Below are 72,089 nucleotides of genomic sequence, written 5' to 3'. Positions count from 1 at the left end.
GTGTCACTTCGCATACCAGAACGCCGGTTACTGATTCTACGTAATAAACCTACAGCTCGTGTCCCTTTCGTTGCAATATTTTCTATGTGAGAACGCCACTTAAGTTTTTCATCATATGTGATACCCAGGTACTTAAGCGACTGTACCTGTGTGATGGTTCTCAGATCATATACTAATGACAAATGTATCGGCCCGGAAAGCGGTAAGACAAGGACTGCACTTTTGTACACGTTTAGTGCCAGGTGAAGGGTGTGAAGCCACTTCTCTAGAATACATAGGTACGTTTTCAAGTACATGTAAAGGGAATTGATGTCTCTTGCTGTCGCGAAAAATGTGATGTCGTCAGCATAGACATAGAGATGAACTTCCCGGCGTAGGGGAATTGAACTCAACAGGTTAAATAGTACAGGAGACAGAACAGAACCCTGGGACAACCCTCTTGTCTGATCGAACTTTGCTGAAGAAAAGACGTTTTGAAAACAATACAATTTTCTGTTTGTTAGAAATGCAAAAATCCGATGTCGGTATATATTTCGAAAAATTGTAGGACTGTAATCTGTCCAGTAGTAGTGGGTACTCGACACTGTCATAAGCTTTCGCCACATCAAGAGTCACTAAAGCACTCAATTCTTTTCTATTCCGAGCAAGTTGGATACGGCTTTCCAAGTCTACACGCGCACACCAAATGGTGAGACCAGGTCGGAAACTATTAGACTTGGGCTCAGTAACGAATATTTAGATATATGATCCATCATGCGATCATATAAAACTTTTTCGATGTGTTTTACTATATTTGACGTAAGAGAAATAAGCCGAATATTGTCAAGATTGTAGCAAGCTCCTTGTTTTTTAAGTAGCAGAATTATTTTGGCTGTCCTCCATTCTTGAGGAATCCAAGCATTTTTTAGAGAATAATTCACTGTGTTCTCCTCCACGTGCTCGGCTTACTTCGTCCTCTTCATCATCACTGGAGCCATAGGAGCCACCTACAGGGGGGAGGGCTCCGGATCGGCGATCGGCGGCGTTTCGGGGTTGACAACTGCGCGGGCTCGTTAGAACGCCTTCTGAGGTTTGCCGCCACCATGGTAGATTCCTTCGGGGTAGAGCTATAGTGCATCGATGTTGAGGGATCCGGCCTGACCAAAGACGTGGTCGTGATGATCTAAGATGGCGATCGTCCAGTCAGGCATCGGGCACGTTCTCCACCGCGATTATGATGATGATGATGTCCTCAGCACATGGCTCGTACCCACTTCGGGGGATTGGCCAAGAATTGAGCACGTGAACTTTTAGATGTGCATTCTGAAACTACAGTTAATGTGCAATTTAGTAATCAGAACAACAGACAGATTAATTTTCCTGAACTGCATAATTTATAATAACAATGCCATGAATTAAAACTGAAATATCTCTCAGAGAATTGTAAAAGTGGGGATTTAAAATTTTTTTCGTTTTGTTGGTTGAATTAAACCACTAACGGCATCAAATACGTCCCTGTGGCTAAACCCCAATACCGAGGCACCGAAAGTGAGTACTGTTTCTGATGTTAAATTTACCCCTAATTTAGCAAGCGATATTTCAAGAAGTCTTTTTCTTTGTAATTTATACCCACGACATATTAAAAAATAATGTTCTACGGTTTCTATTTCTAGGCAGAATTGGCACAGCGGCGATATCGCCCGACCAGCCCTGTGTAAATACAGATTTAATGGTGGGACACGGCAACATAATTTTGTAAGGATTACTTCGGATTGTATTGATGGACACCAATGAATTTTCCACGGAAATTTTAGGTTCTGAAATTCAGTCCATGATGTTATTGTTTCCATGATATCTCTACGAATTGTACATTTCCGATATCTGATTGCTGTTATTTGTGCCACCTCTGGAAGGACCGATAGTATCGGTCCATTCAGGTATGCTCTCGCTAATGAATCGGCCATTTCATTTAAATGTAATCCGCAGTGTCCTGGTACCCATAATAATTTGATAAAGATTCAGCTGGGGCGGAACTAATGTTAGAAACGTCTTTAGAGCCGGTGAATTTGTTAAGGCTGTAAGCGCAGTACAGACAGAAAGGGAATCTGATATAATTAACGCGCTGGATTCATTTAAAGGGAGTTTTCGCAAAGCTAGAATCCTTGCTAAGAGCTCAGCTTCAAATACGGGAGTAAAATCTGGTAGTCTGAAGGAGAATGACCAGCCAAGCGAAAGCGAGAAAATGCCTACGCCCGCCTTTTCGTCATTCACGGAAGCGTCATGTGGCTATTATGTTAATTGTGTGTACGTGTGCAACATATCTTGCAACATATTAATTATTAACCGGACTGAATGAAACTTAGGGTTCTGTGGGAAAATTTCATCTAATTCATTCTTTAAATTGTGATTTGAATCATATGATGGAATAACGTCTCGAATTTTTACATTCAAACTGTCTAATTGCTTTTGTACAAAAACAGTCTGTGGGGTGTGAAAACGTGGCCAATGAGCAAGAAAGAAGGAGTTTGAATCGTTTATAAATACATTTTCAGATCGTCTAATTGGAGAACTGTAAAATTTGAGAAATGTTTGTATCGTTAAGATGCGGAATCTGCAGGGCTATGTTGGTAGGCGCGCTTCCTGATAAAGAACATTGTTTGCTACAAACCTAGGGAGTCCCAGGCACAGGCGCAGGGCTTCACGCTCCAATCGAACCAGAGGCTTAGTTTTATAAGCAGGGCTTCCCGAGAACAATACACAGCCGAATTCCAATATTGGACGCATGTACATTTTGTATATCATTAAGAGGGCTTGCCTACGTAGCCCATATTTTCGGTTGCTCAGTCTGCGTAGTAAACCTAAAGCACGCTCCACCACGTGCTCGGCTTACTTCGTCCTCGTCATCACCGCTGGAGCCATATGAGCCGCCTACGATAGGTATGCTCCGGAGCCCCCTCCAAAGCCATCCGCTCCCGCCCTCACCCCTAAAGTGTAATTTGCAGAATTCTGTTACCGACATCATTTGATGTTTCTTCTCCACTGCCTCTACCTTTTCAGTTCAAATTTTATTGCTGCTAAAATTTGATTGCATCATTATAAATGCGGACGTGCTCGGCTTTTAATTAATACTTTCGCTTTATTTCTACAAAGCCTGACACTAGGAGGACAAAAAGATTACAAGCACCAGCGGCGGCCACCTCAGCCGTATTTTTTCACTTGAACTTTTTTTATTTGCACTGGGAACACCATGCACATACAACATATTTAAACAAATACACAGTACAAAGTTAATTACATTTTTAAAGACAAAGAGGTAGACAACTAACAGTCATTTGTGATGGTATGTATAGCTTATTTATAGAGCATGAATATGTTGCTGTATGTTCACCTCGATTCAAATTGCGTTGCGTGCTTTTGCTTACCCTGAAAAAAACATGACACTTCAATGACCCCTTCGGCAGAGTCATTTATGAACGGCTTGTGAAATGCACGACATGTGTCTCAGTATTGCTTTTCTTTCCAGTAGGCAATGCTAACGACTTACGGAAAAATATTACTCGCCATCACAGCCCTGCGAATATGGATGTCAAGCGAAGCTGTTCAAAACCAACCACTACAACTGCTGAGTGGTGTATGCTATGCTTTATGGCTTTAGAGTAATGGCAGTAATGCTATTTTAGAATAATGGTAGCAATGGAAGAACAGTTTTGACATGACGCCACCACGCATAGCGGTGCTGGAACAACATTGAGATGAGTTGATAGGCTGGTTATCTATGGCTATGGCTATGGACGCCACTTCTCACGTCGCACGCTGCCGTCAACGCGAGACCTTCCGCAGCAGAAATATTTACCGGGAAACGTATGCGGGGAGAGCTACGTGCTTCTCATTGCATGTATAGGTGCAGAAACGTCTTATCAATTATGTTGTTTGGAGACTTGTTTTGAGATTGTTCTTTATTGAAATGTATGCTGTTCTGTATGTTGCATGCGTCATTCGAAAGAATGCATGCATTGTTCGCTTGACGTTACTGAGTGCTTGTAGCCTCTACATTATGGACATATGAGCCATTGCATTTGGGGGTATGAGCCATAGATGATGAAAGTTTTCTCTCGATTTTACGCCACCAAGAAATTCCGGGATCCTTGCCATAAACAGTTTCGCTGTAATATATTTTCCTACAAATTTGTTGGAAGTTAGAGGATTGCGTGTCTGCTCTCGCTTGTATTGTGTTCCCAAGCTGTCGCCTAACCGATTCTCAAGTCCCGCCTCCGCGAGCCCCTCCCGGTTCCTTTTTTTCCTCCTCTCCATCAGGTCGAATGGGCGGCGTGGGGGAGAGATTAATTACTGAGTTTGATAACTAAGTAAATCACTCATTGGCGATTTCGCACAACTTCCGATTGCCCACGGCCAAGAATGCTATGTTGACGAAAAAAAGAAAAGAAAACAAAGGATATCTTCTCAATCTCGAGGAGGTGATATGCCAAATTAGGCAGGCAGACTTCCCTATTGATCTCGTTTCACCTAAAAAAGATGACAGACGTGGCCCTACAAGTGGAAATAAAAAGACGCAGTTTCGCCCGAATGGCGAAGCATCAATCAGTACCGAGCTATACGGAGTAAGGATAGTAGTTTTATCGGCTGTATAAAGTTGGACACATTCGCTTACTAACTGAATTAATGAGCATGGTATCAGTGCGCACAAGCAAACATGAATAGATCACGCTCAATCCACACACAATCGCTGTCAAAACGCTGGCGTGGGCAAGCGCGCAAGCAGCAGCGAGCGAAGGGTCGTGCGGTCCGTCGCTTCAACGGAAACTGAGCGGCGAAAGCACAGCGCATACAAAGGTAGTAGCCGTGTTGCAGATCGCTTCGAAGGTAAGGTGCGCGCGACCGCCCGGCGCCGCGCAAAGTACAAGTACGCAGTTGCTCGCTGAGCAGGAGCCGCAACCCCTCCCTCCCGCACGGCCTTCCAGCTTTCCTCCTTTCGCGTGGTTGATTGAGCCGCCAGTTCCCCTTGCGCCCGGTCGCAAGCTAAGGATTTGGTGCCGCAGCTTAACGTCGCCTCCCCTCCCTCCCACCCGTCCCCCACAGCCTATCGCGCGACGGAAGAAGTCGCGTTTGCTTTCCGCCGTGCGTTCGCTCTCCATGAAATCACGCGTCCCTAACGCGCTTTCACACGCACATACAGCATACGGCGCGCGGCGACGATTTTATCGCCGTTGGACTTTATACGGAACCTCACGGCGACGGCGACGGCAGAAATCCGCTTGGAGTGTCCATATAATTCCTATCGCAATAAAAAACAGGACCGCACGACCTACTACCGCTATGCTTGCCACCATTTCGTTCCGACTAAACCCGCGCTGTTTGCACGCCTACCTTCGGCTGAATGGCCGCGTTCAAGAGATTTTTTAAGCGTGCCCAGATACAGGAGACTTAGAAAACGTAAAAATAGGACAGTGGTACATGTCACCTCAGCGGGCCCGGAGGATGGTCATTTTGTGATATAAAGCAATCGAATTATGCGAAAGTATGAAAGAAAAAAATTGCGAAAAAAGGGCGGGTGGAAGTATTGTTCGCCACAAGGCTTCCCTCGAGAAGTATTGTTGCTCTTTACCCCTCGAACTTTAACGTTGTACTTAAAATACACAGTTGATTTGAGCGTGAGTTGCTAAAATGATAGACAGGCGCGAAGACGGGTGATTCGAGTTTTCTTCACATTATTTATTTTTATATACATATTTTACGATTCAATGAAACCACGAAATAGTTATAAAAAGATCTATCAAGAGCCGCACTGAGTCTCTCCGACTAAGTCCCGAGCGGCTCAAAAATATGCTGTTTTCCACGCATGTTGTTCAGCACAGCTCACAATGCGACACAACACGATATTGGCTCGACTGCTCGAGATTACTAGGCTGGGCCCATATCCGCACTCGGCGACAAGACGGCAGTTGTGGACAGGACGTCCTTAGACGTCGCTGGACCACTGCCGCCCCCGCTGGTCGACTAAGCTTGCAGCAGGGCTTCTTGGCTACAAGACCATCTCTGAGCCCTCGCACCTCATCCTGAACTATGCTGTTCCACATTTCCATCTTCTCTACCTTACGCTGAAGGCCTTCCACCTTGTGAGTGTACTTCTCATTGTGCGTGCTTTATATGCGTGGACATGCGCACGTTCACATTGAGCACCTTCCTTTTGGTCTGCAGCTCGATCTTCATGGCCCGCTCAGCGCATATACTCCTGGGTGTTGCACGTTTCCGCGTAATTGAGCTTCACCGCCGTCGCTGTCCCAATCATGAGAGTGCTGACCGAGCCACCCAGCGAGTGCTTGAGGATGTGGGTCAGCTTGGAGTCCTGGTATCGCACTTGCTGCGTCCCGTTCTTCGAGCGGGCGTCGATGCAGTTGCCGAGGGCCAGGAGCGACAGATTGAGCTTGGTACCCCCGCGCATCTGATCCTTTCTGTCCCTACTGGTCGCAGCTGCGTGCTCCGAGCCGGCAAGGTCAACAGAGCACATCCAGAGGCGAATTTCCTTGTTCGTGCTTGTCGCATTCTCCGTCACAGTGGTGTAGCTCTGGAAGATGGCGTGCGACCACGAAGACTCAGCATTAGCGTCGGTGGCATGCTGTGTCGGCTTCTTTCCTTTCAAGAGCGGCTCGAGGAGTGTGCCGGCCTCCTTCACCTTGTGTATGGCGAGGTACAATATGGCAATGCCCTTGGCCGGGTCGAGGCACAGCAGGTCTCTAATAACCTTGTTGCAGACTTCTAGACAGGTGACTGCTACGTCGCATGTCTGGCCGTCCGACCGCTGCTTGTCCACGCGCTGGTACAACTTGCTGGGCATGAGGGAGACCACTCCGGGGCATTCCTCGGAGTCCAGCCTTGAAAAAGTTGGCACCATTGTAGATTGCTTCGTTGTAGGTTTCCTCGACGTTGCGGTAGTCGGCCTTACCACGGGCGGGGGCGTGGTGACCACGAGGACGACGCTGGTGGTCACGGAGTCACGATCGCTCAGTAGGCGCACGCATACTGCCATGGTCAGGCGTACCCCGGGCGAAAGCGGGTCCTTGTTAGATCGGCGGCGTTCCGGGGCTGACGTCTGCACGGTCTCGTTTGAACGCCTCCTGAGCTTTGCCGGCACCACCGTAGATTATTTCGTGGTACAGCTACTGCATAGGTGTTGAGGGATCCGGCCTGACCAAAGACGCGGGCGTGATGATTTTCTAAAATGGCGATCGTCCAGTCGGGCACCGGGCGCGTTCGATGTGATGATGATAATGATGCCTCAACCAATGGCACAACCCACTGTGGGGGATAGGCCACGAATTCGGTGGTATTATGATCGAAATTTAAAATGAATTAGTTTAGAAATAAATAAGAAATAAAAATTTAACAAAATAAATGATTATTTGAAGATGGGAAACGAACCGATGATAAAAGAGTTAAGTAGTCTATACTACGTTAGTCAGCCTTGCCTAGATAGGAATAGTAATATGAATTTATTATTAAATTAAATACAGTAAAGGATAGACATAAATTTTGAATAATATGATTAATACTAATATAATTGTGATTTTGTAACACTACTTTTTGAATTTGCTAAATCTATAATTTATTGAAGGATAAATAAATGAATCATGGAAAAATTTGAAAAATATTAATAAGGCAGTCTGTGTCACAAAGAAAATTACAAATGGCTCGGCAAACATTCCCGTGGCTATACCCTTACACCGTGGCTCCAAGTGAGAGTATAACTGATCTGCTTAAAGGCAGTCCTAGATAGCGAAGTGGGATTTCCAAAATCGTTGTCGATGATTAGAAAACCACCGACACGATAATAAAAAGTGATCGATGGATACTGGTTCATTGCAGAGGTAGCATAATAGGGATGCCGCCAGACCACATCTGTGCAAGTATAATTTTTGTTGGTGGATACGGCAACGCAGCCTTGTAAATGTTACTTCGAATTGCCGGTTAGGACACCATTTTCGGTTCCAAGAATAATTTAGATGTATAAAATCTGTACATTTTGCTAATGCGACGCTTTTCTTGTCTTCGGTCAAAGAAAACTGCCTATATCTGTCTGCAATGATATTCGCAGTTGCCGGCAGCACTGATATCGCCGGACCTTTTAAAGAAGCTCGTGCTAAAGAATCAGCTATTTCATTAAGTTGGATGCCTCGGTGGCCTGGTACCCATACTAAATGAACTAACCTTAAGTGGCGTGGAACTGATGTATAAAACGTGTTCAAAGCTGTCGAATTTGTAGACGCGTTAAGCGCGCTGCATACAGAAAGGGAATCTGTGACGTGAACAACTTTTGTGACATTTAGCGGTAACTTTCGCAATGCAAGAACTATTTCCAAAAGTTCGGCCTGAAAAACTGATGTGTAAACTGGCAGGCGAAGTGAAAAAGACCAATCGAGGGATCGTGAGTAAATTCCCACGCCTGCCTTCTCTTCACACGAGGAAGCATCAGTCGCTATTACATATATTGGGAAATGGGCAAATAGTCTTGCAAAAGGGCATTCAAATATGTTGTTGCAGCAGTTTTGCGTTATTGGGAAAAATGTCTGCAAATTCTATTTTAAGGGATAATGTGGACCTATCAAACGGAATGATTTCCCTAATGCGAACATTTAAATGTGCTAATTGTGCCTGCACAAATGCTACCTGTGGGGTATGTAACCATGGCCACGTGTTCTCAAAAATGAATTTGGTTCACTAATAAATATATATTCTGTACGTCTAAGAGGAGATTGATAAGTCCTTAAGTATAGGATTGAACCGTAAGCATGCGGAATCTCGTGTGAAGAGAAGGTAATCGCGCTTCCTGGTTTAACACGTTATTAGCAACGAATTTAGGCAGACCTAAACCTAATCGAAGAGCTTCTCTTTCTAAAAGAACAAGTGGTCTTATTTTACACTTTGCACTTCCGGAAAAGAAAACGCAGCCAAATTCTAGAATCGGTCGTACATACATACGGTAGATAATAATTAATGTGTCACTTCGCATACCAGAACGCCGGTTACTGATTCTACGTAATAAACCTACAGCTCGTGTCCCTTTCGTTGCAATATTTTCTATGTGAGAACGCCACTTAAGTTTTTCATCATATGTGATACCCAGGTACTTAAGCGACTGTACCTGTGTGATGGTTCTCAGATCATATACTAATGACAAATGTATCGGCCCGGAAAGCGGTAAGACAAGGACTGCACTTTTGTTCACGTTTAGTGCCAGGTGAAGGGTGTGAAGCCACTTCTCTAGAATACATAGGTACGTTTGCAAGGACATGTAAAGGGAATTGATGTCTCTTGCTGTCGCGAAAAATGTGATGTCGTCAGCATAGACATAGAGATGAACTTCCCGGCGTAGTGGAATTGAACTCAACAGGTTAAATAGTACAGGAGACAGAACAGCCCCCTGCAGCACCCCTCTTGTCTGATCGAACTTTGTTGAAGAAAAGCCGTTTTGAAAACAATAAATTTTTTGTTTGTTAGAAGTGCACAAATCCATGTCGGTATATATTTTGGAAAATTGTAGGACTGTAATCTGTCCAGTAGTAGTGGGTACTCGACATTATCATAAACTTTTGACACGTCAAGAGTCACTAAAGCACTCAATTCTTTTCTCTTCCGAGCAAGTTGGATACGGCTTTCCAAGTCTACATGTGCACATCAAAGGGAGAAACCAGGTCGGAAACCTATTTGACTTGGGCTCAGTAACGAATCTTTAGATATATGATCCAGTCTCCGAATAACAGAAGTGATTATAAGTGTCCAGCTGCCAGGAAGCGTCTTACCAAGGCGGGAGTCATGCATCTTCTTCGTCCTGTTTTGTTTGTATTTACATGTGTTCTCATAAGATTGGTCATTATAATAGAGAGAGAAGATTAGAGTTTTGTTGGGAATGACAGTGAAATACAACGTGAGTGAGTTGATTTTATGGCCTTTTTTGTGGACCACTAGTTTGTGATGTAGTCATTTTAGTATTCCAACGCCGACAAACCTTTAAAGGTGCACTGCGCCGGCGACGCTATGGCCGCTTATGTTTGTAAATTGCAGTGGGAAGACAAAATGCACGTTAATTCACCATCAATGTGTGTCGGCATTGTCTGATGAAATGAATGACATACCGTCTTAGAAATTCTCACTTGAATGGTTTTAGTTTTTCAACGCAGAAATGAACCAATTGAAATGTAGCAGCTGCAGTAAAGCTAAGAATGTGGATTTGGTATCATGTTGGTTGTTGGAGAACTATCTGCTAAATATAATTTTATATTCCAAAGCCACTGCCTTACTGGGGATTCCCAAATATCTGAGTCTGTCTTAGAAATTCCTAAGTATCAGTGAATGAAGTCGATGTAGCAATGTGACCTCACTCATGTTAGCATGTATGTGGCTTAGTTAACTTTAACACTAAGTTATTAAGAAGATAGTTATTGCATATTGTTTGCATTGCCAACCATTGCCAATCTTTCCTCGTGAACACATGCAATATCTAAAAGGCATAGTTCCTCCTCACCGATGAAGACGAGGACAAATCACGGAAGATGTGACTCCACTTCATTCCTGCGGCTCAAAGTCCAACTCCGATTTTGGCTATATGATGTCGGCAGATAGAGTATAGAGTAATTCTTAAATGAATGTCACCTTCTGACAACTCTGAACGGATGCCAAACGAGCTGAAAAGGATCATGGCAATTTACATGAAAGAGCGGCTGCAAGCGCTACCCATATAGATAAACAGACAAGGGGAGAATCACCCCTTAACAGGAAAAACGTCTTCGTGGCTTGCGTGGGACAATCAGAAATGTAGGATGACAATCGTTTTCCTCCAAAGGTACAGTTATAAATCACAATACAAGTGTTCCTGCAACTGGAGGCCCAACAAGAACGACGTAATGCTGGAATGACCGGCGAACCTTACGGAAACACAAGCTAGAGAAACTGGAGTTCTTAAAACATGGTGTGTGTGTTTGTGCATGTTGTCAATTGACGGGAGAATGGAAATTGATGCTTTATAGACTCAGGTCTATAGAGAAATGGCACGGGAGGCGCACAGCAAAACCAGACATGATTGAATTAAAATCTAACAGCGGAACATACTGGTAGAATTTTGTGTCCAAAACATCACCTTTGCCTTGAGGTGTTGCAGTGGTCATTGAGCAAGAACCACGTATTCTAGCGATAGGCGCATTTATAACCCACAATCTAGACTGCATTCATCTGAGTTACCTCGGGAAAGAATTTAGAAGACTTTTCGTTTGTAACTACTCCGTGCCATTGGCCAGCCGCCTTCACTAAGATGGCCACCATGAGGATTGGCATGCATTATTATGGCCAGGTATGTAATAAAGATCGCACCATGTATATTTTTTGCAAGTGATCAATACTCGCCTCTTCATAGGGCAAAATGAATGTGGCAGAAATAATTTGTCTGTACAACTAGCGATTACTCGATAAAATAAAAATTAAATAATTTTAGCAATAAAAATTGGACTTTGAGAATCCACAGGCATAATATTTATTCTTGTTGCCATCAATACCTACGTTGCCACCTAAACGAAAGCGTTACAATGACTAACATCATAATGTTTTACGTAATTCATTTATTCTTCTGAAAAAGCTATTTCACCTAATTAGGACGTTTGTTTTTCTGCAGTAAAAAGTCAATCGTTAGACGCGAGCTGCACGTTCTTGGCCTCGTCCATCTTTACACGCTGAATCCACCACTGTCTTTGGACCACGGAGTAAGATAAACAAGAGTGCCGACTCCGCCGCCGCGCAACGCCTTCGCTCGGGACAAACCGTGTAACGCTAAATTATACATCGCGTAGCGCCATCTGTCGAGGCGCGTGGAAAACACTCAACAGCTTGCTTCCATGTGCGCATGCGCTGCGGAGACCGGCGGCGACGGCGGCGCAGAACCGGCAGCGCGGCACCCGTAGAGCGTGTCGTCTGCTACAAACGTGGACCCTCTCAATTTGACAGCAATCAAACACAAAAAACTATATGCGCACAAATAATAAAAGCGCAAATAAACACGCGGTAGCGCTTTTATGCATGCATACGAAACATTTTTAGATGTCTTTAGAGGAAACAGGCGATAAATGTTGCTGTACAAAAAGACACAACAGAAGTACTTGTTTTTCACTCCTCCACGTCTGCGCGGAAGCGATGGTGCGAAATTTTCGTCTTCCTTGCTTTGTTTACCATGTCTGCAGTATGTTTATTCATGCCTGACGGAACAAGATATCTTGATACTTGTGCGCAAAGAGGCTGAGCAACAGGACAGTGTTTTGTTCCCGGCTGTAAATCCGGTTATGGCAAAGGACGCGAGAAGTTTTCGCTCTTCGCTTCGCCATCTGATCTTCAACTACTGCACCAGTGGCGTCGAAAAATTCCTGAAATAAGCGAGCGCTTAAAGCAATGGACAAAATATGTGCGCGACACTTCGAGAAGCAGCTTATTTTTGATAGTTACTTCAGCAAAGACAAAGCGATGTCCTACTAGATGTAAAGAAAGTGCCTCGACTTCGAAGCGGAGCTGTTCCTTCAATTTGTTTAGGGAAACCTGGCGTAGCTCAATGATGCTGAATGCCAGGAGCAACCAGAAGACGCCAATGCGGAAGGACGGGAGGAGCTAAATTTAAATTTTTTTACCCCTACACACAGTGCAGGTGCCTTTCCTTGTCCAGAGACATGCCATAATTTAGAGAGAGAGAAAGGGAAAGAAAGACAAGGAGGTTAGCCAGGGTAAATACCGGCTGGCTACCCTGTAAATTCTCAGCCTTGCCTTCGAGATGATTTCCCCAGTTATGCAGGCACATAATCAGAGCTTCTCTTGTGAAATAATGAGCAGGAAACACTGGCAGGAATTCCCAATTATGTTTAATGAGAATGTGGCGATTCTGCTCGCAAGAGAACCGGGCGACACGAAAAGCACCGCGAGAAACAAAGAAGCAAGCGAAGCATCCTAGCACTTGATGCGTGCTCAGATAAAAAAGAGTGATAAACGTCAGCTTTTGCATAAATACTTCTTTTCGCTGTCGTCTGTCATTGCTTGAGACCACCCGAACTGCCGTTATATCGCCTTACCATTTGCTATAGTTTTATTGCGATAGCAATTATACGGACACTTCAACCGGATTTCTGCCAACGCATACGCCGCGCATACGCCGCAGCGGCGAAGGTACGTGCGGTCTATCGCTTCAACGGAAACTGAGCGGCGAATGCACGGCGCATAAAGGTCAGAGCCGTGGGGAGATAAGAGACGGTGCGGGCGACCGACGAGCGCGGTTGTTGGCAGAGTAGAAGTGCGCCCCCCCCCCCCCCCCCCGCTTCCTCCGGCGCTGGCTTCCCGCTTCCTTGCTTGCGCGTGGGAGATTGAGTGCGTTCGCTCTCCGTGATGAACGCCATTCGCGTGCTCCTAGGCAAGCTAAAAACGTCGCCAGCTCAAAGTGCACTACAGGTACTAGATGCTCTAAATCCAGTACTTGCAAGAATTGAGTAGACACCATGGATCGTCCAATACTGTCATTTCGCACTGAGGTCAGACAAGCTTCGATTTTACAGTGGAACGCCAGAGGCTTGAGGTCCCGCATCTCATCCTTCCGTCAATATATTTTCACAAATCGGATTCCCATAATTGTTATTTGTGAACCCAACGTACTTACTCCCATCAAATTGTCAGGGTACGAACCATTTTTATGGTCGACGTGCGAGGAGCGCAGCAAAATTGTCGTTTATTACCGCACAGATTTTACGTATGCCCCCCATGCAGTACAGCCACATGATGACAATCAGTATGACTGCATGCCTACGTGTAAGAAGGAAACACGTGTCAATCACACTCATTGGTGTCTACTTATCGCCGTCAGGACGATTTGAATGCGATAGACTGCGAGACATATTGTTACATACCAGTGGTCCTTGGATTATAACGGGCGATTTCAACGCACATCACTTACTCTGGGGTAGCTCGGCAATAAATTCCAGAGGAAGTAATCTGGTGTCATTTGCCAATGATCACGACCTTTGTGTGATGAATGATGGCAGTCCTACATAGCTGCGAGGCCTCAAGTACAGCAGTTGCCTGGATTTCACTTTGCTATCACGATGCTTCAGTTCGCAAGTACAGTGGTTTTCAGACACAGCAACGCATGGAAGTGACCATATTCCCACTTCCTTGAAGATCAGGGGCTAAACAATTCCTCCTCGTCGAATGCAGTATAACGTATCGATTGGACTAAATTTAAGCTACGTATGGAAAATGCATGCAGAGAAGACCTGGGCCATAGCTTAGAGGATACCATCTCAGAGGAAATGAGAGAAGCGTCATGCCTCCTAACGCTGACAGCGAACCGTTCCCAATTTGACGTAGAACTGGAGAGGCTAACGGCACTTCGACAACGAGCTGAAAGGAGGTACAGGCGCACGAAGGCAGTTTGTGACCTGAGAATGGGCCAAAGAACACAGAAGAAAATCCAGCGCCGTTTGGACAAATTGCAGGAACAACGTTGGAAGTCCTTTTGTGAATCACTGGACCCTCGTAAACCACTTTCATACATCTGGAGGACAGTTCGTGGCCTCCGCTCGTCTCCACAACAGCGACTTCCTTTCATGGCCTTAGCCCTACATCACTGCCAGACGCAACTTGAGTTGACAAATGATTTTTGTGCGCGGATCGCTGGCGTGTGTGTCACCCCCAACGCCGAAGATGTTAGTGTCGTCCCTGTGTCTCGCTTCCCAGAAATGGAACTTTCATTTACTATGGAAGAACTTGACGCATCTTTGGCTGCTTCTCGACGTTCATCTTCACCAGGGCCTGACGGCATTACCTATGCAGCTCTTGCCCATCTTGGACGAGAGGCCAGGCAAGAGCGGTTGAATTACTACAACCGCTCATGGCATGACGGAAATGTTCCTCAGCAATGGAAAATAAGTCAGCTTGTACCGCTACTAAAACCAGGAAAGTCGCCTTTAGACCTGACATCATATATCGCCCTATTGCCCTGGCAAGTTGCGTAGGAAAAGTAATGGAAAAGATTATCCTTACACGCCTAGAATGATACCTTGAACGCCACAACATATACCCTGACTCAATGACAGACTTTCGACGAGGCAAGTCTTCAATAGACAATGTTATCGACCTGACAACGTACATACAGCAACAAAAATGTCTCAAGCGCATATCAGTGGCGCTCTTTGTTGATGTGAAAGGGGCGTATGATAATGTCACACATGAAACCATCCTTGAGTCATTGGAGGCTGTTGGAATCGGTGGCCGTATGTTTCAGTGGATCAGAGACTATTTGACCAGAAGGTCAAATATTCTGTGTGCAGAGACTATTTGCAGACTGAAAATGTGCAGACTGAAAATGGCCCCTCTGCCAACTATTATACCTATGGCGGCGTCCCACAGCGCGGGGTATTGAGCCCAATTCTCTTTCACCTAGCTATGATTGGCCTTGCTGAACTATTACCCAAGACAATACACCTGTCGATATACGCCGACGATATTTGTCTTTGGTCTTCTGCGGTGACTCGTCTTCAAGTGCGCGCAAGAATTCAGTGGGCAGCCACCCTAACTTGTTCGTATCTCCGAAAACAAGGCCTTACTATGTCCGTCGAAAAATGTGCGCTCATTGCCTTTACGCGCAAACCCATGACACCGTACCCTGTTTCTCTCAATGGCCAGGCTATTACATACCAGAAGTCTCACCGCTTCTTAGGTGTGATTATTGACAGGCACCTTTCATGGAGCCCCCACTGCATCTACCTGAAGCGGAGACTAATTTCGATCATACATATAATGAAGTTCCTGTGTGGAAAAACTTGGGGAACGTCGGTACGGTCCATGCTGGAGCTGTACAGAACACTGTTTCTGGGCTTTTTACGATACAGCTTTCCGGTTTTGGCGAACACATGCAAAACAAATATCCGTACCCTCCAAAGTTTACAAGGCCAGGCTCGATCTGCGGGCATGTCTTGGACTTCCCCGAAGCGCCTCGACTCATGCAACAATCGTGATTGCTAGAGACTACTTGATTCCAACATACATCACGGTTGACAACCTCAGAGCACACATTCGACATCTGTGTCGCGTACCCAGTCATCACATTGCTGCTTTGCCGGCACAAAGACCTCAGGCCACCTTTTCGAAACTTGTTGCGACACATCGAGGCTGCCTTCCATCGGGATTTACACCAGTAGCAAGACCACTGTCACCCCCGTGGTGTCTACGGCAGCCACAAGTACACCTCCCGATTCCGGGAATTACGAAGAATCTCCGTCATTCCACGGTAGCTCTACGACAGTTGACATTGTCATTGCTGAACGATTCATATGAACTAAGAACGCAGGTTTACACCGATGGATCTGTCTCAGCCACCAGCTCCACAGGCGCTTTTATCATCCCGACCTTACAAGTCACAAGGAAGTTCAAAGTGTCCCACATAACGACTTCTACGGCAACAGAACTTGCCGCCCTACATGCTGCTGTTAATTACATCGTAGAAACACTACCTCGAAAGTGGGTCATTTTTTGCGACTCCAAGGCAGCCCTTCAGAGTCTGCAGTCAGCATTACGACGCAAGACACATGAACAACTGGTGTTTGAGACCAGAGAGGTTCTCCATCAAGCCCTCATGAACGGACGTGACATCATCTTTCAATGGCTGCCGGGGCAGTGTGGCATCGTCGGTAATGACCTTGCTGATGATGCCGCCCGGTCAGCCCATAAGGAAACCCTGACTGTTCCTATACCCTTATCAAGGACAGACGATGCGAGGGGTCTTCGTTTACTGGCTCAAACCGAGACAGAAACGTCATGGAGCAGCCCGATTTTTACGAACTGTCATCTCCACCGGCTGGATCCTACACTGAGGCTACAAATTCCATCGAACTTCCCCCGCCGTGATGCAACTTTACTTTGCCGCCTCTGGTTGGGAGTGGCTTTTACGAAAGCGTACTCATTCCTTCTGGGCATGTCCGACACACCAATCTGTGACTCGTGCAACTGTGAGGAGACAGTGGAACACGTGTTGTGTTTTTGTCATCTTTATGAGACCGAACGCGACATTCTCCGGAGTGTGTTAAACCGATTAGACAGCAGACCGTTTTCAGAGACAAAGATTCTTGGACCGTGGCCCCACGCGTCGCAGGCTTGCAAAGCGACGCGGGCATTGTTACATTTCATGAAATCTACTGGCCTCAGTGACAGATTGTGAAGTGTTGGACAACCGCACGTGTTCATACTGCGAGTACTTTCTTCCCACTCTCTCCTTTCTCTTCACCCCTTTAAACCCCTTCCACCGTGTAGGGTAACAAACCGGACGTGCTTCTGGTTAACCTCCCTGCCTTTCCTTCTTTTTCCTCCTCCTCCTCCACCGCATCTGTCAGAGCAGCAACTGAATTTCAGCATGGCCCGCGTTCCCGAAGAAGAGAGGTGGAAAATCGTACAATATTCGCTCAAGGGATATTCACAGCGCTCCATCGGTGCTCTCATGCACAGGCCGCTAAAGACCGTCCACGGGATTCAGCAAGGAAGGCCGACTCTGTGATGCCCCACACAGGCGTCGACCAAAGGCAACGACGGAGTATGAAGACGTGCTTATGGTAGCTGCTGTTGTCGAGAACCCGTTCCAGTCCGCGAGGCAAGTGAGGGAGCAGCGAGATGTGGACGCTTCCCTTGCTACGGTCCGGCGACGCCTCCGAAGTGCTGGACGGCGAAATTCTGTAGCTGCACGAAAGCCAGTCGTCACTGCTTCGAACAAGAAGTCACGTCTCTAGTTTGCCGAAGCACACGCCTCAAGGATGGCAGATGACTGGGGCCGAGTGATCTTCTCGGATGAGTCGACTTTTACAACTCGACAAGCCCAACGGATGCGAGTTTGGCGAACCAGAGGCACACGCTAAGAAACTTTTCTTAATGCACGTTTTATTTTGCGAAGGATGGTCAAAAATACGATTTCCATGCAGTTACGAGCCAGCCAATGTGCAGGGAGCCGCCGCGAGTGGGCCGAAACTGCGTGAACTTGTGGGGCGCGGTGTCAAGGCGTGGTCTCGGGCCTCTGCATCGCATAGAAGGTGCACTTAAATCGCAGCAATACTGCACAGAAATGTTGGACAATGTGTTGCTGCCCTACGCCCACAGCGTCTTTCCCGATGCCGACTTTATGTTTCAACATGACCTGGCGCCGGTTCACACAACAAAAGTTATCAAGGAACATATAGAAAATCGCAGAATCAGCATGCTTTCCTGGCCGGCCAAAGGCGCTGACATGAACATCTGCGAAAATATATGGAGGGTACATCAAGGCAGCCATGGTGCGAAAACCTGTCCGCCCGACGAATGGGGACGAGCTGTGGGTAGCCGTTCGACAAGAATGGGAGGGCCTTCGAGCGCATCATGACTTTGTGCCAGCGCTGTACGCGTCACTGCCCTCTAGGATGGCAGCCTGCTTACTAATACTACTTCTAAACGGATCAATCTTTTGTTGAACTTGCACCAAATAAAAGTTCGGATGTTTGTGTTCCCTTGCCTGTTCGTTTTACGATAAGAACACAGCAGAAGGAAAACTAAACAACATAAGAAGCACAACGTTCTGAATTAAAAGCATTAAAATCGTGGTTTCTGTCATAATTTGGTTTCTATTGAGGGGAAAAAACTGCTAGCAGATGACACACGCGCGCTACGATGACGTAATGCGCACGAAAGGAGCCTACCCTCCCCGAGCATGCGCGCAGATATTGTGGCTGCCGTCTCACGGCGCTGGTGATATAGAAAGCCATGCGCTCCCGTGTTCACCCTCAAAAAGATTGCGACTGTACAGCACTAGTCAAACCTTAACAGTTGCTTTCTTTGTGTGCGTGTTTTCGACAGTTCTGCGCTACCAATATGAATACAAGGTTTACCAGCAAAGGCCTGATATCCGTGGGCGACTGCCTCAAAATATATGCTCCAAATAGTTTAATAGCGTAAACCACCGTCGTTGTGAAAGCGTCTCGCTTCCATTTCACCAGATGCCGCCACAGTCATTAGCATAGAGATTATCGGCGCTGTATATATCGAATATAGCGTTGACCATCTTCTCGTTGTACTTCTCGCTCTGTCGGTGTGCCCGTTTGACGAAGGTGAAGCTCACGTCGTCCAGGCGGTCGCTGCCGGCGACCAGTTCGGTGAGCGACGCCGCATCAGTGGCACGCAGAGCAAAACCCTGCAAGTTCAAGCGGGCGATAACAGTGGTCACCGGCAGTGACTCGAATACGAGGCTCGCCTCGTGTCTATGCCTGCACTGGCTGCAGCATAGGCTCAGCTCCTTCAGCTCCGAAGCCTGAGCCAGCCATTGCTTGAAGCGAGGGCCATGTTCGAGTGAGACCAAACTGCAGTCTACGCTGAGACAGGCGATGGCCGCGTTGGCTTCCAGGGCTCCTAGAAGTGCTCTCCCGGTGTCCAGCCTCGACTTCCCGTAGTCCATCTACAAAAAAAATTTGGAAATAAAACTCCAACATTACGCGATTAAACACGCGCATACTTTACGCCTTGCACACAACCGGCAAATTGTGCACTGCGACAATAGTTTACTTTTCTAATTGATTTTCCTAGAATAATTACTAGCCGGAACTTTCATGCTATAGTGTGTGCGGGAACAGCAAGCATGGCGGTTCAGACAACGTGGGAACGATGGATAGCACACAGATTTGCCTGAATTTCGTCCATCTCTCTTGAAACGCCTTTTGCATATGTATTATTTAAAAAAATACACTGTTGCAACCATTAGTAAGAAGTATTCATAATCGCAGCACTATATTGCTTTCGTGCGTTTAGAAAAATATCCCTACTTGGAAATTCAGTAAGGTATAGCGTAACAACGTCCAAGTAATGTCTATAGCCACAGGCGTGAAGATTGAGCGAATCCGCATACGTTCCCACGGTAGGTGAGAAACCGCAACGCCCTCTTCCAATGTTTATAGGAAACTCGACAGGCTTTTGTTGCGGCAGAGAGAGAGAGCTTTCGAAGCCAATATATTTAATTCAGCAGAGCAAACACTGACAAGTTAGCAACACTGACAACTGCGAGAAGAAGCCACGGTTAATGTTCTACCCCGGTGAGCTTCCGGAAACACTGAAAGAAATTTACACGCGGGAAACATTTGTTGATTCACTTGCCATGCAAAAACAAAGGAATTTGGTATTTCCGATATTTAATTAACGAGTTCCTACAGCTTCATACGAAATTCGACAAGATATCCTAACTTCATAGAGTGTGGTTAGCGAAAGTGCGATATACTTTCTGAAGTGTATACTCTACACGAATACAACTCGCAAACTAATTATTATCTCGGCAAAAATTGTAAACGTCATCATGCAGGCGTATACGGAGTAATCTGTGTCCTCATATAAAGATCAAACTCATTCCATATTCATACCGTTGAGGCTCTGATGACATCACGTGAGGTGTTCTTGTGATATTTCAGTGGAGCGCAATAGACTCTGAATAACCGGTATGCTTACTTTTGAAGGTACTTATTACTGGATGTGGTTGTCTAGTTTCAATTCATGCGCCACAAAAGATACACAGAATAGGCTCACGCACGTCTCCATTCTCCCGCTGTATGAACAAGTTACGGTAAACAAGTGACGTTTATAAGCCTTGTTGATTTTTTGATGGCGCACTTCATACACTTTCAGAAAACGCCCTTCATTCAATCTCACGTGTGGCTGACATAACCTTCTGACCATGGTCAGGAGACATGCTTCCTTTGCCGGCTTTGAAGGGAGACTTGCCTCCTTTTGTCACATCTCGCGGGCATGTTTTAAACATGTCTCATCAATTGAAATGAAACAAGAAACTGCTCAAGTGCGTTAAACGTGGCCGCTTGCATTGTCGCCATGTCTGCATAGACTCCGGTCAAGTGGAACAATGATAGAACGGCTCGTGTTTCATGACTCTGCGCGCAAAAGCATGTTTCCGGCTGAGCAATCTTTCTCCTCGTTCGTTGCGATGTCCGCACTCTTCTTAGCACTCTCGATACGTAGCCAAACGCACCGCCCGTTGCCTTGGAGTCTCGGCCGCCCTAAAAGCCTGCGCCACGTCGTTTAAATGGTGGCATCATTCTACACACATAGACGAACTTAACACGGCGTTTTATACTTAGCAGGCAACGGTGCGAAAGAGAGGTAAAACCTCATTTTTCGTGCTTTGCTAGGTGACTGTCTTGAATCTGCGCAGGGTTTTACGAAAAGAAAATATTTCCTGCAATAACGCTATTGAGTATATCTGTCTATCTATGTATGTTGACATCTAACTATTTTCCCGCACCCGCCGTGGTTGCTCAGTGGCTATGGTGTTGGGCTGCTGAGCACGAGGTCGCGGGATCGAATCCCGGCCACGGCGGCCGCATTTCGATGGGGGCGAAATGCGAAAACACCCGTGTACTTAGATTTAGGTGCACGTTAAAGAACCCCAGGTGGTCCAAATTTCCGGAGTCCCCCACTACGGCGTGCCTCATAATCAGAATTGGTTTTGGCACGTAAAACCCTATAATTTAAATTTTTAACTATTTTCCCGCCCACCTTGGTCACTGTGTAGTCCACGGTGGAATGGCTAGGACATCGGGTTGCTGTGCTGAGGGAACAGGGTTTGTAACCGACCGTCGGGCCAACTTATCTCACTGAATATGTGGCAATGTGTACACACGCGCCACTCTTCAACCAACCTCTGTCCCGCCGACATGGGCCAACGTAGACGTGATACCGTGTATGTAACGCCCTTCAATATAATTCTTTAACACCAACTTGGAGCACTGCGTGTGGGCCAATTCGTCTGTGCTGGTCTTCAATGAACCTATTTGATGCCAACTAGAGTCACGTGCTAGCAGCCGGTGTGCCGCTCTACAATGTCAGGAAAAAAAACTTTAAATGTCACACAGGCTGGACGCAACCGAAGCCATGTTACATGGTTGAGTCAATGACAGCAACCCGATGTTTTACTAAGCTGTGCCACAAATGCAATGGGTATACGCCGCTTTTCAATGAACGTCTTTTACGCCAACGCTTTAGCGAGTGGCGCCATTAATACACTGGACATGTGCCATTCTTAAATGCGCCTCTCGTCAACTTGGATAACTGCGTATTTGACACTGGCTGTGCGGCAAGCAAGGGAACAACCCTCGTATGCTGGGTGGCATACGAGGGTTTATAAGCCACGTGCATGCTTTCCTAAGTCCACGTGTTATGTGATGCCGCTGGGCAAAAAACGGGGTTGCACATCCACCCGCCATGGATTTGAGTGTCGCCGGCTAACACTTGGTAATACACACAAATACCCAGTTAGTAGTTAGTTAGTAGTACACATAAATACCCAAATTAGTGGACGGATTGATGGCCGTGGTTGTAGCACACATGGCAGTGCATCGCACGCGTAATGTGAAGGTTGTGGGTTCAGTCCCCACCGGGCACAAGTCATCTTCTAAAAGACAAGCTTTCTATGTCTCACTCATTCCTCCGTGAGTGCCAAAAACGACCTGCAGGAAAGCCAACTTACACAATGAAACTGAATCTGCGCACACAATAGAACAACGACACGCGACATACGTAACGTAGAATACAACAGTTTACATTCGCAGTTGTGCCGATATGAGCAATAGAAACTGTAACGCCACGCTACCGAGACGAACTGTTTATATCTGCATTGCATTACGCGCGTCACCGCAATGAATTTCTGGCCGTCACAATCAGTAGGCCCCGGGTGCAGCGCACGGCAGAAGAGGCTGCCGTACGCTAACGTAAGCGCGAGCGATATCGTGCCCTAAGGCCGATCCCGTGTATCGGCAACGGCAGAGACTCTGAGTGTCTACCACAGCGATCACAAGGCAATACTCTGCAAGTGTAGAGTCGTCCGGGAAACTGCGAGTGCGTGCGTGTAATAAACGGCTATGTGGTCCAAAATTAAGGCTATGCAACATAACGAAATGTGTCTTCATTAAACTTCAACGTTCAAAAATACAATTCTAAACAAGCAATCTAATCACATATGCATCGCGCCGGGTCGGGTCGCTCACCATTTCTTGGGTTCATTGCGTGGTCGTTGGCTTTTGACTTTGACTTTGATTCAGTTTGCATGAGAGAAAGCTTAGCGTTCAACTATCTTTCTTTAAGAAAGGGGCTTCGATTTTTATCCACGTTCATTTCCACCATTTATTCATTATTTGCTACATTTGAGTTTCAATCACAGTTTTTACACCTATGCGTTATTTGGCTTCATGGCCTGCTGGCGTGGTATGGTCGTGATTAAAAAAATAGAGCCATCCCTGTCTCCCGCCTCGTCCGTGTGTATATATATATATATATATATATATATATATATATATATATATATATATATTGTTACAGTGCGTCAAAGGTAGTGAAGCGGCAGCATCAGCATCAGAAGACAAGCTTCGATAGCAAAAGATTATATATGTATACATATATAATCGTCTGCTATCGAAGGTTGTCTCTATCCCGGGCCACTCTTTTGACAAGCTATCGGGGCCATCAGACTTGAATCTGGTTTCAAATCGCACCACGAAAGGGAGGTTCGCGAATCATTTCTAATTCATAAATTTCCTGCCGTCGCCTCTGGGTTTACCGAAAACCCGGGCATATTATCAACCTCTTTGTCTACGAAATAGGGATTCATGTTCCTATTGTCCTCAGAAGAACCAGCTCATCGATCGTCGCATCGTTCATGCAACCTCGCCAGATTCGCTGTTCGCACACCCGACACACACGCGGAAGCTTCAACCGAAACAATTTTCTAGTTGCTGATGTGTCATTCTATTATATTTAACGTAGTACGAGGGATATTACCGAATTATTGCTGTCGCATTTTCGTTGGAGCTTGGGTACACACCTATCGTGCTCAGCTCTTTTGTAAACCCTTCCTTTGTTGCATTTGTCGCTGCAATCATCGCGCGGTGCATTCTTAGCATGTTTGAGTGATGATTCGTCGTGGTGCAAGTGCCCTACAGCAAAATAGCGGTCTCCTGTGATGGCTGTTTGTCTTTCCCCCGACATTTTCCTTGTTTTTTTTTTTAAAAAGCTTATGTGTCATCTCGTTGTAAACCCTGATCCTGTTCTGTATACGCTTGGTGACATTTCCTGCTCTGCCAACCTGTACAAAACTGCGCTTACAACCGTGCCTTGGCGTAAAGACTTTTTTTGTTTAATATATGTGTCATCTTTTTGCAAACCCTGTTCTTCATGTATACATATGGTTGGTTACATTTGCGGCTCTGCGCACTTGTACAAACCTGTTCTTATAACCATGCCGTGGCGTAGAATTTTTTTTAAAATCACGTCTCACAAGTGCAATGCTGCTTGGACACGGGTTCAAGTACCTTATAGCAACAAAGTGTCGGGGGCACACCTCTCCCCCCCCCCCCCCCCAATGCCATGTAAGTATTTAAGCACAACGCCTTACCGTTCCATGTATTCCCTGACGAAGGCCGGATCCCGGCCGAAACGTAGGAAATGAAGTATCGTTGTTTTTGTACATGCATCCTCAACGTACAAGTTCCAATATGTATATGTCAAATCTTGTGATATTTGAGGCCTTTTTTTTTTTGCTTCAAGTATGCGAAGTACTATTACGTCACTTGATAATGCGTCCACATTGCGCGCCGTTTTGGCGTGGTGGCAATGGTCGCGTTTGCTAGACTCGTATTATGCAGTGCTGTTGCCAACTTCTATGCTAGTGCTGCTGGCATCGAAGCTGGCACTCACAGTTAAGTGTGCAGGATGCTCGTGCAGGTACATTTTACGGCGACTGAACGCGCAGGATTTGGCTGTACAATATATTGAATATTTCCTTCTATAGAAGAGCCAGCCACCAGAGTACATTACAAGAAGCATGAGATTTAACCTTCTTAGCGCGAAAACAACACAGACAAGGCAAGACAAGGCACTGCGTCATTTGGTTGTGCCGTATTTTCGGTAGAAAATAACGCTGTGTCAAACCTAACGCCACTGTTACGGCACATTCTTCCAAACAGGTTTACAGTAATGGCTCTTCGCGCGCGGAATCTGGAAACCCACAGGGGCGATATGTCGAAAAAGAAAAAGAAGTAGGGAAAGCTAAACTGCATGCCGCAAGTAAAGCTCAAATGAAAAAATGAAAAAAAATGGACAGAAAAGGGTGGACCACATGCGCTAGGTACTAAACATGCCCCTTGTGTCCCCATGTTTTCGCGCTTCACTGGCATGTCTCGTAGCAACAAGGATCAATTTCTACCTTTCTCTAAAACGAAACAACGCATGATTCTGATCTTTTTCTGCAATTTTACAAGCAATGCAGTCTTGTAATTTGTTCGCAGTAGTATGGCGGCAGCAGGCGAAGGACCTCGCCTGTATAAGGCCTGCGTGGAGCATTAATAATTTCTGACTGCCGTCCCTCCCCGCACTAACAGCGCACTGGGCCACAGTCTGATTTATGCGCGTAATGTCCCGTTTAAACACTACTCACGTTTATATAGACATCCGTGATCCTGATCCTGGCAAGATTCCGCGCTTTGTCCACGCCTTCTGCAAGCGGATTCATCCACGCCTCATTCTCACCAGAGAGCGTCAGCAAGTCCAGCGAGAGCTCACGAAGGTTTGCCGACAGCAAGTGACCGAGAGCTTCCCCGAGCATGTGTGTAGCAGATTCGCCAAGTTCGCATCGGCTCATGCGAAGGCAGGTTAGCGAATCGCTCGCTCCGATGTTCGCACAAAGCATCCGGTCAAATTCAGTCTCGGCAGAGAACAGGTCGACAACCTGGAATAGCGTAACGATGCTTATTAGAATTTAGTTGTTCAACAGCTGGTGGTATCTATAACTGCGTCCTTGTACGCGCATATGAATGTAATACGGCACTTGCCATTCACAAGAACGTTATATAAAAAGTTTGTTTTCAAGATATGGCCTTCTATACAGTCCTTGTAAAAGTTCAATGTTCGAGTGCATTATACCAGAAAGTTTAGTGAAAGTGGGAAAACGCCATACAATCACTAGAAACAAAACTTAATTTTTGGAATCCCTTTTTAAATTGGTACAAAATTCCCTTGACTTAATTGCGCAAAATATTTATGGCTTAAATTGTTTTTTTAAGTAAGACTTATGACGTGGTCGCATGAGAAATGTTTCTTGCCTTTTATATCACTATTGAATAAGCTCCGATATCCTGTACATAAATCAATGACGAGTCCTACGGAGTTTCTTCGTGTTTTGTGGACTTTCTTTCATGCTTGGAAAAAGCTTTTCTATAGCACGTATTGAGCAGCAGAAACATTTATCGAGAATTTTCTAGGATGGCCTACAATCTTCTTATTCACACTTTTGCTCTGAATATACTATTTAACCAAGTTGATTAATTTGTAATAAGTAATTGTGTAATTAGGTAAAATAAGAAAAAAAGTATATTGACTTGCTTCAACCGACGGCAAATTTCATCTCGATTCTGTCCAGCCATTTGACACTTATATATTTTAAAGTTTTAGTACAAGTTACGTGGGACACATGGAATTTTGCGAAACTGCGTATCCGCCATTGTGCGCCGGTGGCGGCAACGCTACGTACTTGTGTGTTTGTCACAATAGCGCTGCTTAAATCTCAGAGAAGATCACATCATTGGCCACTGCGAGAGGTGCAAGTATTTTTTTGTTTTTTGTGGTCAGCAGCATGGAATGTACACACAGCAAATGTTGTGAAAATGTAAATTCCTTCACTGCTTCAGCAGACTTGTTACAAATAGTAAACCCTTGTTCACTGAGCAGGTATTCAGCACTACAGTATTTTACATCTTCAAAGGATCCTTGGCCCCGCACTCTAAAACGAGTCTCGACTGAAAGCACTTCCTCCGCTGAAAGTGGAGCAAGCGTCGCCCTTCGGCTAAGAAGGCGCAACGCTTCTCAACAATTGCCATGTGGTGTTAATTGAGCGCAATGACTATTCCTGGCTTGGAGCGCCGCTATCATGGACTTCCTCGAGTCTAGGTGCAATGCTGAGTGGAGCCACGTTCTATAGTGCCGGGGTTATGCTTTGTCGCTGTATACCCTCAGTCATGTTTGCTATGGCACTCAACAGGGCGACGCAATCGCTTACGTAAGCCTTGTTATTTTGGGCCCTTCATTCTTTCCAGTAAACAGAGATCACTGATTTCCGCTGGAGTCAATTGAAGAACGAAATGTAATTTAGCCCAGCCTGTGAACCAATTCACCTGTGAACAATTATGACATCTATAAAAACTGTTATTATAACACATGCACTTATGCCCTTCTAAGTTTTGTTTTCGCCATGACTAGCATAAGACGCCTTTTGCTCGTTTAGAATGTCGCATAGAGCGACGGCTATATTTCGTTGATGACTCGATATGTAATGGATCAATGATAGGTTAATGGTTTGAGTTATTGATTAAGCAAGCCTATTCCCAAGGTTATTGCAAATTAGGCATTCTACTTGTTTTATGATCCCTAATTCTATCATTTGTACGACACAGAGGGCAGGCTAACTGGTTTGTCAATTTCTAACTCTTGACGTGGACTCAGGGCACAATAGTACATTTGCGATACATTCTAAAAGAGAAGACGTGAAATGAAATGTTCATGTGTTCAATTGGAAGGCTTAAATAAAGGGGTGTATTAAAAACGAGCAAGCCATACCTCAAAACGCTCCATGCAGCTGTGTGTGTGCAGGAGAAGCAGCAAGGTCATGGCGGCGCATGCGAATACCACATCGTTCTGGTAGGTCTTCGGACACTCGGACGCTCCGACCCTGCGTATGGCATGCTTGCCTGGCATGACTTCGGTCATTTCGAAGTCCAGCAACCAGATCACGTCGTTGATTTGCTCCAAGTGTCCTACTAGGTGGCACACTGTGGACTGCGTCCGTGTGCACCGTAGAAGTATTGCCAGCCTGGCTCCACCGATGGCAGAGTGCAGTGGCTGCAGTCTGCTTGGCACTACCGGGAGTTTTGCCTGGAACTGCCGCTGGACGTGGTTGAAGAGGCCCTCAAGTTTGGAAGCTGCTCTTTCTTCCTGTGTCGGAGCTTTTCTGCACTGCACGAAAGCAAGCGCAAGGAAATGGACGCCGAACAGGTATTACCCACTGAAGTGAACGGCTATAGGCTCAACTAGTATAAGCCAAAAAGCTCCAGACAACGTTCGTCGAGACTCTATGCACCACAGCCGTCTTTACTGATACATGCCACCCGGTCACTCATCGACGCTAACTTCATGAAGCATGCTTTGTGTGGCAACATTGTTTTCTGCAAATATGTATATTACGCAGTAAAAGTATTTTGCTAACGACTCTCAATCGCAACAACAGTTCGCTCTCGAACGCTAACTTCCGGAAATTTTTTTCTTAGAGGATAAGGCGCTGCATACGGCAGTGCGGAATTTCCAAGCTGTTGCAGTACTACGACATAACCCCAGGTTTATAGTCCCTTTTACTTCAAGTCGCAAATCTGTTGTCGTTTCTACAATAGTGTGTTATACATACACATGTCAAAAGCATAAGCAAGCGTCAAATATGGTAGCGGTATACCTGGCATCGCCGACCAAAAGATTGTTAAGTGATCGTTAACTGAATGAATAAGTAAAGTGGCGAGTTCGGAAACAAGCCAACACTTCCGTTTCCGCAGTGTAATTAAACTGTCACTGAAAAAAAGTACGACGACCCCATCGGCACCAGCACGTCGAGCGAGCGCAGGGCCTTTCGGGCCACGTAGGTGGCGGATCATATGACAAAGACGCTAAGGTCTGTCAAGAGACCCTAACAGTGGCTGGGAGTTTCCCATTGCTCCGCCCGAAACATGTTGTCACGAGCATTCTTGGACATTTTGTTGCCTGGTGACCATTTTCAAGCATCACCGTCTAATAAAAAGTTCGTTTTCGTTGGTCACAGTTTTGAATTTCCCGCGTTCTTCCTACAAGGAAGGAGAGGACAAGGATCGGACCAGGGAGCGCGTGAGTGCGTTCGAAGGCACCAGAGCCTGCCATCTTGGACGTTCTGGGATGAGGCGGACGCTAATAAACGCCGCTCTGCGTCTCGAGTTTTTGTCGGCTGTTCCGTGTGCCACGTACTCTAACATTTGGTGCCGAAACCCGGGAGGCGACAGCCGGGAGCTACCGTCAAGGGACTTCGCTGGTGGCTACCGACTGGAACCACTGCCACGAACCACGGAGGTATACGGATCAGCGGACCGCCATGGATAAGCTCAAGTTGAAGCGAGCCACAAGAAGGGCCCAAAACACCAGGATCATTCAAGAGGCAAGTGCGCTGCTAGAAAACAATGCCGCGACATTGCGACAGATAGACTGTATTTACGAGCGGCTCAAGACCAATAACGATGAATTGAAGAAGGTCAATGATGAATTAGAAAACCACATAGGTGAAGAGGCATTCGAGCTGGATTACGCAACCGTAATTGAGTATGAGGACAACGCGACCCGCATCTTAGCCGAGCTTCATAGCAAACGCCGCCAGCAGTCCGAAACCACTTCATTCTCATCGCCAGTCGATGTTCGCGACATGCCGGTGGCCACAGGGCATTCTGAAAGGCCAGGAGTCAAGTTGCCGAAGCTGGTAATTAATGCTTTCGACGGTGATCTCAGCAAATGGAACGCGTTCTGGGAGCAATTCGACCAGATCATCAACCAGAACGGAACTCTTACAGCTACCGACAAATTCAACTACCTGAGGTTATTTTTGAAAGGAGACGCGGCGACAGCTATCGCGGGGCTGCCTACCACCGAAGCGTGTTACGTTGACGCCTTGGACATGCTAAAAAGATGTTTCGGGGACAAAAAGCGATTGGAGCAGGAGTATTTCTCAAGGCTTCGAAGGCTCACTCCTGTGCGTTCTTCTAATGAAGTAACGAAACTTCGCAAGTTGTACGACCAGGTGCTCATTCACACACGGGGACTGGAGGCGCTTGGTGTGAGCAAGTCGTCTTTCTCGTCTATGCTATGCGACGTACTGCTCAGAGCACTGCCACATGACATTGTCGTAGCGTATCACAGATCTTGCGCTACACAAGCTGCAAGTTCCGCCAATGACAACGTCCAGCAAGCCACGGAGCTAGAGCGTCTGCTGCAGTTCGTCTATTGAACTGGAAAGCCTTGAAAAGAGTGACTTTGGGGAGAAAAAAGTATACGACGAGGGCGACTCATCCTAGAGACAATAAGAACCGCCGGTTTGACAGTGCGATCCCAACGTCATCAGTGCTTCATAACCAAGCTTCAAAAACACCTCCGGATACGGGCTGCATATTCTGCAAGTCAACGCAGCATTTGACGGAGTCTTGCCGTACAGACCTATCGCTGTCAGAGAAGAAGAAACTTCTCGCTGCCGACATGCGGTGCTTTCGATGCACCATTAAAGGCCACCGTGCAAGGGATTGCAGACGGATAATTGCGTGCTCCGGCTGCAGAGGTCGTCATGCGTCTAGTATTTGCGACCCAGATAAACTAAACCGAAAGGACCATGAAGACGTGAAAGGCAGCAGTACGACTGTATGCGCAGCTACAACTAAGAGCAACGAAAGAAGTGACACTTTGACGTGCGTGCTCCTACAGACTTTTCGAGCATGGGCAGTAACAGATTATTCATGCCGTTACATCAGAGGCGTGTTCGACGGAGGAAGTGAACGTACGTTTGTAACAGAAGCTCTCTCAAGGCGGCTAAAGTTGAGGTGTCTTGGCTTTGATACCATAGCAATAAACACTTTCGCCAGTGTCAGCAGTTGCAGACCGAAAAGATTTCGCATCGTCGAGCTTCACCTCCGAAGTCAGCATTCCGACGTTGAAGTTGCATTGAGAGCCATCGAGATACCCCACATTTGCCAAGACAGATCAGGCAACACGATGACTTCTTCGTTCGTCACATCATTCAAAGGAACCGGCCACGATTTTGCCGATGAACTGATCCACCCGTCCATTGAAAGAGAAAACGGAGTAAGTGTACTAATTGGCTCAGACCAGATGTGGGCGGTGATGACAGGTGAACTCTCCAGACCGGGAAACGAGGAAACACTCATCGCTATGAACTCAAAGTTCGGATGGATCTTTCAAGGGAGCACCGAGCACTTGTCGTCAAAGCCAATCAACTCACGAGTCATGAATCTGCAAGCAACCCAGCCGTCTGCAGAAGATGAGCAGTTGTTGAGTCGGCTGGACTTGCTCCAGAGGGAAGTCGACAAGCTAACAGCCACAGTGGAGAACCTGTCCAAGCAGCATGATCACTTGCTTGTGGAGAGGGAGAGCCAGGCTCGCCAGCTTGCCCTGCTCACTGAAAAACTCAAGGAAAAGGATAAAGATACACAGACTGCCCACTTCACATGCCGAGCTACAGAATCACACATTGACAAGCTGCAAGACAACCTAAACAGCAAGGAGAGTGATGTCGTGAGGCTCACATGTCGAGTGAGAGAGTTGGAAACAGAAGCTGCATAAGCAGCCGAGTCCAGCGCTGCCGAGGGAAGTCGGCTGAAGGAGGAACTTCAGAAGAGCTCAGACATGCGCGCAAGGCTCGTCGAGCAAGTGGAATCGCTTCAGGACCAGCTCGCCAAAGAACAAACTGTCAACAATCAGATTTATGGGCACTTGAGGCGCCTAGAGGATGATAATTCTCTGGCACGTACCGAAACAGCTACGGCTCGCTCCGACGCAACCAGTCTGGAGCGCTTGCTTGCCACATCTCGGGAGAAGCGCTGCCAGACAGACATTGCCCTCGAAAGGCTCTCTATCGAGATGGAAAACATGAAGCAGGAGGTGCAAGCAGGAGCCACGAGCAGGGCAGCCCAAAATGAAGAGCACAATTTTCTCAGAAGCAAGCTGTCAGAGTTTGAGCATGCAGTGGAGCAACTAAAGCAAGTCATCAGTGAGCAATATGCAAGGGTGATTGAAGTCTACGCAGGAGAAGATGGACACGTTCGCTCTTGCAAGATAAAGCGACAAGACGGCCTCGTCACAAGGGCCATCCAAAGACTGTTTCCGCTTGAACTACAGGCATGACCGCACTTCGCGGCCGGGAATGTGTTGAATTTCCCGCGTTCTTCCTACAAGGAAGGAGAGGACAAGGATCGGACCAGGGAGCGCGTGAGCGCGTTCCAAGGGACTAGCCTGCAATCTTGGACGTTCTGGGCTGAGGCGGACGCTAATAAACGCTTCTCTGCGTCTCGAGTTTTTGTCGGCTGTTCCGTGTGCCACGTACTCTATCAACAGTTTTGCTGCTCTCTGGTTCTTCGTAATTACTACAACGTGACAATATATACCCTCATCTATATCCAGTTAGAAAATGTGAGTTCCGAAAAAGCAAGCCACTCGGTTTCCCCGACGTCGCTAAATTGTTAATGGAAAGAAGGACGGCCCCACAGGCGTCAGCGCGTCGAGAGAGAGAGGCACTCATCGGACCGCACACGAGGCGGATCATTTTACACTGAGCATGTCGTCGCTCCCATTATTGCACATAATGCATTTCTGGTGACAGGTGCGCATCGGCAAGCACTACGTTTAAATGAGAGCAGCATTGCGGGAAAGTTGGTAATCCATTACTCATGTATTATTGCGCAACAAAGACACGGACGTGATACAAGAAGAACACACACCAAGCTCACACTTTTGCGCTTGGTGTGTGTTCTTCTTCTCTCACGTCCGCGTCTTTTGTTGCACAATACTTGAGTAACGTTTCAATACTTTAACATCACGCACTTTCCGGGGCTATGTATGTATGTATGTAACCGCTTTACCGGCTACCTGGGTCACGTGGTAGTCCGTGGTGGAACGGGTAACGCATCGGCTGCTGTGCTGAGGTAAGAGAGTTCCAAACTACGGATCATCAGACCAACTTGGCTCACTGAATATGTGGCAGTGTGTGTGGAAATTCTGGTCTGGCGTCGGCAGTTGGCATTCTTTCGGCGACCCACGGCGCGATGCCGTGTTTACGTGGGGCCTTCTTAACCCTTTAAGGCCCAGTGATTCCAAATGGAATCATCAATTTTGTAGCTCAGAGGGCAACCCCGGTTTAAAAAAGAGAGGTTGTTCTTACGCTACAACTCATATTTAGCCCTTGCTCTACATATGCAGGCAAGCTGGTAGACTCAAGGAAGTGCTGCCACCTCTGAACGACAAAATAAAAGAATCGCTTGCACTGTTCCCGCCAATTCGCCGAGATCCCCTCCTCTTTTCACCGTGCAGAGGTATGACAATTCTTTTATTTTTGTCTTGAACATTTGGACTTTGACTATTAGGTGTTATGCTATCCCTTCGCAGTAAACTTATTTGGCGAAAAGTATTTGCGGGTACCGGAGAACTTTGCGAATCTTGATGATTCCAAATGGAATCATTGGGACGTAGCGGCCCCGACTACTGACGTGATACATGTTCGATTGACGTTACCTCACTGACTAAATCACGTGTTCGTTCGTGCTCAAACGGCGTTTTCATGCCGTACTGGGCCATTTTTGGGCGCGTGTTACCTCATGGATCATTATCGCGTCAGGAGCCTGTATTGTTAGTGGAGCCTTGCTCTGCATTTTGTGATTTTATGCTATTGATATGAGCTTATGCCGTGTAGATAAACTTTTTGGGGGAAATCCTTCCGTAATACGGAAACATTTTCTTTCGAAATTGATGGCGACAATCAGCACATGCGAGTTTTATGGGAAAAAGAAAGAAGTCCCGTAGCTTGTGCTGATCCCTCGAGGTGACACTGATTCGTCCGATGAAAAAGAAGTCATCGCGCAAACTAGAAAAAATAGAGAAGAATGTGATCTTACTCCCGCATTCGGTGCGAGAAGTGTGGCACGCGCGTCTGCCTCTACAAAGAAAAGAATTGCTTCAAAGAGTTTCATCTAAAATAGACTTTTCACGAACTGCTTGAAACGACGCATTTCAAGTCCACTAAGTCCCACCTATTCCATTTGGAATCATTAAATAAGTTTTGATTGAAAAGCGTGAGCACAGATTTTTTATTTTTTTAACTACCACGATCATGCACATCTCAATTTGTAAAGACAATTGTGTTGCATTGAACAGAATTAATTTGGGCCTGAAAGCGTTAACGTCAAAAACAAAAAGAACATTTAGGAACAACGTGTTAAGGGGTCCGTTAAATCTGTAAATGTTATATACATAAATATAGTCGGGATCAAGTTTCCCGACCAAGGGTTTATTATACAAGATTACATAGTGCGCTGTACATTTACAGAGCTACTTTAGTCTCATTCATACAAGGTATATATGAAGCGGATTGCCGTCTTTTAAAGCACGAAGCTCGCACATGGTTGCCTTCATTAGCAGGAGAGAATCTACATTGACACTTGCACTTCATTCAGGCTTCAATTTTGACGACTGTCAAGTAAGTTTCCTCCGCCGAAAAAAAAAACTACAAATTATGGTGTTTTACGTGCCAAAACCACGATCTCATTATGAGGCATTTCGTAGTGGATGACTCCGGAATTATTTTTGCCACCAGGGGTTGTTTACGTGCACCTAAATTTAAGTACTTGGGTGTTCTTGCATTTCGCCACCATCGAAATGTGGCTGTCGTGGCCGGGATTCCACCCCGCGACCTCGTGCTTAACCGCGCAACACCAAAGCCACTTAGCAGCCACGGCGTGTCACCTCCAATGAAACGCAAAGTCACCATAAGGCAGTCTCCACATTCAAATTCACGGCCTTCATCAAATGATTTCAATTCAGATGTTTCTCCCCGATTCAACATAACAGCGGTAATTTGCATGCGTGCTTTCTAACAAGAGGGCTACGGTCACCCGCGAGGTCATTGAACCGCACTAACCAGGGCGCGTTGTACTAAAGACATACTTCCATTACGTAATAACCGGGAAGGTCTAGCAAAGTCTCAGTAAAGAACACTAAATACGGTCCAACAATGTTCGCGAAAGTGAACTTCCAAAACAGAAGCATTCAGATAGTAAAGCGAGACTGAAAGCGTCTTCCCAAAGCGGGAGTCATGCTTCTTCGTCGTGTTCTCGCGCTCTTCGTTTTCCTTTCCTGGTTTATTTGTATTCACATGTACTCTCATAACAGAGCAATACGGCGTCAGCTTTACCACCGAAAGCATAAAAATCGTCCAACACGGAGTCGGTAGAAGGCAATAGGTAGACAAAAACATGCAGATTACAATTTATTGTAATTCGCATAGACGTATTTCTTCGAATAAGATATACGCACGCAAACTTTTATTTTATATCCATTGATTTTAATGTTTCAAACAAAATTCGGTCTTCTACACACGTTGCCTTGCATTAACATTTCGTATGAATCACACCGTCGCACCGGTGGCACGCCGGCCTTGACCGCACGAAAACCGTTGCGGTACTCTCCTTAAAACAGCTTCGCTGTAAAAGGTGGTTCTGGTGCAAGTAAGATGGAGGCTTCACGTTCGGGGATAAATCTTAGCTCTCACTTATGGGTAAGTCGCTCGGGTGAGCGAGATATTCCGCTCGCCGGTGTTTAATTTGTGTCGCTCACATTCGGCGCGCCGCACAACAGCCTCGCACGCGAAACGTGTTCCGTCCAAGGTCTAATTGCGTGTAGTCACCACTCGTGCTGTAATGATTTAACATTGCCCTTACAACCACGCCTTCGATTGATACCGATGGGGTTGTCATGCGAAGAAAGATACACGCATTAGCGCCACTAGGTAGCACTATAAAATACTATGTAATTACTGCACTCCGAAATCAAAGTTTTCTTCAAATGTTTTTGTTTACATCCAAAAACCGTCAATTTTTTTTTCAAGGCTCATCAAAGGAACCCGTATGGGTTTCCTTCGTAGTAATTGCTACGATTGGATGGATGTCTCAATTTCCCTTTAATATCAGAAGATTCTTTTGATTGCTCGTGAAAGTATTTCCGTGTGAATAAACGAATTCCAAAAAATAATTACGCAAGATAATGGCCTTTTTTACGCCATGGTTGTGTGCCTTTCAAGTGTGGAAACACGTGCAGTTGGACAAAAAATCATTCAAATGTATTGCCGAATGCGGAATTTACAGGGGTGTTTGGGGCCAATTCAAGCACCAGCCGCAATATTCTGTTAACATTAGCTTCACTGCAGGCTGACACGGCGTTTATTGTTTTAATTTTCGGCACGAGCATCGAGTGACATTCTTGTTTCTTGTGCAGCACTTCCGGTTCACCTTCCGAGACGACCGGAGACGAAATTAAAAACAGAAAAAAATAGAACCGTACAAAATTCATAGGTTTAATTTTAGATATGATATCAGAGCATAAGTTTAGTCACAAGTTGAGTTACTGAAGTGTCTTGAATAACTAAAATTAATTAGTTGAGACGACCGGGGAAGAAATTGAAAATAAATCAGAAAAAAATAAAAAATAATCCAGTACCAAATGCATGGGTTTCATTACAAATGTGATATCAGCGCATAATTTTAGTTACAAGTTGAGTTACTGAAGTGTCTGGAATAATCAGAAATAATTAAAAATCACTGATTACCGTACACCAATGAACAGAACACAAACACCGAGGTGCTTGTGCTACTACGAGACGCCTAAGTCAAAGACTAGGGTCGCCTACCGTTTTTTGTCCCGTAGCGATGTATTGCCTGACGTTTTCAGCGCGTGCATCTATTTCATTTTGCCATTTTGCTTGAATGGAGCCGTAGGTTAAACCTGTTTACCTTTTGGGGGTACGTGTTTATTTTGCAATGACATCCGATATCTTCATATTCCTAGTTGCCAGAGGGCAATGGCTGATATTTCAGTGAGATGTAATACTGTTACATATGTACTATGTATTACTGAATTCTAAATTCATTATAGCTCAAATTAAAACTGAGCACAAAGAGGAGACTGTGGTGCGATTGTCTCCGGTTTGTTTCATTTTGCATTACCGCCGGTAACATGAAGTAATTAGTTTGATGCGAAAGCAGCACTACCGTATCTTATAACTGATTCCACGACATCCATAACTATTCTTCTAAAAGGACTCACACCAAGCGAATTCTTTTGCAACATTGGGAGGGTTGATCATTTAAAACCTGAGGCGAAAAAACACTTGATTGTCTGGAATATATTTGTCGCGTAAAAGTGGTTTACCTTAGGTGCTGCTATATACAACCAATACAAGTCTTGACTTGTATGCATATTCTATTTTACTAATGCATAATGAGAAAGCTCAGATCATGAACAAACAAAGCATCCTTCCATTGATATCCAGGCCCTGGACAAAAGGTCTCGCCCACCTTTCATTGTTTGGTGTGCCCCATTACGACGTAATTAGCTGAAATGTTACTGGTTACCGTAGGCGCCGATTACGGGGGGGGGGGGGGGGGGGGCACGAGCCCCCTCCAGAGTTTTACCGGCCCCTCAAGTGTCTATACCGGAGTTCTGTTACCCACATAGTTTGAGGATTCTTTTCCGTTGCCTCTACTTTTTCACTTTTGTTATGGCTAAAAGTTTGCAGCATCATTGTTGGCGCGGACGTGCACGGGTTTTAAGTTCTACCTTCGCTTTATTTCGGCAAATGCTGACAATAGGAGGAAACACTGCAACATTATTTTTAAATATTTCCGCTGAGAACACCATGCAAACAGAATATGTTTAAATATATACACAGGACAAAGTTGATTATATTTTTAAAAAGAACGAGGTAGCCAACTAAATGGATAGCCTATGCCTAAAGAATGAATATGTTGATGCATGTTCACCTCACTTCAAATAACATTGCGTCCTTTTTTGACCCTGAAAAAAAGCTGCAGACTTCAGCGAGCTCCTTCGGCAAAGTCTTCTATCAATGGCGTGTGAAAAGCAAGTGAGCGATATGTGTCTGAATATTGATTATCTTTCCAGTAGGCAATGCTAACGACTGGCAACAAAAAAAGAAAAAAAAGGCTCTTCTAATTATTTACAACATTTACGCATTAAGGATGGAAACATCGCCTCTTGCATGCAGAGGTCATAATTACGGGTGTTTCAACAAACACTTTCGAAAAAATTTTAAAGGCTGCGTGCGGCACATAGCACAATTCTACTTCAAGAGCTCGTCTACCCGAAGAGGCGGACAAAACTTCCACAAAGAATTTGAATGCATAATCGACTAATCAACAAAAATTCACCAATTAGGTTTTTAACATATTAACTTATGGCCCATGTTGCAATTTACAACTTCTATCGGTGGAGTTCGAAAGGAGGTTGCGCTAGGAACTAATTCTCAGGATGGCACCAGATTCTAGATACTCATTCCCGAAAATTGCGGAGACGTGCACTGGCGTTCCAGTTACTTTTGTGCTCACCCACCGTGGATGCTTACTGGCTATGGTGTTGGACTGCTAAACATGACATCGCGGGATCAAATCACGGCCACGGCGGCTGCATTTCGATGGGGGCGAAATGCTAGAACACCCGTATACTTCAAATTTAGGTGCACGTTAAAGAACCCCAGGTGGTCTAAATTATTCCTGCGTCCTCCACTACGGCGTGCCTCATAATTAGATCGTGGCTTTAGCACGTAAAACCGCATAATTTATATATCTATTCATACTTTTGTGCTTAAATGCAGAAAGCGACGTTTTGTTAAGAAAGTGATTGCAACACCAATGCATTTCTCCGCAAAGTTAGAGAATTAATATCTCGACACTGGTGTCAGTGAATTAGTTCCAAGTGGATTCGAGCTCCACGGCTTGAATTTTTAAATTGCAACATGGGCCATAAGGTAACTAGCTAAAAACTTAATTGGTTAATTTTGTTAATTAGTCGATTAAGCATTTCAATTTTTTGTGCAATTAATGTCCGCCTCTTCGAATAGACGAGCTCATGAACTAGAATTTTGCTATCTGCCACAGGCAACCTTTAAAATTGTTGAAAGTGTTCGCTGAAACAATTGACTCAGTAGCCGAAATGATGCCAAGCCGGATTCACTCGAAATCAGCATAAATAGAAGTATAGAAGTCATGCGCAGCAGCGCTTATACTCGGACTCAATATACTAAAAAAAGTGTGCAGTTTGGCCGGGAAGGCGAAGCCGTATTAGTGATAGCGAAGTAGAAGACAATTCGCCTTAACCACTCGGACACGACTGCGCACACGAAAAGACAATTACGCCAAGGAAGATTCTTACCGTTTAAATCCGTGTAAAGATCGAACCCGTGTAAGGGCCACACCCCCAACTTGACAGCCAGTATTAAAAAAAAAGACATCCAACTTAGAAGCAATCGCGTTCCGTGCGCTGATTCTGATCGGACTCAACAGCGAATTGTCGCGCGCAGTGTACTTTTGCGCGTCGCTACTGGATGTCGAGAGAAGGCGATCGCGTAGGTTTACGGCGGATTTCATAATCGTATTTGGAAAAAGGAGGTGAAATGGCCCGGTCCAATGAAAGGCCCGTCAAGATCGCAACAGAAAAGTGCAGCCCTTACACGAGGGTATACGTCAGTTATAGTAGCCATACAAATTGTTGTAATCATTCACCTAAAGTTAAAATACCAAGCATAGTGTAATGCACGGACCATATAAACCTGTGAATACTTCACTGGATAACCTCGACCATTCGCTTTCACAATGCAAGCATTATAAAGAACGCCGGCAACGGAGGCGAACGGTTCGTACAGTCGTGCGATTCACCGCGACACTGAAAATTAAATTCATAATCATTATCTGCTTATTTTTATGTCCGCTACAGACGGCCTCTGTCAGTGATCTGCAGTGAAATCTGTCTCTGAACTCTGACACACTAGGTCTTGGAAAGACAGCTCGGCAAGGAAGACAGCGCGCATAAAGTTAGCAGCAATCCCTGCTCGCGCTTTATCACTGCACCCACCACTGTTTACCAACAATTAGAGATGGCACGCGGGCCACACAAGCGCCAGCCGCGCACAGTCCTTCACAGCTACGGCAGGGCTAGAGGAGAAGACGCGTGCTCTCCTTCCCATTCGCGTTTACGTGACCTACAAATAACCCGAATATTGAGCGCGTGGGAAGATAATGCCCATCAAGCCGCCATCCTTTTCGGCTCACTGTTACGTGATTTTCCTCGCACCCACAGTGTATAGGTCGCTCATGTAATTGGCTTTTGGATTTAATACGGAACATCACGGCAACAACAGCGAAAGTTTACCTGAAATGTCGATATAAATGTTTGCGCCATAAAGAGAGAAATATAACATTGTTAGCAAATGGTGTACATAAATATGCATGGGTATGTTTCGGAAAGCCGGGTGGGCCCCAGCCCCCCCCCCCCCCCACGTAAAAATGAAAACTGACCCTCCTATGATATTTACTGATAAGAAATTCTGCTTTACATGCAAAGTGGTGTGCGTATGCACTGTCGTTGATAGCCATGTGGTTATTCGAGTTCGTCCTTATCAAGCGCATGATGTTGTACTGCTGATCTCGACGACGCGAGTTCGACCACAGCGGCGGCATTCCGATGTGGACGAAATAGAAAAACGCTCGTAAACCGTGCATTGGATGCAGAAACAACTCAAGGTGACCATAATTAATATTGAGCCACCCACTACGGCGTGGCACGTAATCAGATCGCTGATTTGGCCCATAAAACCCCAGATTACAATTATTTCTTTAAATAATTTAAGCTGCCTTCGAGTCCAAAAAATGGTCGAACGTCTCGGATGATGTGGTAAGAGGTATCTGATCGCTCTTGAAGTTGTACAAATTCCACTAATCCCGTTGGCGTTTATTTTTTATTCCCTCTTTTTATTTCTTCTTTTTGACAGAATAACATGTCTGCTTAGAGTAATGAAATTAGCGGCGAATGTTGCCTAATGGTCAGCAAAAACGGCCACCAAACTTGACAAGGCGCCATTTTGGTCCCAATTTGAAACAAGCCGTGGTGCCTACCATATTTTGTTAGCCGCTGACATGCCGTTAACATGCGAACAATTAAATTTCCTCAAGATAAAGAAATTTAATTGCAATGTGCACAGGCAACCTGCGCCCACTTCATGTATTACCCTTTGATTGCGATAGCAATTCTATGGTCGCTTGAACCGGATTTCTGCCGTCGGCGTCGCCGTCGCCGTGAGGTTCCGTATAAAGTCCAAGGGCGATAAAAGCGTCGCCGCGCGCCGTATGCGCGAGCGAAAGCGGGCCGGGGAAGCGCGCATCACGGAGAACGAACGCACGGCGGAAAGCAAACGCGACCGTCGCGCGAAAGGCAGTGGGGGTATGCGAGGGAGGGAAGCAGGGCGACGCTGTGATGCGGCACCAAAGGCGTGTCTTGCAACCGGGCGTAAGGGGAACTTGCCACTTAATCTCCCACGCGAAAGCAAGAAAGCGGGAAGGCAGCGCAGAAGGAGGGAGGGAGGGAGGGGGGAGGCGCAGCTTCTACTCTGCCAAGAACTGCGCTCGTACTTTGCCCGTCTGTGGCGGTCGCCCGCACGGTCTCTTATCTCCACACGGCTCTGACAGTTGTATGCGCTGTGCATTCGCCGCTCAGTTTCCGTTGAAGCGATAGGCCGCACGAACCTCCGCCCGCTGCGGCGACTGCGCTTGCTGCGAGCGTTTTGACAGTCGTTGCCTGCGCTCATTCAGTGTGACCTTTTCATGTTTGCTTGTGCGCGCTGACACCACGCTTGTTAATTCAGTTAGTAAGCGAATGTGTCCAAGTTCATGCAGCCAATAAAACTGCTAGCCCTACTCTGAATAGCTCTCTACTAATTTGCTATCGCAATTGATGCTTCGCCTTTCGGCCGAAACTGCGACATTTTTTCGGTATCCTCAGCAGTCGTCATGATGTCACCAGGGTGCATCTGGTGAGATCAACGGCGGTGACAATGTCCAATTGGTCAAACAAGAACCTACGACTTCGGTTAGTCTGCCATATATATATATATATATATATATATATATATATATATGTCAAATCTTGTGTTATTGCAGCCCTTTTGTGCTTCACGTATGCGAAGTACGATAACGTCACTTTTGATGAGGCGTCCACATTGCGCGCCGTTTTGGCGTGGTGGCGGTGGTCACGTTTGCTAGACTCGTATTTTGCAGTGCTGTTGCCAACTTCTATGCTAGTGCTGCAGGCATCGAAGCTGGGACTCTCACAATTAAGTATGCAGGATGCTCGTGCAGGTACATTTTACGGCGACTGAACGCGCAGGATTTGGCTGTGCAATATGTTGAATATTTCCTTCTATAGAAGAGCCAGCCACCAGAGTACATAACAAGAAGCATGAGATTTAACATTCTTAGCGCGAAAACTACACAGACAAGGCAAGATAAGGCACTCTGTCATTCGGTTGTGCCGTAGTTGCGGTAGAAAATAACACTGTGTCAAACATAATGCCACGGTTACAGCATATTCTTCAAAATAGGGTTTTAGTAATGGCTTTTCGCGCGCGGAATCTGGAAAACCACTGGAGCGATATTTCGAAAAAAATTAAGAAAACCTAAACTGCATGTCGCAAGTGAAGCTCAAATGAAAAAAATGAAAAAATGGACAGAAAAGGGTGGACCACATGCGCTAGGTACTAAACATGCCCCTTGTGTCCCTATTTTTTGGGCTTCACTGGCAGTGTCTCGTAGCAACAAGGAGCAATTTCTACCTTTCTCTAAAACGAAACAACGCAGGAAACTTTTTTTTCTGTGGTTTTACAAGCAATGCAGGCGGTATTTGTTCGCAGTAGCATGGCGGTCGCAGGCGAAGGACCTCGCCTGTATAAGGCCTGCGTGGAGCATTGATAATTTCTGACTGCCGTCCCTCCTCGCACTAACAGCACACTGGGCCACAGTCTGCTTTATGCGCGTAATGTCCCGTTTAAACACTACTCACGTTTATATAGAGATCCGTGATCCTGAGCCTGGCAAGATTCTGCGCTTTGTCCAGGCCTTCTGCAAGCAGATTCATCCACGCCTCCATCCACGCCAGCAAATGACCGAGAGCTTCCCCGAGCGTGTGTGAAGCAGATTCGCCAAGTTCGCATAGGCTCATGCGAAGGCAGGTTAGCGAATCGCTCGCTCCGATGTTCGCACAAAGCATCCGGTCAAATTCAGTCTCGGCAGCGAACAGGTCGACGACCTGGAATAGCGTAACGATGCTTATTAAAATTTAGTTGATCAACAGCTGGTGATATCTATAAATGCGTATTTGTACGCGCATATGAATGTGATACGGCACTTGCCATGAACAAGAACGTTATATAAAAAGTTTGTTTTCAAGATATGGCCTTCTATACAGTCCTTGTAAAAGTTCAATGTTCGAGTGCATTACACTAGAAAGTTTAGTGAAAGTGGGAAAACACCATACAATCACTAGAAACAAAACTTAATTTCTGGAATCCCTTTTTTAATTGGTACAAAATTCCGTTGATTTATTTGCGCAAAATATTTATGGGTTAAATTGTTTTTGTACGTAAGAGTTATGACGTGGTCGCATGAGAAATGTTTCTTGCCTTTTATATCACTATTGAATAAGCCGTAAATAAATCAATGTCGAGTCCTACGGAGCTTCTTCGTGTTTGGTGGGCTTTCTTTCATGCTTGGAAAAAGCTTTTCTATAGCACGTATTCAGCAGCAGAAACATTTATCGAGAATTTTCTAGGATGGCCTACAATCTTCTTATTCACACTTTTGCTCTGAATATACTATTTAACCAAGTTGATTAATTTGTAATAAGTAATTGTGTAATTAGGTAAAATAAGAAAAAAGTATATTGACTTGCTTCAACCGACGGCAAATATCATCTCGATTCTGTCCAGCCCCTTGACACTTATATATTTTAAAGTTTTAGTACAAGTTACGTGGGGGGACACATGGAATTTTGCGAAACAGCGTACCCGCCATTGTGCGCCGGTGGCGGCAACGCAACGTACTTGTGTGTTTGTCACAATAGCGCTGCTTAAATCTCAGAGAAGACCACATCATTGGCCACTGCGAGAGGTGCAAGTATTTTTTTGTTTCTTGTGGTCAGCAGCATGGAATGTACACACAGCAAATGTTGTGAAAATGTAAATTCATTCACTGCTTCAGCAGTCTTATTACAAATAGTAAACCCTTGTTCACTGAGCAGGTACTCAGCACTACTATAGTATTTTACATCTTCAAAGGATCCTTGGCCCGCACCCTAAAACGAGTCTCGACTGAAAGCACTTCTTCCGCTCCAAGTTGAGCAAGCGTCGCCCTTCGGCTAAGAAGGCGCAACGCTTCTCAAGAATTGCCATGTGGTCTTAATTGAGCGCAATGACTATGCCTGGCTAGGAGCGCCGCTATCATGGACTTCCTCGAGTCTAGGTGCAATGCTGAGTAGAGCCACGTTCTATAATGCGGGGTTTATGCTTTGTCGCTGTAAGCCCTCAGTCATGTTTTCCATGGCACTCAACAGGGCGACACGATCGCTTACGTAAGCCTTGTTATTTTGCGCCCTTCATTCTTTCCAGTGAACAGAGATCACTGATTTCTGCTGGAGTCAATTGAAGAACGAAATGTAATTTAGCCTAACCTGTGAACAAGTATGACATCTATAAAAACTGTTATTATAACACATGCACTTATGCCCTTCTAAGTTTTGTTTTCGCCATGACTAGCATAAGACGCCTTTTGCTCGTTTAGAATGTCGCATAGAGCGACGGCTATATTTCGTTGATGCCTCGATATGTAATGGATCAATGATAAGGTTAATGGTTTGAGTTATTTATTAAGCAAGCCTATTCCCAAGGTTATTGCAAATTAGGCATTCTACTTGTTTTATGATCCCTAATTCTATCATTTGTACGACACAGAGGGCAGGCTAACTGGTTTGTCAATTTCTAACTCTTGACGTGGACTCAGGGCACAATAGTACATTTGCGATACATTCTAAAAGAGAAGACGTGAAATGAAATGTTCATGTGTTCAATTGGAAGGCTTAAATAAAGGGGTGTATTAAAAACGAGCAAGCCATACCTCAAAACGCTCCATGCAGCTGTATGTGTGCAGGAGAAGCAGCAAGGTCATGGCGGCGTATGCGAATACCACATCGTTCTGGTAGGTCTTCGGACACTCGGACGCTCCGACCCTGCGTATGGCATGCTTGCCTGGCATGACTTCGGTCATTTCGAAGTCCAGCAACCAGATCACGTCGTTGATTTGCTCCAAGTGTCCTACTAGGTGGCACACTGTGGACTGCGTCCGTGTGCACCGTAGAAGTATTGCCAGCCTGGCTCCACCGATGGCAGAGTGCAGTGGCTGCAGTCTGCTTGGCACTACCGGGAGTTTTGCCTGGAACTGCCGCTGGACGTGGTTGAAGAGGCCCTCAAGTTTGGAAGCTGCTCTTTCTTCCTGTGTCGGAGCTTTTCTGCACTGCACGAAAGCAAGCGCAAGGAAATGGACGCCGAACAGGTATTACCCACTGAAGTGAACGGCTATAGGCTCAACTAGTATAAGCCAAAAAGCTCCAGACAACGTTCGTCGAGACTCTATGCACCACAGCCGTCTTTACTGATACATGCCACCCGGTCACTCATCGACGCTAACTTCATGAAGCATGCTTTGTGTGGCAACATTGTTTTCTGCAAATATGTATATTACGCAGTAAAAGTATTTTGCTAACGACTCTCAATCGCAACAACAGTTCGCTCTCGAACGCTAACTTCCGGAAATTTTTTTCTTAGAGGATAAGGCGCTGCATACGGCAGTGCGGAATTTCCAAGCTGTTGCAGTACTACGACATAACCCCAGGTTTATAGTCCCTTTTACTTCAAGTCGCAAATCTGTTGTCGTTTCTACAATAGTGTTTATACAGACATATGTCAAAAGCATAAGCAAGCGTCAAATATCGTAGTAGTATACCTGGCATCGCCGGCCAAAATATTGTTAAGTGATCGTTAACTGAATGAATAAGTAAAGTGGTGAGTTCAGAAACAAGCCAACACTCCTGTTTCCGCAGTGTAATTAAACTGTCACTGAAAAAAAAAAGTCACAGTTTCGCCCTAAGGGCGAAGCAATGAATGCGATAGCAACACAGCAATGTCGTACGAAGTAAGGTGAGCGGCTTTGGTAGCAAAATGCAGCAGCACCAGCAACACGCAGAACTGTTGTCGACACCGTCGGCGTTTTGCCCGCGTTCGCACTGAACTCGCGCGGCGTTTATATATAAATACGCATTTGGTGCCGCAGCTAAACGTCGCCTCCCCTCTCTCTCTCCCTCCTGTCCCCCCACAGCCTTTTTCGCGACGGAAAAAGTCGCGTTGGCTCTCTATATATGGAAAGGAGGAAAGAGACGCTTAATTCTGCAGCCCTTCAGGGAGCACGGCGCAGAACGCGTGTTTGCTCTTCGACGTGCGTTCGTTCCCTGTGAAAGCGCGCGTCCCTCGCGTCCTTTCACTCGCGCATACAGCGTCCGGAGTGCGGCGACGATTTCATCGCCGTTGACGTCATACGGAACCTCACGGCAACGGCGACGGCAGAAATCCTCTTTGGAGTGTTCATATAATTGGGGGGGGGGGGGGGGGAGGCTCCGGGGCTCGAGCCCCTTCCGGAGTTTTCCCGGCCCCTAGAGTGCCAATACCAGAGTTCTGTTACCCACATAATTTGAGGATTCTTTTCCGTTGCCTCTACCTTTTCACTTTTGTTGTGGCTAAAAGTTTTCATCATTGTTAGCGCGGACGTGCACGGGTTTTAAGTTATACTTTCGCTTTATTTCGGCAAATGCTGACAATAGGAGGAAACAGTGCAACAATTTTTTAATATTTCCGCTGAAAACACCATGCACAAACAGAATATATTTAAATATATACACTGGACAAAGTTGATTATATTTTTAAAGAGAATGAGGTAGCCAACTAAATGGATAGCCTATGCCTAAAGAATGAATATGTTGACGTATGTTCACCTCACTTCAAATTACTTTGCGTGCTTTTTTTACACTGAAAAAAACCTGCAGACTTCAGCGAGCCCTTCGGCAGAGTCTTCTATCAATGGCGTGTGAAAAGCACGTCAGCGATATGTGTCTGAATATTGATTATCTTTACAGTAGGCAATGCTAACGACTGGCGACAAAAAAAGAAAAAAAGCTATTATAATTATTTACAACATTTACGCATTAAGGATGGAAACATCGCCTCTTGCATGCAGAGGCCATAATTACGGGTGTTTCAGCAAACACTTTCGAAAAATTTTTAAAGGTTGCGTGTGGCACATAGCACAATTCTAGTTCAAGAGCTGGCCTACTCAACGAAGCGAACAAAACTTCCACAAGAATTTGAATGCATAATCGACTAATCAACAGAAATTCACCAATTAGGTTTTTAACATATTAACTTATTGCCCATATTAAAATTTACAAATTCTATCGGTGGAGTTCACAAGGTGGATGCACTAGAAACTAATTCTCAGGATGACACTAGTTTCTAGATATTAATTCCCGAAAATTGCGGAGACGTGCACTGGCGTTCCAGTTACTTTTGTGCTCACCCACCGTGGATGCTTAGTGGCTATGGTGTTGGACTGCTAAACATGAGGTCGCGGGATCAAATCACGGCCACGGCGGCTGCATTTTGATGGGGGCGAAATGCTAGAACACCCGTATACTCAAATTTAGGTGCACGTTAAGTAACCCCAGGTGGTCTAAATTATTCCTGAGTTCTACTCTACAGCGTGCCTCATAATTAGATCGTGGTTTTGGCACGTAAAACCCCATAATTTATATATCTATTCATACTTTTGTGCCTAAATGCAGAAAACGAAATTTTGTTAAAAAAGTGATTGCAACACCAATGCATTTCTCCGCAAAGTTAGAGAATTAATATCTCGACACTGGTTTCAGTGAATTAGTTCCAAGTGGATTCGAGCTCCACGGCTTGAATTTTTAAATTGCAACATGGGCCATAAGGTAATTAGCTAAAACTTAATTGGTTAATTTTGTTAATTAGTGGATTATGGATTTCAATTTTTTGTGCAATTAATGTCCGCCTCTTCGAGTAGACGAGCTCATGAACTAGAAATTTGCTATCTGCCACAGGCAACATTTAAAATTGTTGAAAGTGTTCGCTGAAACATTGACTCAGTAGCCGAAATGATGCCAAGCCGGATTCACTCGAAATCAGCATAAATAGAAGTATAGAAGTCATGCGCGGCAGCGCTTATACTCGGACTCAAAGTACTAAAAAAAATGTGCAGTTTGGCCGGGAAGTCGAAGCCGTATTAGTGATAGCGAAGTAGAAAACAATTCGCCTTAACCACTCGGCCACGACTGCGCACACGAAAAGACAATTACGCCAATGAAGATTTTTACCGCTTAAATCCGTGTAAAGATCGAACCCGTGTAAGGGCCACACCCCCAACTTGACAGCCAGTATTAAAAAAAAAAGACATCCAACTTAGAAGCAATCGCGTTCCCTGCGCTGATTCTGATAGGACTCAACAGCGAATTGTCGCGCGCAGTGTACTTTTGCGCGTCGCTACTGGATGTCGAGAGGAGGCGATCGCGTAGGTTTACGGCGGATTTCATAATCGTATTTGGAAAAAGGAGGTGAAATGGCCCGGTCCAATGAAAGGCCCGTCAAGATCGCAACAGAAAAGTGCGGCCCTTACACGAGGGTATATGTCAGTTATAGTGGCCATACAAATTGTTGTAATCATTCACCTAAAATTAAAATACCAAGCATAGTGTAATGCATGGACCATATAAACCTGTAAATACTTCACTGGATGACCTCGACCATTCGCTTTCACAATGCAAGCATTATAAAGAACGCCGGCAACGGAGGCGAACGGTTCGTACAGTCGCGCGATTCACCGCGACACTGAAAATTAAATTCATAATCATTATCTGCTTATTTTTATGTCCACTATATATACAGACGGCCTCTGTCAGTGATCTGCAGTGAAATCTGTCTCTGAACTCTGACACACTAGGTCTTGGCAAGACAGCTCGGCAAAAAAGACAGCGCGCAAGAAGTTAGCAGCAATCCCTGCTCGCGCTTTATCATTGCACCCACCACTGTTTACCAACAATTAGAGATGGCACGCGGGCCACATAAGCGCCAGCCGCGCACAGTCCTTCACAGCTACGGCAGGGCTAGAGGAGAAGACGCGTGCTCTCCTTCCCATTCGCGTTTACGTGACCTACAAATAACCCGAATATTGAGTGCGTGGGAAGATAATGCCCATCAAGCCGCCATCCTTTTCGGCTCACTGTTACGTGCTTTTTCTCGCACCCACAGTGTATAGGTCGCTTATGTATTTGGCTTTTGGATTTAATACGGAACATCACGGCAACGACAACAGCGAAAGTTTACTTGAAATGTCGATATAAATGTTTGCGCCATAAAGAGAGAAATATAACATTGTTAGCAAATGGTGTACATAAATATGCATGGGTATGTTTCGGAAAGCCGGGTGGGCCCCAGCCCCCCCCCCCCCCCCCGTAAAAATGAAAACTGTCCCTCCTATGATATTTACTGATAAGAAATTCTGCTTTACATGCAAAGTGGTGTGCGTATGCACTGTCGCTGATAGCCATGTGGTTATTCGAGTTCGTCCTTATCAAGCGCATGATGTTGTACTGCTGATCTCGACGACGCGAGTTCGACCACAGCGGCGGCATTCCGATGTGGACGAAATAGAAAAACACTCGTAAACCGTGCATTGGATGCAGAAACAACTCAAGGTGACCATAATTAATATTGAGCCACCCACTACGGCGTGGCACGTAATCAGATCGCTGGTTTGGCCCATAAAACCCCAGATTACAATTATTTCTTTAAATAATTTATGCTGCATTTGAATCCAAAAAATGGTCCAACGTCTCGGATGATGTGGTAAGAGGTATCTGATCGATCTTGATGTTGTACAAGTTCCACTAATGCCATTGGCGTTTATTTTTTATTCCCCCTTTTTATTTCATCGTTTTGACAGAATAATATGTATGCTTAGAGTAATGACATTTGCGGCGAATGTTGCCTAATGGTCAGCAAAATCGGCCACCAAACTGGACAAGGCGCCATTTTGGTCCCAATTTGAAACAAGCCGTGGTGCCTACCATATTTTGTTAGCCGCTGACATGCCGTTAACATGCGAACAATTAAATTTCCTCAAGATAAAGAAATTTAATTGCTATGTGCACAGGCAACCCGCGCACACTTCATGCATTACTCTTTTATTGCGATAGCAATTATATGGACACTTCAACTGGATTTCTGCCGTCGGCGTCGCCGTCGCCGTGAGGTTCCGTATAAAGTGCAAGGGCGTAGACATGGGCAAAACGGTTCGCTTCAGTGAGCAGCTCGGAACGGCTCAGCTCACTGAAATGAACCGGTTCATTTGAACGTCTCACCGGTTCACTTAAACGTGTAACCTGTGTTATGCATATTATATAGTTATGTGGCTTTGAAAAAAAACGATATTTACATAATTTAATAACCGTGTTATTGGTATCTTTAGCTATGTTTAGAGAATATTTTTACATATATTAAAAGCGTGAATTTTTTGTTGTAATGAAGCTTTCTTTTCTGATATTGGGGATAAAATGCTTATGATATGACAGGCAGAATGCGACGTACTTTTTTCAGAAAAAAATATGTAACTTCATCGTCATTATAGAAGCTTGTCCGTTTTTGAGGGTACCTTAAAATCAACTTTTGTCAAACTAAGAACACAAAATGTTGTACATTATGTTTCAACTTCATTCATTTATACACATACGTACGTTCACTATAATATGAGTAAGCTGTAACGCCATGCAAAATGAATGTAGAAATCATTTCTTGAAGTACAATACAAAAATCATACGAAAGATCCAGAAAACTGCCGCACGTACATTTCGTTTTTTTTTTCTTGAGTGCACGCGCGATACTGGCGATTATGCCATCATACACCAGGACAAGAAAAAAAAAAGAAATGAAGTTCTATTACAACACAACAGGTCATTGGCCTCGTTTTATTGACGTGCTAATGATACACGCTCAGAAAATGCACTGAAGTGGATGTCATGGGCGACGTTTTCATGACTACACTCTTGTCGTTAAAGGGCCCCTAAACCACCCAGAGGTCGAAATTTAGTTCTGGTGTTGCAGTTGTGCACGAGTGTACAACGAACACGTAGCCACGGGAATTTTTCGAAATGGTGCCGTAATAGCGGAGTTACACGCGTTTGATGAGTAAGTGGTTCGTGGGAAAGGGAAAGGTTGGCGCTATCTTCTGCAGCCCTTGAGGGAGCACGGCTCAGCGCCAAATTTGATGACCGAAAAACAGCCCTCGCTCGTTTCGCTTTTTCCTTCGCTACTCTCCCCATCGGCTGGTCTCCCCTCCTCGCCGAGTGCTTCTCGAAAGGTCACGTGACATACGTCATCGCCAACGCGCTTCTCAAAACACTGCATACTTCGGTCACGTCCACGCTAGCGGCACATATACCGACGGGGAGCCGTCCGCCAGTGCCGTAGAACGTCTGCCGCGCGAGAGGTGTCCAAAGTAGACGGCAGTTCAGCCGGCGCCCCACCCGCTGCACCATCAATGGCCCAATCAACGACCACGAACCTGCGCGCCTCCGCCACCGGCAACGAAAACATCAGCTGCAGCCGGGAGACGACGGGCTCGGCTGTGCTCGCATCGCAGTCGACGGCGCCGCTAATATCAGCGTATTTTCTTCTTTGTGTATAAGTATTGCGAAGAGCGATAACAACGATAAGAAAATATTGTGGCTTGTGAGCGTCGGTATTTCATTTCAAAGCGCCGTCCGTTTTAGCTTTGAAGGGAACCAGAAAAGGCCTAGCGACGATATCGGCGCCGTCGAGCGATCAGCGGCGGTGAATCTGCCGCACAAATGAGTCCCGGTCTCATCCTCTCTACGTACGGCAAGGAAATCTCGCCGTTTGCTAGCAAGAACCGCTGTCGAATGGCGGCCCGCGAATGGCAAACGGCGTGCGATGAGTTACCGTGCCGGTAACGTGGACTCAGCGCTTCTCGGCTACCCATTGTTGCTGCGGTGCCGGCCCGTGTTATGCGAAGCGTACCGCTATAGACGATTTGCAGCAGCCGGTTGGTGCAACTGAAATCAGATGGCGCCACCGGAGCGCCGCGCGTGTTGGACATCTCTGGCCTTGGGCGCGCAAACGAAACTACGATTGCTCAGTCGCGAAAGCGTAGCCAGCGGCGTTTAACAAGCGCAGTTTGTCAAACGTCGAACAATATTCTGCTCCATGTGGAGATTAAGAGGGAGAACGTGTGCTGTGGTCGGATGCAAAAACTGTGATGGCGACATTAAGCTGTGGAACACGTCGATGTGTGAAATACACGCGCCACAGCTGCATCAAGACTGCCCGTGCCCGAGGCCGTTTTCCATGCACCGATTTCCTCAAGGAGAGAAAAACAAGCTCACCCGACAATGCTGGATAGCGAACCTACAGAGAAAGAACTTCAATTAAGGCACATCGGCAAGAGTAAGCGGCAGATCATAGTACCGAATAAGCGAACGCGCTCGGCTTGCGGAATAGTGTATAAACTTTTCCCATCTTGCGCTTGCTATACATTAAGGTCACCGTGAGGTGTTTCCGTGGCAGAACACAAGCATTAGCGATATCGTATTGGAACAGTCACCTGCTATCAGTGATGTTTATCGTTAAGCGAAATTACACGCCACGTGCGTGATATATATGCGCCGGGATCGGTGCCAATTAAGGCGTACTAGTCGCGGTGAGAACTCCTGCAGAAAAGATTGGAAAAGTGCTATCTGAATCGCATGTTTAAATCGTTAAGCTTGACGAATTCCTGTCTGCGCGTCTGATTTTACATATGTTGGTTTCGCTGCTGTATCGGATGCACGGTGTGATCAGAACGTAGACCTGGCGTTGTTTATGGCCAGCAACAGGTGCGCGAAAGCTAGCTGTGTTGATGCTGTAGCACAAAATTATTGTTTTAAACAACGCTAGAAGCGTTCGTTGCCTGTTTATCGTATTGTTTATCGTAAATGTCAAGAGAAACCATGAAAATAAAAGTAAATAATTTCAAACTCACCAGTTTGACATTATTTGATTAGCTGCGTATTAAAGTAGTGGTAACTACGAATCAACTGTTTCCTTCTGCCTTGTGTCTTTCAGGGTTCCCCCAAAGCGCATGCTGAATATATATATATATATATATATATATATATATATATATATATATATATTATTTACTTTAATTTTCGTAGCATCTTTTGACATCGCGAAATTGTGGCATTATTTGACACTGTGAAATTATGACATTATTTGTGATTATGGAAAAGACATTGGCAGCACATTGATATTGCCTTTTTTGTCACATTTGTGGCAGTTTGCAATAAGAACTGCATGCGTTACCCATGTGCGTGCTTTTTATTTATGCGGACTCCTTTATTCTTACGTTCAAATAAAAGCAAACCATTGTAAATATTACATGAATGACCCTTTTCTTTCAGGTATGTTCTATTCACTTTGTTGATGGGCGTCCAACCAAGGACTATCCCTACCCAACACTGCAGCTTGGAACACAGCTTTATGCTGCAGATGCCATCCTTGGATTGACAAAAAGCTTTCCCAACATTGCCACTGTCAAAAAGGTTGATGCCCTCTGCAAACCCCCTGTAGTCCTGTGCAGGGTTCCCATCTTGGTCGATTGCCTTGACCATGTAGTCGTTGACAACTGAAATAGGGGAGAAACATTTGTATGTACTGCGGGAATGAAAAAAAAAATGGCAATGAAAGAAAGCTGATTTTTTATTTACTCCTCAAGACATCTGCAGATGTTTGAAAGAACTAAAATGACACGATAGATACAGTCTAATATTAACTGATCGTTTGGATTTATAAATTATAGTTCTGGAGTTTCAATAATTCATACATATTTGATTACTAAGCTGGTGTTGCTCTCCTATGAAGAGTTTGAAAAGTTGAAGCGGGACCTCTCATTTATAAAACGCTTGAGTTACAGCTAGCCAAAGTTATGCCCCTGTCACATGGCCTCTTTCGATCGCGATCGAGCCTCGATCCGGCTCGGACTTTCGATCGCAATCGAAAATGATCGCTACTACACAGTCCAAGGATCAGGAGCGTGTTGTTTGGGCTCTAACGCTTTAAGTGTAACTAAGTCCGAAGCAAATAATAAACGTGCCTAATCGGTAGTAAAGGTACGTACAAATCAATTTTCAGAAAAGTTACTTTTTCATTCAGTATTTTAGGTAAACGACGTGCCACGTCCGCTGATTCTGATCGTCTGCAAATCTCAGAACTACGTGCATGGCGTCGACGCAGCACACAGATTTTCAAAATTATACGTGCATAAAAAATAAAACGGCCTTTTTAGAGGGTTATTTCTTCGGATTTCTTTCGTTATCGTTGTACCTCGTTTTCTGTCACACTGAGCTAGAAGCTGCTTACGTCGGTCTCCGATCGAAATCGGACACTTCGATTACGATTTGCGGATCACGACCGACTGGATTCGGATCGAGGCTCAATTGCGATTGAACGTGCCCGTGTGACAGGGGTTTTACTATGAAACAACACCCGTTCGGGGGCATTCAATCCAACAATCACAATCTGCCGCTCTGAAGTCAACTACGCGAAACTATTGCGTGCCCGCCGCACTGGTGAATTCTGCAGAGATCAGTGCACCAGTATCGAGGCAAACGCTTACCTCAACGTATGTGGGAAGCTAAAATACCAGCGAGCGAGACGTCAATACACAAGCGGACACGGATTTTTCACTCGGCGCTCAAGCATACACATTCGAGGCCGTCAAGCAAAGCGCGAGAGGCTGGGCAACTACTTCAAACAGCTCAGATCGTAGCTTAAGTACACCGCACTAACCACAAAAAGAAAAAGAACTAGCGAACTGACGTGAACGCCGCACAAGAAGCCTCCATGAGCTCGAATCGCTCGGCGCGAACGAGCGACGCGCATGCACGATGATCGAGCGCCAGAGCGCTCCGGCGCGAGCACATACAACGTTAAAATGACAAACAATGGTTCACTTACATGATCGTTGAACCATGGGCCAGAGCTTTGTGTCGTCGATCCAGCCGCTGTCCATCGGTGGACCCGAAACAACGCCGCTTGCCGCACCGTCGCCCACGACTACAGCAGTACGGCTCCTTCGCTGGCCTTCAACCCAAGGCCAGTCATGCCGGCGCAATCACGTGATCAAACATGGCCGCGCCCGTGCGCCGCTGCTGAAAACCGTCTATAGACCCGTGTGTTGCGCGCACGTCTGGAAAGGCTAACACTGTCGCACTCTGTTCGCGCAGCTAATCAGACCGCTAAGCACGACTGTGTTGGAACGCCAGCGATTTGGCACTTGCGTTGCGGGCTGTAATTACCGATTCGCAAGGGCGCACAAACGGGCAACACGACGAGGAAGAGCAGAAAGCGCGCGTACCTGCTAGTAGACTAACCGGAAGTCGTAGGTTCTTGTTCAACCAATGGACATCGTTTCCGCAGTTGACATCACCCGATTCCCCCTGCTGACATCGTGACGACCGCTGGGGATACCGGAAAGGCGAGGGGAGGGGAACGGCATTGTTTTTTTTTTTTTTTTTTTTTTTTTGTGGCACTCCCGCAGCGCGTAGCGCTGCAGCGTTTGTCATCGTTGATCGTGACGGCATTATGAACTCGATGAGCGTTTACTTGAAATGTTCAAAAAATATCTGAGATGTTTTAGGGGCCCTTTAAAGACACGGAAGATCATCGTCGAAGTGTTATTGGACCAGCGCACGATGTGCGATCGGTGAGAGTCGTGCGACATCGTTCGAACAGCAGCAGGCAACGAACGGTACCATCCTTTGCCAATTAAGACTTCTTTACTTCTCCGCTCCGTGGCATCGGATGCCACACCATAAGACGCACAAAAAACCAAGGGGACTGCTATACGCACACCACACACTGCGAGAGAGTGCCAGTAGCGCGAGTCGGCCCACACCAGCCACCATTCGTCGGTCAGAAATCGAAAAACTTCGAAACCCAGCAGAAGACCCAGCTCTGACGGAACGGTTCGGCACGGCTCATTCAAGGAGAGAGAACCTGCTTCCTCACTCCGAAAGAACCGCCGTTCACTTACTGAACCACGGCTCCCTCGGTCTTCAAAAGAGCGGCCCGCTCCTAAGCGCTCAGGAGCGAGCCGGGTCTTTTGAAGAGCGAGGGAGCCGTGGCGAAAAGAGCCGCTCGCTCCTGAGCGCTCAGGATCGAGCCGGATCTTTTGAGCGGCTCTTTTGAAGAGCGAGGGAGCGGTGGTTCAGTGAGTGAGCGGTGGTTCAGTGAGTGAGCGGCGGTTCTTTCGTTCTTCAGCCGAAGGCGAGGGTGTGAAGGCGACTCTTGCGAGGAAGGGCGGGGCAGTTGCTTTCTCATACCGCTAATAGATGTCGACTCTTGCGAGGAAGGGCGGGAGGGCAGTTGCTTTCTCGTACCGCTAATAGATTGCGCGGAAGTCGCACCCAGCAGAACACCTGGATCTGACGGAACGCATCGGCACGGCTCTCTGAACGCGAGAGAACCGGCTCCCTTTCTCCAAAAGAACCGCCGCTCATTTTTACTGAACGACCACTCACTCGCTCTTTAAAAAGAGCCGCTCACGAGATCCGGCTCGCTCCTGAGCGACCCATCTCTTCAAGGGCGATAAAAGCGTCGCCGCGCGCCGTATGCGCGAGCGAAAGCAAGCCGGGGAAGCGCGCTATCACGGAGAGCGAACGCACGGCGGAAAGCAAACGCGACCATCGCGCGAAAGACAGTGGGGGAATGGGAGGGAGGGAAGCAGGGCGACGCTGTGCTCCGGCACCAAAGGCGTATCTTGCAACCGGGCGTAAGGGGAACTTGCCACTCAATCTCCCACGCGAAAGCAAGAAAGCGGAAGGCAGTGCGGGAGGGCGGGGGGGGCGCAGCTTCTACTCTGCCAACAACTGCGCTCGTACTTTGCCCGCGGCTGTGGCGGTCGCCCGCGCCGTATGTTATCTCCACACGGCTCTGATCGACCTTTGTATGCGCAGTGCATTCGCCGCTCAGTTTCCGTTGAAGCGATAGACCACACGAACATTCGCCCACTGCGGCGGCTGCGCTTGCTGCAAGCGTTTTGACAGTCGTTGTCTGCGGTCATTCAGTGTGATCGATTCATGTTGGCTTGTGCGCGCTGACACCACGCTTGTTAATTCAGTTAGTAAGCGAATGTGTCCAAGTTTATGCAGCCGATAATACTACTATCCCTGCTCCGAATAGATCTCTACTAATTTGCTATCGCACTTGACGCTTCGCCTTTCGGGCGAAACTGCAACATTTTTTCGGTATCCCCAGCGGTCGTCACGATGTCACCAGGGTGCATCTGGTGAGGTCAACGGCGGTGACGATGTCCATTGGTCGAACAAGAACCTACGACTTCGGTTAGTCTGCCATATATATATATATATATATATATATATCAAATCTTGTGTTATTGCAGCCCTTTTGTGCTTCACGTATGCGAAGTACGATTACGTCACTTTTGATGAGGCGTCCACATTGCGCGCCGTTTTGGCGTGGTGGCGGTGGTCACGTTTGCTAGACTCGTATTATGCAGTGCTGTTGGAAACTTCTATGCTAGTGCTGCAGGCATCGAAGCTGGAACTCTCACAATTATGTGTGCAGGATGCTCGTGCAGGTACATTTTACGGCGACTGAACGCGCAGGATTTGACTGTACAATATGTTGAATATTTCCTTCTATAGAAGAGCCAGCCACCAGAGTACATAACAAGAAGCATGAGATTTAACCTTCTTAGCGCGAAACCGACACAGACAAGGCAAGACAAGGCACTCTGTCATTCGGTTGTGCCGTAGTTGCGGTAGAAAATAACACTGTGTCAAGCATAATGCCACTGTTACAGCATATTCTTCAAAATAGGGTTTTAGTAATGGCTTTTCGCGCGTGGAATCTGGCATCCCACTGGGGCGATATGTCGAAAAAGAAAAAGTAAGGAAAGCTAAACTGCATGCTGCAAGTGAAGCTCAAATGAAAAAAAAAACAAAAAAATGGACAGAAAAGGGTGGACCACCTGCGCTAGGTACTAAACATTCCCCTTGTGTCCCTATTTTTTCGCGCTTCACTGGCAGTGTCTCGTAGCAACAAGGAGCAATTTCTACCTTTCTCTAAAACGAAACAACGCATGAAACTAATTTTTTTCTGCAATTTTACAAGAAATGCAGTCTTAAAATGCGGTATTTGTTCGCAGTAGTATGGCGGCAGCAGGCGAAGGACCTCGCCTGTATAAGGCCTGCGTGGAGCATTAATAATTTCTGACTGCCGTCCCTCCCCGCACTAACAGCACACTGGGCCACAGTCTGCTTTATGCGCGTAATGTCCCGTTTAAACACTACTCACGTTTGTATAGAGATCCGTGATCCTGATCCTGGCAAGATTCCGCGCTTTGTCCACGCCTTCTGCAAGCGGATTCATCCACGCCTCATTCTCACCAGAGAGCGTCAGCAAGTCCAGCGAGAGCTCACGAAGGTTTGCCGACAGCAAGTGACCGAGAGCTTCCCCGAGCATGTGTGTAGCAGATTCGCCAAGTTCGCATCGGCTCATGCGAAGGCAGGTTAGCGAATCGCTCGCTCCGATGTTCGCACAAAGCATCCGGTTAAATTCAGTCTCGGCAGCGAACAGGTCGACGACCTGGAATAGCGTAACGATGCTTATTAGACTTTAGTTGTTCAACAGCTGGTGGTATCTATAAATGCGTACTTGCACGCGCATATGAATGTGATACGGCACTTGCCATTCACAAGAACGTTATATAAAAAGTTTGTTTTCAAGATATGGCCTTCTATACAGTCCTTGTAAAAGTTCAATGTTCGAGTGCATTATACCAGAAAGTTTAGTGAAAGTGGGAAAACGCCATACAATCACTAGAAACAAAACTTAAATTCTGGAATCCCTTTTTTAATTGGTACAAAATTCCCTTGATTTATTTGCGCAAAATATTTATAGGTTAAATTGTTTTTGTACGTAAGGGTTATGACGTGGTCGCATGAAAAATGTTTCTTGCCTTTTATATCACTATTGAATAAGCTCGGATATCCTGTACATAAATCAATGACGAGTCCTACGGAGCTTCTTCGTGTTTGGTGGGCTTTCTTTCATGCTTGGAAAAAGCTTTTCTATAGCACGTATCGAGCAGCAGAAACATTTATCGAGAATTTTTGAGGATGGTCTACCATCTTCTCATTGACACTTTTGCTCTGAATATACTATTTATTCAAGTTGATTATTTATTAATAACTAATTGTGTAATTGGGTCAAATATAAAAAAAGCCTATTGACTTGCTTAAACCGACGGCAAATATCATCTTGAGTCTGTCCAGCCACTTGACACTGTTATATTTTAAAGTTTTAGAACAAGTTACGTAGGACACATGGAATTTTGCGAAACTGCGTACCCGCCATTGTGCGCCGATGGCGGCAACGCTACGTACTTGTGTGTTTGTCACAATAGCGCTGCTTAAATCTCAGAGAAGATCACACCATTGACTTCTGCGAGAGGTGCAAGTAAATATTTGTTTTTTGTGTGGTCATCAGCATGGAATGTACACACAGCAAATGCTGTGAAAATGTAAATTCATTCACTGCTTCAGCAGTCTTGTTACAAATAGTAAACCCTTGTTCACACTGAGCAGGTATTCAGCACTACTATAGTATTTTACATCTTCAAAGGATCCTCTAAAACGAGTCTCGACTGAAAGCACTTCCTCCGCTCCAAGTTGAGCAAGCGTCGCCCTTCGGCTAAGAAGGCGCAACGCTTCTCAAGAATTGTCATGTGGTGTTAATTGACGCAATGACTATTCCTGGCTAGGAGCGCCGCTATCATGGACTTCCTCGAGTCTAGGTGCAATGCTGAGTAGAGCCACGTTCTATAATGCGGGGGTTATGCTTTGTCGCTGTATGCCCTCAGTCATGTTTTCTATGGCACTCACCAGGCCGACGCAATCGCTTACGTAAGCCTTGTTATTTTGGGCCCTTCATTCTTTCCAGTGAACAGAGATCAGTGATTTCCGCTGGAGTCAATTGAAGAACGAAATGTAATTTAGCCCAACCTGTGAACCAGTTCACCTGTGAACCAGTTCACCTGTGAACAAGTATGACATCTATAAAAAACTGTTATTATAACACAGGCACTTATGCCCCTATACGTTTTGTTTGCGCCCGACTAGCATACGACGCCTTTTGCTCGTTTAGAATGTCACATAGAGCGACGGCTGTATTTCGTTGATGACTCGATATGTAATGGATCAATGATAGGTTAATGGTTTGAGCTATTTATTAAGCAAGCCTATTCCCAAGGTTATTGCAAATTAGGAATTCTACTTGTTTTATGATCCCTAATTATATCATTTGTACGACACAGAGGGCAGGCTAACTGGTTTGTCAATTTCTAACTCTTGACGTGGACTCAGGGCACAATAGTACATTAGCGATACATTCTAAAAGAGAAGACGTGAAACGAAATGTTCATGTGTTCTATTGCAAGGCTTAAATAAAGGGGTGTATTAAAAACGAGCAAGCCATACCTCAAAACGTTCGACGCAGCTGTGTGTGTGCAGGAGAAGCAGCAAGGTGATGGCGGCGTATGCGAATACCACATCGTTCTGGTAGGTCTTCGGACACTCGGACGCTCCGACCCTGCGTATGGCATGCTTGCCTGGCATGACTTCGGTCATTTCGAAGTCCAGCAACCAGATGACGTCGTTGATTTGCTCCAAGTGCCCTACTAGGTGGCACACTGTGGACTGCGTCCTTGTGCACCGTAGAAGTATTGCCAGCCTTGTTCCACCGATGGCAGAGTGCAGTGGCTGCAGTCTGCTTGGCACTACCGGGAGTTTTGCCTGGAACTGCCGCTGGACGTGGTTGAAGAGGCCCTCAAGTTTGGAAGCTGCTTTTTCTTCCTGTGTCGGAGCTTTTCTGCACTGCACGAAAGCAAGCGCATGGAAATGGACGCCGATCAGGCATTACCCACTGAAGTGAACGGCTATAGGCTCAACTAGGATCAGCCAAAAAGCTCCAGACAACGTTCGTCGAGACTCTATGCACCCCAGCCGTCTTTACTGATACGTGCCACCCGGTCACTCATCGACGCTAACTTCATGACGCATGCTTTGTGTGGCAACATTGTTTTCTACAAATATGTATGTTATGCAGCAAAAGTGTTTAGGCTGACGACTCTCAATTGCAACAACAGTTCGTTTTAGAAAGCTAACTTGCGGATTTTTTTTTTCTTATAGGATAAGGCGCTGCAAACTGCAGTGCGGAATTTCAAAGCTGTTGCAGTACTATGACATAACAACATGTTTATTGTCCCTTTTACTTCAAGTCGCAAATCTGTTGTCGTTTCTACAATAGCGTGTTATACAGACACATGTCAAAAGCATAAGCAAGCGGCATATATGGTAGCGGTATACCTGGCATCGCCGGCCAAGAGATTGTTAAGTGATCGTTAACTGGATGAGTAAGTGAATTGGTAAGTTCGGAAACAAGCCAACACTCGTGTTTCCGCAATGCCATTAAACTGTCAATGAAAAAATGTACGGCGACCCCATCGGCACTAGCACGTCGAGCGAGCCCTTTCGGGCCTCGTAGGTGGCGGATGATATTACATAGACGGTAAGGTCTGTGAAGAGACCTTAACATAGCTGCGAGTTTCCCATTGCTCTGGCCGAAACACGTCGTCACGCGCATTCTTGGACATTTTGTTGTCTGGTGACCATTTTCAAGCATCACCGTTTAATAAAAAGTTCGTTTTCGTTGGTCACAGTTTTGCTGCTCTCTGGTTCTTCGTAATTACTACAACGTGACAATATATGCCCTCATCTATATCCAGTTAGAAAATGTTATTTCCGAAAAAGCAAACCACTCGGTTTCCCCGACGGCGCTAAATTGTTAATGCAAAGAAGGACGGCACCACAGGCGTCAGCGTGTCGAGAGAGAGAAGCACTCATCGGACCGCACACGAGGCGGATCACTTTACACTGAGCATGTCGTCGCGCCCATTATTGCACATTCCGACACTCTGGTGACAGGTGCGCATCGGCAAGCACTATGTTTTAGTGTGACCAGCATTCCGGGAAAATGGGTAATCCATTACTCAAGTATTATTGCGCAACTAAAGACACGGACGTGAGAGAAGAACACACACCAAGCTCACACTTTTGCGCTTGGTGTGTGTTCTTCTCCTTTCACGTCCGCGTCGTTTGTTGCGCAATAATACTTGAGTAACGTTTTAATATTTTAACATCAGGGACTTTCCGGGGCTATATATGTATGCATGTATGTATGTAACCACTTTACCCGCTCCCTGGGTAGTCCGTGGTGGAACGGGTAACGTACCAGGTGGCTGTGCTCAGGTGAGAGAGTTGCAAACTACTGACCATCAGACCAACTTGGCTCGCTGAATGTGTGTCAATGTGTACACACGTGCCACTCTTCAATGAACCTTTCTCACACCGACTTGGGTTACTGTAGATGCGGGACTGGCTAGGTACTGTTGTTCGCCGAAACGTTTTGACGCCGACTTGCAGCACTAGATATGTGCCACTCTGTACGTGCTAGTCTTCAATAAACATTTTTATGTCAACTTAGGTCACTGGATACGTGCGAGTCACTGTGTGCCGCTCTTCAATAAACTTCTTTGACGCCAACTTTAGCCAATATATACGCATGTGCCACTGGGAATGTGCTGCTCTACGACGATGAAAAAGATCTCTTAAATTTATCTGATGCTGAGAGGAATCGAACCCACGTCATAAGGGTTGCTCAAGGACAGCAACCGGGCGCATTAGCAGGCTGCCCAGCAAATCCACCGGATATGTGCCGCTTTCAATGAACGCCTTTCACGCCGACGCTTTAGCGAGCTGCGCCATGAATGCACTGGGTACGTGCTGCTTTTCAATCAACCTCTCGCCATCTTTGGTAACGGAGTATGTGCCACGCTGAGTGTGCGGCAATCGAGGAAACAATTGTCAGCGTTCGCACGCACTGGTGCGCCACGCTTCCCGCCTCGGAGCCCCATGGGCGGACTTCTCGGCAGTGGCACTTGATGGCGCATCCAGACAGAACAGCGTTCGCTATGCATTTCGGAGGCAATCCGCACCCTTAGCGCTAGATGGCGCCGAGTGTTCTTAAGGAAGTGCGAAAGAGGAATCCCGCTGCAGCACACGCCTCATACAAACTCGTTCGTATACGATGGCAATACCTTGTATCGCTATATTGATTCAATGCTAAAGGCAGTTCCGTCGAGAGTCATCGTGAGATAGGCTATGCCGAATTTTTTTAGTACGGAATTCAACGGAAAATTGTTGTCTTTGCAAGAGGTGTTAGCAGGAGCTTATTAATATAGTTCGCGGCCGTGGAATAAGTTCTTCGGTGCAGAACTTCGGGCCTTCCAACCTGCACTGCGGCTGTTAGCTCTACCGGGCTACCTAGCCTACCATGGGATACACTAAAAGGAACCTTCCCAGATGTATTCACCTTCAAGAAGTTCATACAATAAATACAGCAAATGCGTAAAAGAGCGTTGCCACACCCTTGGAGTGCATTTGTAGCCTGGTTTACTATACTGCCACAAATCTGCTCGAGACTTTCAAATGCTTTATTATGTGAGGTGCCAGTCTATTCAAACGGTGTTGCTCTGTGCTGCACCGGCTTTGGAGACGAAGGCGCCCGACTGCGCGTTCTCACCGACGCCCGCGTGCTTCGGCCGCTTCGGTGCACCAACGCCTTGCTGCATGCCAGCTCTTTGACATTCGATAACGACCACGCCGCCGCGGTCACGCAAGAACTGTCGTGAAACTCGCGGACATAGCTTCACTGCAAAATGACGTCCGCAGCGCCCTTTACTATAGCGTGCCTTTAGCACAACCGATGACTCGACGAATGCGACCAGTCTTCTACTGCGTTGTGCGCTCGCGTTAAGAAGACCCGCCATCATACAATGGGTCGGTATCCCGGTATAGTTCTGCCGAAATCTACCACTAACTAATCTGCGCGATAGAACGCGACGTTATTAGAACAAAACTCGCAGCTCGGCCACCAACTGCAACACCAACAGCGCGGTCGCTTGAACTAGCAAGCACTGTTGTGCAGTCTTGGGTTCGGTTGTTCAGTTCCGCTCCGTACGGTGCGGTGAAGCGCGGGCAGTTCAAACAAACGCGCACTGCGCGCGCCAGCGCCTGCCAGCAATTTGGCTCTCTGCGGCAGCGCTGTGTTGGTAGAGAGCGTACGAGACGCCAAGGAAAGCTTGCTCGCGTTTGAGGTAGCAAAAAGGGTTCAAATGAACGCTCCCTCACGCCTTTCTCGTCTTTTACGCCCAAGCGTATAGATGCCCTGTCTGTCAAATCGGCCGCAAGGGAAGCGAGTGCCGAAGGAGGAAGGCGCCCACAGGTGTACAAGAGAATCGCCGCGTTCACGCCCATTCCATTTACGTTACGACGCCACGGTGCTCGCTGTTCATGTGCGCGGCGTTCACACGCTTGCGCGTAACCCGCGTTCGTGAAGTGAAACATCACTAACTTTTCGGTTGTTTAGTTCAGCGAGTGCTGCACTTCTCCGCTTTCCCCCTCTTTTATGCTTATGACTAGCCATTTCAATCAGTTTTTACGTTATGTGCTGAAGGCACCTCATCCCGAATGTTCTTGTACAGAATTACACGAGAACGGCGATTTTTTAAAAAATTACCGTTAAGGCAAATGTTGCCATTGTACAGTTGAAGCTGGCGAACGTCCAAGGTATGTCACTTCCAAATGCGCAACCAGATGCATGCGATTTTCGAGTGACGGCAACATGCGACAATATTCCATAGGCACACTATGTAAAAACACAAAACTACAGTGTGCAAGATATTCGTAAGCTCCGAATAAATAGATGGGAATTAAGAAAGATTTCCTCGGGCAATGACTGCATTTTGATTGCGTTTGGTGCATTTAGAGAAGTTAAAGAATACACGGAAAAATATTGTGAAAGAACAAATAAATGCAAAATTTCAATTTCTACTTTAGAAAATTTCTTTGAATCGAACTAAGATCACTTTATTTAAAAAATTACACTTTTTGTTGACGGCGGAAGAAAGATATTGTCTTGATTTTAACAGAACTACAACCTACACGGCAAAGTGAAAAATGTGCTATCAAAACTATGATCGAAATGAGATTTGTGCATCTCTTTACTATCCGCAATTACCATTTCTTTGAAGATTCATCAGCCACACAAGTAAGAAGATACATCTTCCATGCACGAGTTAACTTGACTTAGTTTTTAAATCAGATACAGCTGCAATCAGAGCGATTCGTGCTGTTCACGAGCATCGCTATGGAAACTCGTAGAGTGGGTCGCATAATGCCGATTGTCTTTGCACCTGGTGTCTCGTCAGTGGTCACGCATCATATGTTCTACGTGGCATGCTTATACATGCACCTATGATCTGTTCCAACTCAAAAATTAACTTTTTGGATTACATAATGATGATGATGATGATAAAAGCTTTATTGCTAAATATATCACAGTTTAGCCATAAAGGCGAAGGAATGAATGCGATAGCAACATTTTAGAATATTACACGAATTGTAAGACTCGTAGCTGTAGTGGCAGTATGAATTGAAGTGAACGTACGGTGACCAAGTAAAAACAACCTGTTGTGCTAGGGGTCCTCTGTTTGAATCCTGCAATCGGACAACTTCATTTAGGCTTATTAATTAAAGCCAACGTCTTTCCTAGCCACTTCACCGTCACTTTTCCGAACTTTTTTCCTGGGCCGATCCCGGATGTAGTGCGCATAAGCACCAATAAAATTGCATCATTTTCATGTTTGAGCTCTGTTATTATTTCGCCACTTTTAACATATAAGTCTGAGAAGACTTAAAATAAAAGGTATGTACTGTCAATGTTTGGTTTCATTAATTTTTTTTTTTGGGGGGGGGGGGGGGGGGGGGGCTGCCATTGTCCGTGTGCTGTTTGTGGGCTGCCAACGTAACGTGACGGGTGTTATATAATACGGGATTTTCGATTAATTATGTTACGCGGGAAAATAATACGCTCGCGTTTGCGTCTGGTAGCTACTGGCGGCAGTGACAGTTCGGCTGCGTGAGAGGAAGGCGCAGAAAAAGCGGTCGTAGCGGATAAAATTAATCGAACAGCTTTCAAAAGAAAGCATCATCTCTTCATTTTACAGGTATTGAGAAAAAAATCGGAGTCTGCCCCTAGCTAAAACCGCATAGCTGCGATCTCGGACTGACAACGCCACGCGCGTTGCCGCAGCCGCAGCACATGCCACGCTAGGCAGGAACCAAGACAATAACGTAGCGGTGCTTGTTATATCGTCGACGGCGACCCGGGCGGCGGCGGCGCCGCAGTAGAAGAAGGGGGATCGCGCCGCAGGGTGGCGGCCGACTACATGGAAGCAAGGAAAAGTGAACAGTCGAAGAACTCCTCGTACAATCCACGTTTAATCATGGTCACACCTGTATAAATAGCATGACACCAGGTGACGGCAACAGCGCTTGGTCACTGCCGCTTTGGGGCGTCCCAGTCGGCGGATGCATGGAGGATATGGCTGCGTCGTACAAGGCCACATGGCGTCTGTAGAAGTCCGGCACAGTAGAAGGCCACAGAAGCACCATCTGGCTCGGCTGATCTGGCACCCGATAAGTCCGGCAGCCAAGTGCACTGCGTCACCTCTTCTCCCCCCTTGAGCGAACATGGTTGGGGAATGTGCCTTAAAGGAAGTAATGGAGGTTATTGGCATTGAAGTATTCTTCGGAGAAGTAGGCATTGAAGCAGTATTCTTCACGGGCGTAGGCATCGGAGGCTTAGGAGTATGAGGCATTGAGTAGGCCTTGTTGGAGTAAGACTGAAGAGACAGCGTCGGAATAATTAATTAATTAAATTATAGGGTTTTACGTGCCAAAACCACTATCTGATTATGAGGCACGCCGTAGAGGGGGACTTCGGAAATTTGGACCACCTGGGGTTCCTTAACATGCGCATAAATCTAAGCACACGGGTGTTTTCGCATTTCGCCCCCATCGAAATGCGGCCGCCGTGGCCGCGTTTCGTGCACAGCAGCCCAACACCATAGCCACTGAGCAACCACGACTGGTGCGGCGTCGGAATAGACGGTGTCGTAAGAATAATCGTAGTCTAATGGGCAGCCGGATGCGTCTCCTCGGGGCGCTAGGCACTGGTAGGGGGGCCGTGTACATGAAACACTGCAGGCGTCTCTCGAGCGCCGGTGTCTTGCGTTCCGACTTTGCCCTTTCTTGATGCCAGTCCACGGGAACGGCACACGGCTTCTATGTGTCCCCATCTTCCACAGCTGAAACAGACTGCATCTTGAGCTGGGCAGGACGGTGAATTTGCGAGGTGATACCTGGACCCTCAGCAGGTAGCAGGTGGTGGGTGGTCGCGCCGGGCGGGCGCCTTGTTGGCTCCTACCGGCTTGCAGACGGGGAGGCCGCTCGTGCCGTCGACCGCCATCACGTTCTGCTGGGCAGTGGTATCCGATTGAATTCGCCTGCATGGTTGCAAATCGCTCCATATGTTCTGACCACTGTGCTCCTCCTTCCTCGCTGATGATTTATTGAATGTCGTTACGAACTGTCGCTCCAGCATCTTTAGTGCCTCCTGGTACACGTCCGTGGACTCCCTATCGATGAATGTTTGGTCTTGCCCGCCTGCGTCTGGGCCTCTTGGAGCTCGAAATATGCATGTAGGCCCTCAACACCCAGGGCGGTCAGAAGAATCCTTTTTCTGAAATCGGGATTGGCGTCTGCGGCCAGTTCCACGTAGACTTCGAAAACGCGCCGCCACTTCGCCCATGGTGTGGGGGCGGAGCCGGCGTCTGCAAGAAAGGCGGCGGCGGAATTCCACAAAGCATGGTTGGCGTCTGAGTAGGAGTACACTGGAACGCAGGTAAGACTGCAGTGTCATAGGCCTCAGTAGTCCCAGCGGTTGGTACCTTAGCAGTGTCTAAGTTCACGTCAGCATCAATGAAATGCGCTGTAGCATTCAGCGTCCGTGGTCCGAAGCAATAGTAAGAAGGACACAAGCGGGTATCAGCAGTAGCGTCGCAGCAGACGCGGCATACCTAGGGTCCGTGGATGTATTGGACGTGTAGTAGCTGCAGCGTTTGAAGTAGGGTAAGTGCCTGGCTAGCGTCTGAGCCGTTCTGAGACCGGAGAAATGGTTGCAGGCAGTAGGGGCGCGTTGGCGTAGGAGCGTCTGAAGTCTGTAATGCAGGTCGTCGCAGTAGTATATAGCAGGGCAAAGTCTTCTTTAGGAGGCATTGAGCATGGGTTCTTCACCGACAGCATGGGCAGCAACTTGGACGCGTCGCAGCAGCAGTAGTAGAACAGGGATGCGTCTCAGTAGCAGCAACGTCCCTGGCATCCATTGCAAAAGAATAACCCGAAGCAGCAGTAGAAATCCTTTTCACGTACCTCGCCGCCAATTGTTATGTCGTCGACGGCGGTGGCGGAGGCGCCACAGTAAAACAAAGGGGATGGCGCTGCAGGCCAGCGGCCGACTACATGAAAGTAAGGAAAAGTGAACAGACGAAAAAACCCTCGTACAATCCCCGTTTAATCATGGTCACACCTGTATAAATAGCCAGCGCCTCCTATAAAGACAACGCCTGGAAAATGAGCCGCGAACTCGCTGCCCTACTCTCGTATTTTTCTCTCCCCCACCAGTAGGTAGGCAAGCGCCCCTGACGGGCGATCCTTGTAAACATGTCGGCGCGCGGCGGCCTGGGCCAGTATTTTGTAGCGATGACTTTAAAGTAATAATGCCTTTTCGCGCTTATCGCGCTTTGTCTGGTCAGAGCGACGGTCCGCTCGCGTTATCAACGGGATCAGCCGGCCGTGAGCGGTGGATGATAAGACTATTCCAAAATAAGTCATAAGACATCGCTACAAAATCGCGGCCCTGGAGCCTAGCAGTTGGCTTGTCGCGAGCAGACACCTTGCCGACCGCGCGTGGTCACCGCTGCTCTATGCAGACGATGACACTCAAGGGGTTTCTTTATCGCTGTTCTGAAATCATGCGAGTCACCTTACGGGGCTTTTTGTCGCTGGTCAGTTTGTTTTAGCACAAAAATTTGCTGGAGAGCTGCAAATTTCCGCGCGGCGTCAGCGGCGCTGAAACCTACGCCGCCGGTTTTTTTTTTTTTTTTTTTTTTTTTTTTTTCTCCAGGGACGCCGGCGGGAGCTCGCGCTCTCCGCCGGCGGACAGCGCGCTGCCGGCTGCTCCCGGCTACGCCGTTGGCTACGCCGATGGTGTCACATGACCAGGCGGTAGGTAGGCGAGCGCTCTCGCACGGTGCCTGGTCACTGGTCACAACACGCGGCAGGGACCTCTCTATGGGAAAAAGAGCGACGTTCCAGGCATTAAATAGCATGGCACCAGGTGACGGCAACAGCGCTTGGTGACTGCCGCTATGGGGCGTCCCAGTCGGCGGATGCATGAAGGCAATGCCTCCTAAAAAAAACTGAAGGATATCACAGTGCTAGTTCCAACAACTACTGCCCGCGCTTTCAGGGTGCTGGGAAGCTAATGCGACGCATTTCGTTCGCATTAAGCTTTCTTTTATGAGAGTACCAATAGGCATTATACTTTTACCATGCACAGGAAAATGGACGGACTGACTGTGGACAACACGCTCTGACGGTGTCATGACTATATGGATAGGTGTGTCCGATACTTGACGCCGTTTTCAGCGCATGCTGTCACCGCGTTATCTTCCCCATATCCGATGACCGTGCATACATTGGGCATTACAAACACTGTAACTACGAGAATTGAGTTTATTTAAGAAGCTTATACGGTAAGGGGATTGCTTTCGTCACGCTAAATATACCCCTAGTCGCCCGCAAAGCTGAATTCCGCGCTCATACAACACCGTCGATGACGTAAAGAGGAATTCAACTCACCACGGCCCTCATGAGCTGCTCATTGAAGTCTCGCGCGTCGAAAAAGTGCGAGCACCACTTTTCACAGCACTCCAACGACGACAGCCGGCGCTTGGCGAAGTAAGCCTTTCTCGTCAAATCAGCCGCCGCGTCAAGCTCATTGGCCAGTTGATGTTCTTGGAAATTGGAGAGCGCAAACTCGTCGGACGGTAGGCAAAAGAAGGGACGAGCCATGTAGTTTTCCTAGTGACTTCTTCCTCACTGTAGGCAGAGACGCCGTCCAGCCAAAAAAACCGATGCGAGGCTCGAGATTCGAAAAAATCTTCCTGCGTTCTGTGCGAAAAGAACAGGTGGCATGCGCGTGATCGACGTCGTCGTCGTCTTCGTCGCGAACTTGCACTTCGGTGACTCCACTGCCGAAAATGTTCTCGCGCTGTCTCGTGCTTTTTTTTTTTTTTTTTTTTCGCGTGGCGAGGCCAGTGGCCGGCGTGTCCAAACGTCTCCACAGTCGAAGGTGCAGTCCCGCCGCGAGCCGCGGCACCATAAATAGGGTCGATAGAACTCCTTAATCCACTGAGCGACAATAAAGCTTACCCTTTCTCTCTCGCGCCGTTCTGCCGCGCGCTGCACTCTGCCGTGGCCTATAAAAAAAGGGCGGCCGGTACACTGTCATTCCAGTGGCGCACCGACCGGGGGGGGGGGGGGGGGATTCGGGGGTTGTAAACCCCCCCTGAGGCCGACATAACCCCCCCTTTTGTTTAACCCCTTTCCTTACACATTTGAGTACTGCAACTAAGATAAGACGCGCAATCGTCTGCACACTCGCAAAAGCGCATTTTTTTTTTTACAATTTCCAGTGAAGAAATCGAAATTAGTGCGGTTTAGATGGTATTAGCAAACTGTCACCCCCCCCTGGCCGAGATCCTGGGTGCGCTACTGTGTCATTCGGTGTTACGATGGAAGATATACGGATGCCGGCTCCCATCGTACTGTCAGGCTTTTGCCGGTGCATGCTACGAAGTGAGCAGCGAAGTGGACGCATCGTCAACGCTCCGCTCAATGGGCTCGGTGGTGGAGCCGGGACAGCGCGGTCTGCCTTCCGCTGCTCGCGTTGTGCACACGCACCCGATAAAGCACACTAGCGTTCCTGCCGAGCTGCCTTATGCATGCATGGGTGTGAGCTGAACGCACAGCAAACTGCCAAGCTAACGCTATCTAATATTTCGCTGGGCGCTGACTATCATCGACGGCTTCCGGTCAATCTGTCCCACAATCTAGTATCGGCGCCCGCCCCCGTCCTCAGTGCGCCAGCGTCTTCAAGACGCCTGGTTGCTGCCAGGGTGTTATTCCTTTTGTCCAGCAGCACGCAGTTGCCTTGTGTGTGTGTGTGTGTAAAGTCCAGGCGCCTCTCTTGCAAGAAATTGAAGGGAGGCATTCTTTCGGCGACCCACGGCACGATGCCGGGTTTACGTGGGGCCTTCTTAACGTCAAAAATAAAAAGAACATTTAAGAACAACGTGTTAAGGGCGCCGTTAAATCTGTAAATATTATATACATAAATATAGTCGGAATGAAGTTTCCCCACCAAGGGCTTTGTTATACAAGATTACATAGTGCGCTGTACATTTATACAGCTACTTTAGTCTGATTCATACGTGGTATATGAAGCGGATTGCCCTCTTTTAAGGCACGAAGTTCACACTTGGTTGCCTTCAGTAGCAGGTGAGATTCTACACCGACACTTGCACTTCATTCAGGCTTCAATTTTGACGACTGTCAAGTAAGTTTCCTCCGAAGAAAAAAAAACAACCAACAAATGATGGGGTTTTACATGCCAAAAACCACAATCTGATTATGAGGCAGGCCGTAGTGGGTGACTCTGGAATTATTTTTACGACCAGGGGTTCTTTACGTGCACCTAAATTTAAGCACTTGGGTGTTCTTGCATTTCGCCGCCATCGAAATGTGGCTGCCGTGGCCGGGATTCGACCCCTCGACCTCGTGCTTAACAGCGCAACACCAAAGCCACTAAGCAGCCACAGGCAGGTTACCTCCGAAGAAACGCAAAGTCAGCATAAGGCAGTCTCCACATTCAAATTCATTGCCTTCGTCAAGTGATTTTATTTCAGATGTTTCTCCCTGATTCAACTTAACAGCAGCAATTTCCATGCGTGCTTTCTAACAAGTGGACTGCTGTCACTCGCTATGACCCTGAACCGCTGCTACAC

General features: G+C 46.6%; 1 protein-coding gene across 1 annotated transcript; it reads right to left on the bottom strand.

Moving 5' to 3' along the window:
• Positions 1-18,975: 18,975 nt before the first annotated feature.
• LOC125942129 (uncharacterized) lies at positions 18,976-70,449 on the bottom strand. The gene is made up of 4 exons (XM_049660243.1): positions 69,883-70,449; positions 60,478-60,873; positions 42,802-43,047; positions 18,976-19,474 (listed from the first exon to the last, which is right to left on the bottom strand). Exons 1-4 carry the CDS (start codon positions 70,093-70,095, stop codon positions 19,013-19,015), a joined length of 1,317 nt encoding a protein of 438 aa, XP_049516200.1. The 5' UTR covers positions 70,096-70,449; the 3' UTR covers positions 18,976-19,012.
• Between the last annotated feature and the right edge of the window lie 1,640 nt (positions 70,450-72,089).

Source organism: Dermacentor silvarum, chromosome 1 (genome assembly GCF_013339745.2).
Source record: "Dermacentor silvarum isolate Dsil-2018 chromosome 1, BIME_Dsil_1.4, whole genome shotgun sequence".
Taxonomy (NCBI): Eukaryota; Metazoa; Arthropoda; class Arachnida; order Ixodida; family Ixodidae; genus Dermacentor; species Dermacentor silvarum.
The sequence above is the reverse complement of the archived record's forward strand: the minus strand, read 5'-3'. Positions and strand labels throughout refer to the sequence as shown.

Coding starts and splice junctions, on each gene's coding strand:
- LOC125942129 (XM_049660243.1), bottom strand. CDS start 70,095: ATGGCTCGTCCCTTCTTTTGCCTACCGTCCGACGAGTTTGCGCTCTCC. Junction 60,874..69,882: donor AGCAGCTCATGAGGGCCGTG/GTGAGTTGAATT, acceptor GCTTTCGTGCAG/TGCAGAAAAGCTCCGACACA. Junction 19,475..42,801: donor TCACGGATCTCTATATAAAC/GTGAGTAGTGTT, acceptor TTTTTTTTGTAG/ATGGACTACGGGAAGTCGAG.